This window comes from Mytilus edulis, chromosome 1 (genome assembly GCF_963676685.1).
Source record: "Mytilus edulis chromosome 1, xbMytEdul2.2, whole genome shotgun sequence".
NCBI classification, from domain to species: domain Eukaryota; kingdom Metazoa; phylum Mollusca; class Bivalvia; order Mytilida; family Mytilidae; genus Mytilus; species Mytilus edulis.
Window position 1 is genome coordinate 84,882,202 of NC_092344.1, and position 72,089 is coordinate 84,954,290.

Sequence of the window (72,089 nt, forward strand, 5' to 3'; positions counted from 1 at the left end):
TTCTCTTCATTTTCATGTATATATTTACATATCACAAGCCGATGGTTTTCTCGTTTGAATTGTTTTACGCTGGTTATTTTTTGGGGCCTTTTATACATGTCTATACGGTGTGGACTAGCACTGTGTTGAAGACCGTACAGTAAACCATATAGTTGCCTTCATCAACGACATTTGTTTTTTGTTACAGTTCTGATATAAAATGAAAAACTGAGATTTACGACAGAAAATATTTGTTATCCGTATATATTATTGTAAGAAGTTTGCTCCGGTTTATACAAAGGTCCGCGTCACTCATGTTAGGTTTTGTTTTAAATAAATATTATAGTTTGAACTGCTATGTGTCGGTGTTGTTCTTATTTCGTGCATATTTAATTATGAACTGATGGATACATATTTGTCTTATTTCAAGTTTTGAATAGATTTTTTTAAATCCCTGTAGAAGGACTTGGACAGGAAATCCTCTGCAGTTACAGCCTTGAACAATAACAAATTGAGATTTGATTTTTTTTATAATAAAACACCCATGTAACCACGCATCCTATATTGCATGATAGGACCCGACACTACTACTTTAGTGTTTCGGTAGTTAAGCTTTGAATGGTCATTTTAAGATGCACAAATTTGCCATCATCAGGGGTCCAACTGTCAATTTAATGTTAAAGTCTTTAACTTTGATCTACTAAGCATAATTATCTTCAATACTTTTATGTTTGCTATACGCAACTATTGGTGCTGTATTGAATAGTTGTACACAGTCTTCGTCGAACTGTAATAAATGCCAGTGTTTCATTATATGTTTCTTATATTATATTATTATATATCATTATATTTAGTTATTAAAACTAACGGAATACTTTGCCTCTCTTTAGATTTGTTTTGTTGTAATAAATCAGAACGGTCAATTGATAAAGCATCAGTAATACTATCATCTATTTCAATTTAATCATAACCCCTTAGGCTATCTAATAATTTCACTTTGAAATTAATTAGATTGTTAATTAATTTGTAATGGTCACTTGTATTTCTAATTTGGCGTATTGCTTCACCTTCAATAAATCCTCTGAATACATGCTGTGAGTGACAGCTATTTCTGTGCAGAAACAGATAAGAATTTGTTTCTTTAAAATGTATTTCGAGGTCAAGAATGCCATATGTTGTACATCTTTGACCTTTAATTACATCAACATCCAAGAACGCCATTTTATCGTTGACAGTTGGACCCCTGATGATGGCAGATGTTCATAATAACTAGATCTATTGAAGAATTAAAATATAAACATATCAACATGCATAAACATGAATAATTTTCATATTTGATTATATTCAAATAATGCATCTTAAAATGACCATCCCAAGCTTAACTGCCGAAACCCTAAAGTAGTAGTGTCGGCCGGGTCCTATCATGCGATATGGGATGCGTGGTTGCATGGGTGATTTATTATAACAGATCAATATATTATCTTGTGGGAACAATGTATAATTATCTTGTGGGAACAATGTATAATTATCTTGTGGGTACAAGCTATTATCTTGTGTGTATACAAGATAATCTCTTGTGGGAACAATATATTATCTTGTGGGTACAATATATTATCTTGTGGGAACAACATATTATCTTGTGGGAACAACATATTATCTTGTGGAAACAACATATTATCTTGTGGGAACAACATATTATCTTGTGGGAACAACATATTATCTTGTGGAAACAAGAACACTTTCTTGTGGGCACAAGATATTATCATGTGGGAACAAAATATTATGTTGTGGGAACAAAATATTATGTTGTGGGAACAAGTTAAAAAATATTTCTTGCATGGCCTCATTCTGCCACCGTAGTTGACCGTAGATAGATTTTTGTTAGCTCTTCAACTGTTTATGTACTGATATTTGTTTTGTTCACACATCGTTGTCAATATGATGGAATTGTATGCGCCTGAAAGACCATATTCACTAGCCAAGGGTTACGGTTCACTTCCCTCCTCTCCATCCGTGGCGGATTAAGAGAGAATTTAGGATCCACGAGGTAATGATTTTCATTTGTTGCAGTCTTAACTAGGTGCATTTCATCAAAAAGCGTCTATAACATGATCAAGTGTAAATGTAAAAAAAAAATAGGTAAAGAATTGCCATTTCGCTGACTTTGCAACAGGTCTTAACTCCCAGAAACATACGACGATATATAGTGACAATTTAACTGTCTTTTATCAACTAATAGAAGTTCCTGTGTATGTTTCTTGCACAAATGTTGGAATATTACCGTATATTGTTTTTCCTGCTTCAACACGTTTCTAGACTCCAGGCGCTACGGTGTTGTCACCTCAACTGAAGACAGTTAAAGAGCCAACATTGGTCAAGAATAATGTATTCGGAATAGGTGTGACTTTAATCAACCGATAGATGGCGCAACATCGTTATCACACATGTTGGCTTTATCTGCTAAGGGTGGATAGGAGGGTAGTGGGTCGTAACTCTGAGCTAGCGAAGATTGTGGAAATCTTAATAAACAACCGATGTGTTGTGTTCAAGATTAGTTAAAAATATATCTTACATATAATATAATTGTTTAAATAACGTACAGTTCTCTATAGCCTGTTATGGTTTTATTGTAATAACACATATCACATTTATGTCAGCTCAAATACTAGTAGTACCTCTCCTTTTTTATGAATGTTAACCTGTGGTTTTATACGCGTCAAATTCTTAGCTCCAGTGATTGCATAATAATAAGATTCGAAATGTTACTCAATTTCTGTAATTTTCAAAATGTTTTTTTGTATCTCCAATTACCATGGGATAAGTGTACATTATCTTGTGAGGATTAAAATCACCGAATGTGAAAATTTATTTCCATGCTGTATTTGCTATTTAAATTTTTTGATACTAGCGTCACTCATGAGTCTTTTGTAGACCTAACATATGTCTGGCGCACAATCATGTAAACTTGGTAAATATTATAAGTTTAAATCCAAGACCAGTAATTTAGCAGTTGCTTGCGTTTGAGGAGACAAGTCGTTGTATTTTGCTACCATGCACACTTTTAATTGCATGCTTGTTGAACTTCAAAAAAATGTAAATACATTTTCTTAAACTTGCTTTTCATCTGGTATGGCCACATCAATTTGATTTTTATTTCTTGGGACAAAAGCTAAAACAAATATGGAGCGAGCGAGCGAATTCTTTTATTTGTATTTTTTTTTTCTCTCGAAAATGAGTTTTGTTGGGCGGGTGCTCCACAAGTGGAGCGAGCGGTATAATGTTTTGAAAAATTGTGCGATTTAGAATTTTATGTGCATGTTAATCTGGTGTCACTTTAAAAAGGAGGAGAAGCATGCTTTAATGCATATAATTTGATGTATTTGTGCCTGTTGTACCAGACTTTCTGATTATCTTTGGTTTAGTTTCATTTTGATTATTTTTGTCATAAAAGCTTTGACAACATGAACTTTCATTTTATTCATGTGTATATATATTAAGGAAGCATAGCAGATGCAGTTTAACAAGAGTATGGTAGTTGGTAAATGAAATGTGTTGAATACAATTAAAATGCATGTATTGGCTGATTGAGATCCAGTTGGAACTAGTTTTACTTCTATTAATCTTTTTTTTACAAATGTTTACAGTTTTTTTCTTGATGTATGTTTATGTATGATAAATACGAACTCGAACTATGAATATCATAATTTTGGGCCAATAATAGAAAAAGTTACCCATAAAAAAATAACATTTTAACTTTGGTGAAAATACATGCTTCCTATGATTCTCCTATATATGATTTAAAGACACAAATATTATTACTCACGAAACTTTAACACAAGAGCCCTTTTTCAATTAATTGAACTACATATTAATTACTCTTTAAGTATTAATGTATTGACATCCATAGATAAATTAAAAATCTTAGAACAAAATTTATCAACATTTATGAAAAAGGTTTGTATTTGAACATTTCTCGTATGTTACCTATGAACTGTCATAATTCGTTGCGTTTCGTAAAAAGAAGTATAAGAATCGCCTTTTTGTAAAATTTCGTTCTGATTTGTACTATTGTACATTTAATGATATGTAAAATTGAAATTTCCACTGACTTTACAGAGAATTTAAAGAAATTTTCTAAAAAACGTTTGAAATATTGGCCTCGACTGTATCGTTAATATATTAAAACAAGAACTATCTTTAAAAAAAGATATCCGACGTATTTAAATTTGAGTATATGTTTAAAACTATCATTTCGATAACCTTCAGAAGCACAAAAATACCATTTAAATTACGTTTTCTCTGTTTGTGTTCAGTATTCTCGGTCCTCGTATCTTTCCGTTTACATTCATCAAAACTCCGCGGAAATCTCACATGCGTAGGCACGTTCTAAAAGTCATGTACGTTCGTACAACAAGGTTTACATTAAAAATTATATAATTGTCCCGAATAAACAGCTGTCACGGATGCAAAGAGCTATTAGAGAAACAATTATTTTAATAAAAGTATAAATCTTTGTAAGATCTAGTTCAAATATTTATAGTTTTCCAATTGCTTTCCATCACGATATAATTAACGAGACGTTTTTTCAAACACAACCAAATCACCCAGCATGACAGCATTTTGTCCAATCACAGAAAGGATTTTCGGACATGCGTATTCTGTTGCCATAGTTAAGCGTCCTTAAGTTCAAAGGGCACAACTCGAAAATATACCGACTACGTCGGAAAAAAGATGGTCAAGTTTTTCGTATTTATTATTGATATCGCATACACCTTACTCTTTCTTTTATGCATCTACGGAATGTATTACTGGACACAAAGTAAATTGTAAAGTTAATGGAAAAGTTTACATAATACAAAATCTGACAGAACTGTTGAGCTAAAAATAATGCCATATCGTTGTTTGCGATTAAATCATTAACTATTATATAGAATCTGATAGCATGGCTTGGTAAATTGAGAACCAAAAATACAATTGATACAATTGTCAACATGACTGTCAATCTCATTTGTGCAACAGATAACACATTGTATGTTGGAGAATAATATTTGACGACCCGTGGTTTTGCGTGTTTGAAGTTAAATTTGCGTATTATCACAATTACATATATATTTAAAACAAAAATGGCTATAAAAGGAATGATGAACGTGATGGCAGTATCTATATAAGTAACCATTGCTAAGAACCTGAAATACTCCTTTTTAACTCGACAGCCAATCACAGGTACAACCTCGATGGTCAAGAAACAATGGCTATAAATCAAGATCGAAAATACTGTAATGGCAATGCCAGTGCACTTTGCCATTTTGTTTGAGCATACCCGTGGTCGTCGTAACGGAAAACAAATTATAATGAATCTGTCCAGCATGATCAGAACAACACACCAAACAGAGAGGAAACTTGTGACGTACGTTATGTATATTGTAACTAAACATAATCCACCCGTGTCAATTCTTGCTTTCTTTAATGTTCCCATCCATGTAAATATTAATGCAAGGAGAAAGAAAGTATCTGACACACTCAGTAATGCCAGGAAAATGCTAGATGGATGGCGACTAAAGCTGGTAAACACAAACACTTTAAACGATAAAACATTACAGATCATTCCAATTACAACTATCATAGGTATAACGTAAATATAAAGCCCATGTACAAAATCATAAAATGCAGGTTTCTCATCGTCACTGAAATACTCCGATTTGTTACCATCCGCACTATTGTTGTTCATTTTAAACTGCATTACATGTACTTTGTAGACCTTGCATCTGCATCACATGCATTCAGCATACCTTGCTTCATTAACAGTTATCTGAAATTGTACATAAATCATTTTTTTGAATAATAAGACAATCTTAATAAAATATTACCTATTGTAATACGATACATGATTTAAAATCACAAACAGGCAAACATAAAAACGACACTTCGTATCGTACTTAACATATATGATATTGTTCTGTTTAAACAACTAATACAATATTCTGTTTCGGATAAAGGATCATCCTTATGAATTACAGTCGATGACAATTAAATTCATACAGCAAACTAATTTAAAAGAATTGAATTTGAAAACAGATTCCATGAGAAAATTGCAATTTTACAAATAGATAAAGGGTCGGTTGAGCCTAAATCGCTCGCCTAATTACATAATAATATATTTAAAGCATTCGCAATTTTTTTGACTCCTGATGATATGAATACCATTGATATGTTCAATTTTAGTAAACTCACCTGCACGAAGTCATGAATATGACAGTTGTAATCCATTTTGAGCTTTTTGCTTTTGCTATTCGATTAGGGAAAGTAAAATCACAAAAATACTCAACTCCCGAGAAAAATTCAAACCGGAAACTCCATAATCAAATGGCAAATTCAAATGAATATGTGTTATGATTGCAAATGAGACAGCTTTCGACAATGGACAAAAATGATACAGAAATTAACAATAATGGTAACCGTTTGGTTATTATTGTTTTGATGTAAGCACTACGGGTGCCACATGTGGAGCAGGATCTGCTTACCATTCCGGAGCACCTAATATCACCCCTATCTTGTTGTGGGGTTCGTGTTGCTTATTCTTTAATTGTATATGTTGTGTCAAGTGTACTATTGTTTGTCTGTTTGTCTTTTTCATTTTTAGCCGTAGTGTTGTCAGTTTATTTTCGATTTATGAGTTTGACTGTCTGGTATGACATATTAAAACCCTTATATATTATATATCTTTGATACGTTGGTTTTCCAAAGCATGTATCCTTACAACTTACAATGTATGTGTTATTTTGTTTTGTCATCGTTTTAATTTTAGGGATAGATACTTGATATAAGATCTAGAATTATATGACTAGTTATTGCTGGCTGCGATATAAACACACTCGATAATATCGAATATATGCATTTTTTAACGAAGTTAATTTATGTTCATATCCAATAGAACAGAGTTTTTTTTATCAAACTATTCTTGTAGATTACTAAGCATTCCAATCTGATTTTAAACATACTTGAAAATAACCGACAGCATTTAGCACGAAGAAAACAAAATTGCCATCATTTTAATATCTTCATAACTGCAAATGTTATAATTTATTCAGTTTATAATCGCAGTTATTTGTTGTAAACAATAAATCACCAATGATAACACATTAATATTTTTCATCTATGTAGCAATCGACAGCCCCAGTTAAAAAACTAATTTTAAACACCTGTAGTTAACGGAAGTCCCTTATCTATACTAGAACTTGCACTAACTAGAAACGGATTGTTGATCAGATAAACCTGATTGAAGGCAAAAAACTTGTGTTGATAAAGAAAAATCAAACAAGAAATGTTTCAAGTTTTTTTTAAGTGCAAGTAGCTACCATTCTTCTAGTAAAGAATAATTTTGCTTCTTAAATGTTTCGTTGTCTTCGTTATGTCTCTATTATTTTCAAATGCCCATCACAATATTCTTTGTTTTTAATTTTACAATGATATCTGTTAAAAAAATGTGAATGTAGCTTGACAACACATTATGTCAAATTCGTCTAATTCTTTGTATTACCAGTTCTGAAATTGCGTGGTAACTCGATGAAATTCTTTTAAAAAGCAAGATTGAAGATCTATAGATATTCAAACCGAACATCCTTAATTGACAGTTTCCATTATGCTTAACTTTGATAACATATAAGATCAATGGAATCTTCATAGATAAACAACCCGTATTATTCGATTAATCCTTTGTTACTTAACATGTTATTTTACATTACGTTTTTTTGCGTAATTTTCTTTTTAACATACACTCATAAGGGGAGTTGTAAATCGAAATAAAACTTTAAACAATTTAATGCGCAGAAAGGACAAATACTATTCAACAACAAACAAAAACAAAATCTGAAAAAAGGTTTTGCGTTGGTGATAAAAGAAGCATATCTTTTAAGTAATAAATATTTATTGTTGAAGAATATAAATCAAATAATATTCAAAATGTGATTTATAAAGGTTGCATTTAAAAAAGAATTAAAACATTCCGTAGAAAGTTTGACAAATAGGTTTAGAATGTTTAGAAATAGAATGTTATCTAAATCTGAAGTATAAGTCAGAAAAATCATGGTTCAATTAATAACTTGCATTTTGAGGAATATAATATACAATGTAGCTGGCTGTATTTTTAAAATTTAATATGCGATCTACTATTGCATCGTTTCTTGTAATTATCTTTAAGGAATTGCTGAAATTTGTCGTGAGAACATTTATTGCAGTCTAATGAAAGTTTTCAAACCTGGGTTTTGCCTCTTGTTGTAAAACAAGTATTTCTTATTCATAACAGTAGCTGTTGCTAGTTTCTTTAGACTAACTTTTTGAAATATTATATATGCGCAAAAACATGTATTAAGCGTTTTGCTTTCTACTATAAAATTGAGAATGGAAATGGGGAAGGTGTCAAAGAGACAACAACCCGACCAAATAAAAAACAACAGCAGAGGGTCACCAACAGGTCTTCAATGTAGCGAGAAATTCCAGCACCCGGAGGCGTCCTTCAGCTGGCCCCTAAACAAATATATACTAGTCCAGTGATAATGAACGCCATACTAATTTCCAAATTGTACACAAGAAACTAAAATTAAAATAATACAAGACTAACAAAGGCCAGAGGCTCCTGACTTGGGACAGGCGCAAAAATGCGGCGGGGTTAAACATGTTTGTGAGATCTCAACCCTCCCCCTATACCTCTAACCAATGTAGTAAAGTAAACGCATAACAATACGCATTAAAATTCAGTTCAAGAGAAATCCGAGTCTGATGTCAGAAGATGTAACCAAAGAAAATAAACAAAATGACAATAATACATAAATAACAACAGACTACTAGCAGTTAACTGACATGCCAGCTCCAGACTTCAATTAAACTGACTGAAAGATTATGATTTCATCATATGAACATCAGGCACAATCCTTCCCGTTAGGGGTTGAGTATCATACCATCATAACATATATGAGAAGAACATAACCCGTGTCATGCCAACAACTGTTTTTAAAAAAAATAATGTGTTTAGTTCCGATGCAAAGACCTTATCAGTGACTCAATATTAACGCCAAAATATGCAATCTTTAATGACTTGACAACAATATCGTAATTATATCCCTTCTTAATAAGTCTATTCAAAGGTTTTGTAAGTTTATGAGGTGAATACTGACACCTTTGTGCTTTATAAAGAATATTACCATAAAAAATTGGATGTGAAATACCTGAACGTATTAGAAGAGTCTGCATGTTGAGCTATATTTACGAATGATGTCTTTATACCGATGATAAAACTTAGTAAATGTTTTGACTAGTTTGTGATATCGAAAACCCTGGTGTAATAATTTTTCAGTAATACATAAATTTCTCTCCTTAAAATCTAAAACATTGTTACATACACGAGCGAATCGTACAAGTTGAGATATATAAACACCGTAAAATGGTGACAAGGGAACGTCACCATCTAAAAACGGATAATTGACGATAGGAAATGAAAAATCATCCCTTTTATCATAAATTTTAGTATTCAGCTTTCCATTAGTGATATAGATATCAAGATCGAGAAAAGGGCAGTGGTCATTGTTAGTATTAGCTTTATTTAAAGTAAGTTCAACAGGATAAATTTCATTAATATACATACTATATATAATAGTTTTTATGTACTTAAAGTAATGTTATTAGCATGAATACACTACCAGTTATTCGAAGATGTTGAAAAAACCAAAGCAAGTTATTTCTTCTCCATTTCCGAAATTGAGTTCCAACTGTTTGTAAAAGAAAGGGACACATAAGAATGTTCTGAATCAGACAGTGATTTAGGTGACTTTGCAAGGGACCATGATAAGGTACATTCTAATGCAACAACTTTTGTAACGTTTGTTTTGATTGGATAGCGTCACTTATTTACATGGCATCAATTGATGCCAATGACATAGGCGCAAGCGAAGACGGCATATGACAGATTTAAAATACATGTTTTAACGTTTGTTTAATGTCATTTTCATTAGAATGGAGATAATAATATTGTATTTTAAGCTCCGACGGCATCAATTGGGGATTTGATGGTCGCAAATACCCGTTCACTGTCTCCGCTAAAGCGTCGCCAGTCAACTTAATTTGCAACCATCAAATCCCCAATTGATGCCGGCGGAGCTTAAAATACAATACAGCTATATCCTAAATGGCAAAAGGATAAAGAAGAACATAAAAAACTGGACGAAAATGTTAAAGGGAAAATAAATTATAAAAGTTTCACCCAAGAATTAAGAATAAAATTTTTTTAAAAATCTACAGAAAATATAGTGAAGTAAAAGCGAGCTAAACGAGGTACAGCAGACAAGGATCAGCTTCAAATGGACGGTGAAACATATCATGATTTAGAGATAGTAGTTATCCATTTCCAGTTAAAAAAGGAAAGCGAACAGTAATTTCAAGGACTTGCACAAAGCGGTGTAAAATGTTTGTCGTTTTTATCAAACCGAAAAAGACCAATGTAATACATGTTGTGCCATTAAGTAGAACATTGATTTTGAAGAAGAATATAGAAAACGTGTGTCACATAAGTAACACGACGGGTGCCACAAGTGGAGCAGGATCTGCTTACCCCTCCGGAGAACCTGAGATCACCCCTAGTTTTTGGTGGGGTTCGTGTTGTTTATTCTTTAGTTTTCTATGTTGTGTCATGTGTACTATTGTTTGTCTGTTTGTCTTTTTCATTTTTAGCCATGGCGTTGTGGGTTTATTTTCGATTTATGAGTTTGACTGTCCCTTTGGTATCTTTCGTCCCTCTCTTGTATAGAGGAAAAGCTACTGATAAAAGTCACGGTACATATTAAATGACTTGCAAAGAGCGACTCCTGATTTACAGGCGGTACTTTTGCACCGTTTAATAAATGATAGTGATTAGAATGCTACAACTTTACAATCGACAATTTTTTTATTTTTAATGTTGGCTGCAAATATCAAAACATAAAGGTGGCTTTAATAAATTCCGTCTTTGACAAAGCCTTTGATAAAAAGAAAACAACTATCCTGATATAAATTATCCATATATACGTTAAAAAAAGGATAGCATCCGCAGTACAATAGAATATAAACTGAAAAACAGTCCAACCCTCTGTCCGCAGAAATATGTAAATCTTGTCGAAGATACAAGATTATACATCCGTATGACATAAACTATTTGTTCCAACAAGTGATCTTTGAAGAAAAATTTTGTAAACAAGGTATTAAATAAAACTGGAAATCAACATCAAGTTAAGAAAACCTAAATTTCTTTTTACCGCCTAATTGCATGATGTTAGTTTTATTATTTTTTAATTTGATGTAAATATCTTTTTTTTCTTTTTAGTAGATTTTTTCATATTCAACCTATTTATTATGATTTAAAGACATAATGTGCAATATAACTTACCTTACGAAATAAATTGCAAACACTGGATAGTATGACTAAACTTTTTCATATTATGTAAACATGAAAACTTGGGAACTAAGCTTACTCCATGCATGCATGGACGAAGGCAACTAACGTTAACTTTTGAATTTTTTGAAATACTAAGGCTTTTCTACCTCAGGCATAGATTACCCTAGCTGTATTTGGCAAAACTTTAAGAATTTTGGTTCTCAATGCTCTTCAACTTCGTACTTTATTTGGCCTTTTTAACCTTTTTGGATTCGAGCGCCACTGATGAGTCTTTTGTAGACGAAACGCGCGTCTAGCGTATATACTAAATTTAGTCCTGGTATCTATGATGAGTTAATTTAGTCCATGCTTGCATGGACTAACACAACATACTTAGTCCATGCATGCATTGACGAATGCAACTAACGTTAACTTAGTCCATGCTTGAATAAACTAACACAATGGACTTAGTCCATGCATGCATGGACGAAGGCAACTAACGTTAACTTCGTTCATGCTTGCATGGACTATTACAACATTCAATTATTCAAGCAGCATGCAAGCATAGACTAAGTTAATGTTAGTTGCCTTCGTCAATGCCTGTACGGAGTAAACTTAGTTCCCAAGTTTTCATGTTTACATAACATGAAAAGGTTTAGTCATACTATCAAGTGTTTGCAATTTATTTCTTAAGATAAGTTATATTGCACAATATGTCTTAAAATCATAATAAATAGGTTGAATATGAAAAAATCAACTAAGAAGAAAAAAATGATAGTAACATCAAATTAAGAAAATATTTCATGAATCATTAAATTAAGCAGTAAGAAGTAATGCAGGTTTTCTAAACTTGATGTTGATTTCCAGTTTTATTTAATACCTTGTTTGTACCAAAATATGTTTTAGTTACAAGGCGTTCCACGTGTCTGAATTACAGTGACATGATACAAAAATAAAGCTATCTGACTTTTTTTTATTGCAGTTTATATTAACGGAGAAGATCTTTAGCCTGATAAATTTATGTAAGATAGAATATGAGAGAATTTAAATATTAATATGTGACTTACTTATGTCTTTTGAACACCTGGAGGAGTGTATCTGACAATTTTTTGAAACTATTAAAATCGAAGGGTTTAAAATAAAAATCCAACTATACTCCCTCCTTTACTGTTATATTGCTTATCGAAGTTATATCTTTAAATCAATCTGTTTATTGGAGTTTAAAACGCTATTGATGAATAAATCATATAACGCTACAAACAGGAGCATATTAAACATTAATTTCACAAATTGACAATAGAATAGCGATTTCGATCAAAACCAACTTGATGAGTTTAAATAAAATATCAGCTATATATTTATCATATGGAACACATCCTTTTTTTTTCTATTTTAGATAAAAGGGATGTTAATTTCAAGTTAATTCACGTTAACTCTTAAAAAAAAAATAACATAAATATGACAATTTAATTTCTTTCCATCACTTCCCCTATGATTTTACAGTAACAAATTTACCATCAACAAGTGTTATATATAAATAAATTCCCTATGGATGAACACATATATTAAACGTTATTTAACGCTGTTATATGCCTTTTCCCTTTGGACCAGATGTCTTTGAAGCATCTTACGAAATCATTACCAAGTCTTCCTTTGGGTACCTGACTAGTAAACTACAGCTAAACATGTTAATAGTAGTTAATACTTACATTTAAGAAATCCTATCAAATCGCACTAATCAAAGTATAACTTTGCTCAATGAATTAAATGCAGAAATAAAATCCAACGATGATACGATTGGTATTATCTCAAAAATCTTGAATGCGCTAATGACAGAAAAGTAAGATAACCAAAACGACAGTCAATAATCACATTCACCTTCCATGAAAACAAGTCGACACGATATACATCGATTAGGGCCCAGATCAGTAGGAAGATCGGTATGACAATACATAATGGTTATAATCATTGATCACGTAAGTCAAGTTCTGGCATTGAAATTTAATTAAGGTGTTTTTGATTATAGCTGTGTGCACTGGCAAGAATTAATTCATAGGCTTAAACTCATGCTTTGTCGTCTTGAAATGCATTGCACACCAATGTCATAGATTAGTACCACAAAATGTCAATTAGTAAAATTTAAGTGCAGTTCGATGCATGTAGTTAAATAAATGAAGCTGGAATATAGCAAGTACAGCCTTTATCTGCATTACCAACAAGCACAGAATGGAAACAAATGGCAGATTCCTGAATTGGTACAGTTATTTGCAGTAACTATATATGCATATATTATGTATTATATTAGGGAATTCGGGGGGGGGAGAAGTAAAATCAAAGGGGTTCACGCCTATATTTTGATGAGTTTTTGTGTCAATTATTGACCTTTCGAAACGCCTGAAATATTTTTATCGCTTATGCAAGATAATAATGTGACATGGTCCCTCTTAAGGAAGGTAATTACAAAACATGGTATAATACAACATATATCCTTAATGTGTTAATTAGAATGTACGAAACAAGACTAGATTTCAGTAAAAAAATTCAACCAACTAAAACAATAAGAATATATATAATATGTCACAGACATATAAAGTTGTAGGTCTTTTCGCTCGGAATACTTCCTTGCTACATGTACACGTCCTGTGTTTTAGAATAAAAAAGCCACATTTAACCAAGGACTCTTACTTCAATGATGTTCATAATGACTTCTCAAAGGGACAATTTTAAACACAAATTGCAAAAATCATTACCACAAACCCTACTTTACAATAAAAATCCAAAACCAAAATTCCGAATTTGAAGATTATGCGTTATTATTTACATAAAGGATATATTTGTGGCCGGTCTTTATTTTAATAATGGTCTGATTTCTAAAAGCCTCGAATTAGCGACAAAAGAAGTGAATTAAAAATTTAGAGGTTTTGACCCTGATGAAACCGAAATGAGAAATTTTTATTATATTCGAACACATTCACTATGATTGTTTAAAGTAACTTCTATTGACAAAAATATTATACTCAAAAGTAAAACTTTCATCAGCATGTATGCTACGCATATCAATTATAACACAATATTTTTAGAGAGCGTTATCTGATAAAAAAAACCAAACCATTTAAGCTCTTACACAATAACAATTAATCATATCAATTAACAAACTAAAATATAGTTTAAATGATAAACTGAAGAGGTGTGAAAAAATAAAACTGCACGGAATAATATAAATGACTTGCCGGCAAAACTATATTGCTATAGGACAGAATACATACTTATAAAAAAATGTTCAAATATTGAGTGCAATCATGATATAGGCCATGCATTCTAAAGAGATCAGTATTCAATTCGTCCAACAAGTTTCAAGCTTCAATCATCAAGGGTATGTTCTTTTGATTAATTGATTTTTCTTAATGACTACAGAGGTGACTGCGAAAATTGTGATATACAATCTGTGAACTGTTGAAGGCATAATTCTAATGAGAAAATATGATGTGACGAATGCAACGTTTAATTAATTTCGTGTCAGAAGTAAATGGATATCATAATTAAGATAAGCACATTGCGTAAGGTATTGAGTTCAGGTTACATCTAAAAACAAAAACAAAAACAAAATTGTAATTAGCAATTCAACACATTGTTTAACGTACAATTCGAGACAAGTCACCACTCCAAAAGCAGTATTCTTATATTTAAATCTTAGTATAATCACAAAAATACTGAGCTCCGAGGAAAATTCAAAACGGAAAATCCCTAATCAAATGACAAAATCAAAAGATCAAACACATCAAACGAATGGATATACTTTTTGTAACAAAATATCTTTTGAAGTAAAAGCCGTTGCTCATCTCTAAATATCAGTTACAATATTCATCAACAAGGCAATTGGATATTTTATGCAGTTTATTAATGCAAGAAGGTCTAGATATAAGTAAATAAGACCAGATAAGACAGAATTCAAATACTAACATGTTGCATGAACATCATTATGATTTTCAAAGGTCTAAATAACATAAATATACTTACTCCTTTACTGTTATATTGACAAGTGTTGCTTTATTGTCACTTGAAATCAAAATATGTATGGTAAGAGTCGACACACTATTGGTAAATAAATACGATACATAAATCGCATAAGTAGAGCTATATTGATATGGACCGATCTTACAAGACTGAACTCTCCTGCATTTATTTTCTCGGCAATGAACAAGTATACGATATGAATACATAAGCCAATAAAGAGTTGCACTAGTAGAGTTGACCATTTATAATCAGTGAGAGTGGACATTTATGAGGTGTTAAAACAATAAACAAAAATGTGCGTATAAAAATAATATGGTTGCGTGAAAAAGTTTTGAGATACCGTGCGCCTTACGAAATATCATCTTGTAAAATTTGTGTATTTAAATATCTCATATATCCGCAAACCATACAATAAAAAAAAAGAAACATATCATGACTTGCAGAAAGAAAATTACTTTGTCACTATAACTCTTAAAAAATTTGCAAATCATCAAAATAGAAAGGTAGCTTACATTTATAAAACATAAAATGTAAATTTGCCAATCGTGCCTTGTCGGTTGGAAAGTTGGCAACGGTTTGCTTACAATTATAATATCTCTTAAAGGAATTGCTTTAAAAAATGATATGATATAATACTAAAACATTTAAGAATAATAAAAACAAGTATTAACAAATATTATATGTTGTACCTGTAATATAATTTATTCAAACTAAATGTTGCAGTAACTGTTGGTCCTTTTTCCAATAAACAAACAGAACAGCGTTTCTGAGTCTAGATATGTTGTAACATGTGAATGTTGTTAGAACGACTTCATTTCGTATAAGAATGCCAAGAAAACATAACAATGGCTATATTTTTTAGTCATTTTGTTTTTGTTCTGGGCCGAAAACTTTCGGATTATCATGTGTGTTGTAAGCATTTTCTAGGTCGCTAACATGTATGCTCTGTAATTATTTGAAGAAATGCATAGAAAGCTAGTTTGTTGATTAATTCATTCCACCATTCGTTCAAAAGCCAACAGTTATTTTATTGTGTGTTTTTCTATGTTGTGATGTTATACTATTGTTTCAGAAAAAGGGAGAAGGTTAAAACGTTTAATCCCGCTGCAAATGTTTGCACCTGTCCTAAGTCAGGAATCTGATGTACAGTAGTTGTCGTTTGTTTATGTAATTTATACGTGTTTCTCGTTTCTCGTTTTTTTGTATAGATTAGACCGTTGGTTTTCCCGTTTGAATGGTTTTACACTAGTATTTTGCGGCCCTTTATAGCTTGTTGTTCGGTGTGAGCCAAGGCTCCGTGTTGAAGGCCGTACATTGACTTATAATGGTTTACTTTTTTTAAAATTGTTATTTGGATGGAGAGTTGTCTCATTGGCACTCACACCACATCTTCCTATATCGAATAGTAAACAAAACACAGTTTTCACAACACAACTAAACACTGAGCGACACGAATACAACCAAAAACTGGGGTCGATTCTTGACTGAGTAAATGAATAAATGATTGAAAGAAATTCGATTTTTACGTCCTTTCTGATATTATTATAATGTGGCGTAATCGGGAACATAATTTTAAGAAGGTGTACAAACAACACTTTCTATTTTATAAATGAATGAATAACACTATAAATACATACACTTAGTATTCTTCGTAGATCTAAACATCACCTTAGTGCAGGTCATCATTTTCGAAAGAAATTACAAATTAAACCAAGAATCCAAAATTAAAGGATTCAATCATGACTTATTTCGTGACCGTGTTTTAACAATAAAGCACCTGAATGTCAAAGATCAGCAACAAGCCATCCTTCCACAGTTACAATCCTCAATGAATTTTGACGAGTTCAATAATATTTTAAACTATCATAAAAGGAACATATTTTTGGAGGATACATAGTGTAATAACGTTCATGATGATTTCTTAAAGGTAGTCAATAGTACTAGTACTTAAATTTCAGAATTTCTTGTAAGTATCAAAGTAAATGTTTTACAAAGAATTATATTCAAAAATAAGTTCTAAAGAGGTAGGATTGCTATTATCTCAATGATTGATTGATTGTTGGTTGCTTTACGTCGCATTAGCACAACGAGGCTATATCGCGGCGATAGCTAATTCGAATATTTTTACAATTTAAAGCATATTTTTAAAATAAGATAAAAGGTCCTTCAATATACTAAAATTCTAGACTAAAGCATTTACATATAAAAATCAACAGTAAGATAACGTGATAAAAATTAAAAACGATTTAAATATAATATTCGATATATTCAACGTTTGACTCAATCATGTATGTCCGTAGGTATTTGTTATATTACATATATAGTATGTAGCTCTATAACAATGTTACTTTGTTTGTTGAGAAATAAAGGTACATTTGTACATTGATATTGATGTTAAATCCTTCCGCGTTTTAAAAATCAACCCTTTTAATTACTAATTTGTCGCTATAATTTGAATAAAGCGTGCCCAAATATTTTTGATGACGAAACTATTTTTGTGTATTTTATTGTTCGTTGAAATTAAGATCATTGAAGAACTAAAATTAAATAACTAAAATGTAAGTCAACGTTGTATTTAGCATAGTTGACTACTTTTTAATGTCGTATGTATCTTCTGGGAAATTTAAAAAACAATTAGATTTAGACACAAACAGAATTTCAAACTAGATTTCAATTCATTGCAGACTTATTTATGCTTGCAAATGTACTATTAATACTGTATCCATCATTCATAATTGTCAGTTGAATATATTTGTTGATAGTTTAAATAGAAAAGGGATAACGGGTAAACGTTTGTTATGTTAATGTAAATATACACTTGAACGAACGTATATTTCGTCACAATTTGATGTTTTTATTTTAAACGTAAAGCTCGTACAGTTGGGATAAATGTATTTTCCCGCGTTTCGAAGTATAGCGGGAAAATCTTGTCTAAAAGGAACGTTTTTTTAAGAACGGTATGTTTTTGGCGGTTTTTTGTTATGTGTAGTTGTACACGTGGTTACGAGGACCAATCATTTGGATTGTGTCAATAAGTATTATTATGTTAATGAAGTGAAAGCGTATTTTTTCATTTTCTTGTGTTTGAAAATCATTCTAGCCACAGTTCAACACTAAACTTCAATATTTCATAATATTTTTTTTTATGAAGTTTGGCATCAATGTCATGAGGCGTGCCTTGCACTTGCTCCGAACACATGTTTCCATATCAATTTTCTTTAGTAAACTTAAAGGTTTGGTGGTTTCTCCTGGGGGGCGAGGTTACGTCAACGACGGATATATATATATACATACGTACATAGAAAGATATGGGCTATTATTGATCCAAAGTAGACTTTTACAAACGTTTATTCTTTCTTTGTACCTCATTTGGAATGTATTTGTATTTCATATATATCCTATAAGCTGTACTTGCTTTTGGAATAAAGTATTATTATTATGTATTTATAATATAAAATATACATTAAACTCTGTTAGTCTGCACGGCTAAATGCATTGCTTTGTGTTTGTTGTTATTGTAGTGCAGTTAAGACTTTCATATCCGTCTTAAGAAGTGTTTATATTATCTGTCGGAAGAACAAGTTCTAGCTACATCAGAACAGTTAATTAACGGATAACGATTTAAACTAGTTTTTAGTTTAAACATATTTGTTTATAGTGGATTGGGAAACACGTAATTTATATTAACCCCTTTCCATTTTGCGGGTGCAAGTGCTGCCTTGTAGCGGCATTAGCCTTATCTTTTTGAAATCTACAAGAGTGTCTTTTACGTGCAAGATATATGGCTCTCTCTAAACACGGGTCAGCCATTGATCGTCTCCTTCTGTCGGACTATCATCGTTTCTCAAGACCATACTCGCAAATGGTGTCGAGGGAGAGCCAAAAATTCAGTTCCTGAAATTTTCTGCCCGGAACGGGGATCGAACCTGTAACCTTTATGTTAGTAGTCCAATGCGCTAACCACTAAACCACGGCTCTCCAATTTGTATTGATGAAGAAGTCAGTCCAAGTCAGGGGAACATATTTTACTAGTATTACACACTTGATTAACACTCCTGCTTTAAAAGATACAAAAGTTCTGCATCGATCACGAATTTGACAATTGTTTACAATCAACGGAGTCAAAGTCAAGATCAGAGAAAACTGACCTTGGTGTATGACTCCCCGGATCGTGATGCAGCTGCATGACAAGTTCGTTTAACCAATGATTTATTGTATAAAAGATTTGAATTGGATAAGGTTTTATTATAGGGTCACAATAAACGTATGACCTTATTAATTATATTTGATACATCTTAATCCCATGCTGCGATTGCATACATGTTTGGTTATCTTTAGTCGTGTGGTATAACGCATCGGGCACAAATTGGACAATGTTTTACTATCATAGGAATGTAGTCCGATGTCGGAGTGACCGACACTTTTAATGTTTCACATATCCTAGATCGTGCATACCAAGTTAGGTTAAACCAATGTTAACCAAAGATTTACAATATAAAAGATATGAGCTGGTCACGAATTTAATAACGTTTTACTACCTTGAGGTCACATTCAAGGTCAGAGTAACATTCAAGAAGATTTTTTACCCTTAATATTTCATTTGGAACAGTTATATGTGTTGTAGTACATAAAAAATAACCATACATTGTCTTGATGTATTAATTTGATTTTGAACTTTTATCAAAGGTACCAGGATTATAATTTAGTACGCCAGACGCGTGTTTCGTCTACATAAGACTCATCAGTGACGCTCATATCAAAATATTTATAAAGCCAAACAAGTAAAAAGTTGATGAGCATTGAGGATCCAAAATTTCAAAAAGTTGTGCCAAATACGGCTAAGGTAATCTATGCCTGGGATAAGAAAATCCTTAGTTTTTCGAAAAATTCAAAACAAGATAAAAAATCTCAGCACAGTCTCGCTTTCTACCTGTTTCTATGCTTTGTACAATGAATAAAATTCATATTGTCGGTACAGTATATGGTTATTATATATACCAATAAAGCTTAGAAACAGGACATGTAAGCACGCAAAGGGTACATACTAATAGTATTTCGATGCAGACAAATATATTCATATAAACAATTCCCTTCGTCATTTTAAAAAAGGGCGAAAGATACCAGATGGACATTTTAACTCGTAGATTGAAAATAATATGACAACGCCATGGCTAAAACATTTGTTTACGATCGCGATGTTATGACTAGATAAATCGCTCAGTTGCAGGGTACAGGTTTTGATGTTGTAAATCAAAAAGAGCTTGATATTCTGCAAATCTTTTAAAAAATTTCATTTGCAATTACCTGATTAGTAGTTTTATTCAATCAAGAAATATAGGATGGCCAAGAACTATATCGCAAAGTTGCTAATTTACATTAATGCAGAGTAAAATTGCATGTTAAATAATTGATAATATAGCTGTTCATACGATATGAAATCAATTTAGTTAGACCGTTGTCGTAAGCATGTTTATGTGTTTTGTCAAATTAAAAAACGGTATTATGGATTAAAAAAAAATTTCTACAATTATGCAAGTGAAATTTTCTTCTATAAAACTATTGATATTCTACTGATCCGGATTTAAAGAGAAATCTCAGTACTGTGTACTAGGTCAAATGTATTAATAGAATTTGGTGTTAATGGTAGATTCTTATATATTCTTTTAAACTCATTTACACCATTATATGACGGAATATCATTTAGAAAATGAAATATTGTATTTGATAATTGTCTACTTTCAAAAACGCCATGTTGACCACAATATATTGTATTTACTTTTTCTACTGTTGAGATGCCTTATTAGCGTATATCCGATATATTCTTGCATTCATATACAGGGAACACGAAATCAATATAGTGAATCCCTCATTTAACAATAAACAAACCAATATATAAAGCTAGTCGATCTAAATAACTTGACGAGGAAGGCTATTTGTTGGTTAAATCTCGTTCTTTTCAATATACATAAGGCCCGATTGTTACCAAAAGTTACCAAGTTGGCATGTTTCCAACTTATAAATGTGTTGCCTTCAAATTGGGATATTCTATCAATATAATAAATCATTAATTAATACTGATTTCGAGGTATTCGTCATACCTCAAAGGTTACGTCTGCCTCATGATACTTTTTGAAAGACATTAATCAGACCAACAAGTCTACATTAAGACCAACAAGTCTATAGTAAGACCAACAAATCTATATTAAGATTCTTTATCAGTGTAAATTTCCTTACAAGAACTCTCCGACTGTTCCAATTTAATACACAACCAATAGTCATTTCATAAAAAATGATATTCGTAGATTTCTGTCATGTTCAAATCAAATTTAAATAAAAATTCAGTAAAATATTAATAATTATACGTTTTATATGTCACCTGTCCTCACATTGCAAATATATTTGTTGGCTATATATGATACATGTAAGTGCTCTCTCTTACAGTTTTAAATTTGTATTAATTTTGCTAAATATTAAGATGAGAAAAATTATTTGCAAAAAGCTATACTTGAGGATAATTATAAATTCAGGGTTTCAGAAGAGACATACTTATTATATGTTATCATAGTTCCTGGTAATTTTTGTAGCTGATATAAAAATGCATCATGAATATTTCAACATCTACGGACTTCTTTCTTTTTCAAGGGTAACATCTGCCTTACATTAATATTTGGATGACGACATACATCAAACCAACCTGAAAAATTTATTTTAAATTAGATGGATGTTTTGTTGTTGAGGAAAAGTATACTTTAAAAAGATTTCATCTGTTTGAATGAACCGAAGGGTCATGTAATCCCTTTCTACTTTTTTGACATGATAATTATTATACAACATTGCTGAATGACAAGATTTACGTATCTTTAAATACTCATTTTTCAATCATCTCCTTTGAACACTACCGTTTTCCAAAAGGACACCCAATTACATAACGTATGTCAAATGAATTATATATTACTAAAGTCGAACCAGGTTGCAAATAGACAAACAAGCTGTTGATCGCTGAATGAAGCAGACGTCTAGATATATACGCATCAGATCAACCTAAATCTTTATAAGTACAATATTTATATAAATGTGTTGTCTGAAAACGATTTCAATTTAATTGACAAGGTTAAATAGTTGTGTTCTTTTGATTTTGATTATTAGAAAGTAGTAAATAAATATATATCAAATAATATTCACAAAGTAGTATCTGTCAGATATTTAATTTTGTCTTTTATAATAAGATTAAGTCATGTATACAATAATAATACAAATAATGAGACGATAAAGGATGGACATTACAACAATCGGTAATGTTCGTCACCGTATAGGTAGCTATAAAAGGGCGCAGGACATTTGAGCGAAAAAAATAAAACTACTAGGGAACATTTGAGCGCCGACATTAGAGCCCATTTTAGCGCCGGATTAATCCGTTCACCTGATTTTTCGATAGCCCGTTTTAGCGAAAATTTACCTGGTTGAATAATGCTGACCTGACTATACCATTAACAATAATTTATACTGGTTTAAAGTTAAAGTTGTTTATATTTTCATCATGGAAATACAAGTTGTTGAAACGAACAGAGGAAAGAAAAAGTTTAATCTGTGATGGATACCGATATAGGATAGACACAGTATTGAAAGACCCAGAAATAGCATATACAAAGAGGGTGAAGCAGATGAAAGAAAATGGCTGAAAGGTTTATTTGGCATAGCGTTTCAAGATGATCAAGATGTATCTTATTGTTTTGTTGAGGAGTTTATGTCCGTTGCACCAGCAGATAAGAGATGTGTCGAATTTGCTGATTATCTGACCGAATATTATGTTTCTGTAGATTCAATTTTCCCACCTAAGCTTTGGACAGAAGTTCCGTGCAACTAAAAGCGTATAAATAATGGTCCAGATGTCGTTCCATGTCCATTATAATTATAGTTGTCACCCAGCAATTTATGTTTTCCTCGATACTATTATAAAATTACAACAACATAACATATATAAAGATACGAAGTATAGAGGAATGTCCACCACAAATGAGACAAGATAATGAAAAGAAAAAACCAGTTCCTTATGCAATTCTATGAACAGTATTGTACAGGGGGTATATCTAGAGTCTATTACGTACGTTCTTTTTGTTATAAATTCCAGGCTAGAACAGACTTTTAACCTTTGATTTAACCTTTTAGTCTTTTAGTGCTGTATTTTAATGGACATGTTTTATAATGTTTTATATTGTGCTGTCTTGAGTCTATAATTTTTTTTAAAATTTATTATATATTATTTATTTAGTAAAAAGGGTTAAAATATTTCGTTGAATAGGCATGACAATTTAAATTTTCGCTAAAATGGGTTCTACTTTGGCGCTAAAACGTCCTATTTTATTTCGCTAAAATTTCCTATCAATGCGCTCAAAGGTCCTCCGCTGCCTGGTTTGACAAAATGAGGAACAAATCAAATTAAAGAAAAATATAAACCGCCAAATTTATACTACAACAATGGGTGATAAGTGAAGGCATCTTCCTAATTAAAATATCAGTGCGTTTCGATTATGAAATTCGGGAAACTAACTTCCGAAAGACCGAACATATTTTTAATTTTAGAATTGAATACGATTTATTTCCCTTGCTGGGAGAGAATCTGTAAAAAATTGGTTAACTGCAGAGAAGTGCAATCGCTAGAAGTATATAGAAATATATCTGTTAATCTAATTTACAAACATTTTCAGTTTTAGGTTCGAGTCTATTTACATGAAAGCCGAGAGGCAAAACATGCAAAAGACCATTAATAATTTCATATTTATATGAACCAAACAAATATCTACTATCTTCACAACAGACTGTTAACCCATAATAGAGAAGCATTTCTACCTCACGACAACGGATATAATGTGTTTTTAATTATAATTTCACAGAAACATATTTTTTCTGTAAAGATCTGTACGATACCGGTTTTAAATCATGATTAGTTCGAACCAAATTGAATTTTAATTTCAAATTCCTAAATAATCTGATTGGCAACGGTATAACTACAACATTTCTCCACAAATGTCAAACCCAAAGGACCAAAATATTTTAGGTGAGATTCATCAACTGCAGGAAACACAACTTTAATTGATAAGTATATTCAGTCGTTGTTTGGCAAGAATGTGGTGAAAAAGAAACGAATACGTTTTGTGTTTTCCGCATGGTTCGGTATTTTTGTCAAATTGCTTTTCTGAATGGGCAAAAGTTTTACGGTCGTTTATCCAGTTCAGAATTACATGCAGTATACACCTATGACAAACTTGTGTATGATGCAAATTGATCAATGTATGTTGTTAGGTGACCCGATCGCAAGGGGCATCAAATAACCATACTTGACTATAAAACAAAATACAGGCTTTCAATAAAAGACAAGTTTTGTTTATAATGTATGAAGCTTTAAAAATCGACCTGAGTTAAAAAAAGATGTGTTTTAAAAAACTAAACATACCAAAGATCTTAAAACATATTTCTTGTTGAATGCAAAACAGATGAAACTGATTTTTCGTCACTATACTGGATATCCGAAATTCATTATTGTGCCAACTATCACTGTTATATTGCCAAGTGCCCAACGAAAGCTTGTCTGAACTATTTTAATACTTGCTACTTTAAAAACAGCTATCAACTTTTCACTTCGAAGATTTTTAATAGTAAAACAAAAATTAAAATATAGCATTGATGATTCCCTTGATTTTTTTCTTATCATGTATTATCTATAGTAATGTAAATGCACGGAATATGTTGTAACATAAATCTTTTAAACACAAACATTTTTCACGCCTGTTCTATGATGTAAAACTTCCCTTCCGGGAAGTTGAATATGTATGTGATGTTTGGTATAGGGTGGCGGCTCCACAGTGAAGAAGAAAATGGTCAAGGTAATATAAATAAATCAGTGGAGCTGCTTTTTAAGAACGCTTGAGGCTGAATTCTATATTGCACGGATGGTTTCGATCAATTATAAACAATCTTCATCAACCAATAGTTGAAGTCATGTGTGCTCTCTTTTTAAAGCGCTATTCGTCTGTAATAAAGGTCACATCATATACTAAGGCTTTTGAATACAAGCTGAAGTTTCTTGGGAAAAACCGCTTATATTTTTTTATAACGATTATGAAATCAGGTTATAGTATACGTGACAAATTCTTAGCTTTCTAGTAACACATTCTTGTTAAACAATGGTGTCTCAAAATGAGATATGGTATCTCATGAGATAAGTTAGCCTGAAAGTCTGTGTAAAACTAAAAAAAGCAAAAAAAATCTGCGTAGGTATAGAATGTCTTAACCGTATGATAAGCAACTTCTGATCGTTTGGTGTTTAATGCGACAACTTCGTAATTGATTGTATTTTACTTTTCTTTGCACAGGTTTTTGATTTGAGTCCCATGGAGAATCTTAAGTAGACAAAACGTGCGTCTAGCGTACCGAATTATAAGCCTATTATCTTCGATAAATGTTATGGAAGAAGGACAAAGAGGAAAATTCATAACGAAAAAGTCAAATGGCAAAATCAAAAAGACCAAACACATCAAACGAATAGATAAGAACTGTCATACTCCAGACTTTTTACAGAAATTATCTGATGTAAGAAAATGGTGGAAGTGAAAACTTTTGAAAAAAGGTTCTCATATTAAAAAAATTAATTTAAGATATGAGTAACGAAGACTTATATATTAAGCAAGCAAAGACCATTACACATCTTTTTATAATTAAATATAACTACAATTTACTCTCAGGCACTTATGTAAAATATTTGAGCTGGTTTAGTCAAATTTAAGCTTGAGAATAAAGAATCTTTCAAATATGCCACAAAACACAACTTTTCCGATAGTCTGTGTCTAAAACGGAAGTGGCCGCATTCGTGTTCAGTCTCAACCTTTATACATATTATTTTTCGAAAACAACTTATTTTAGATTATTAAGACTGAACACAAGTGCGGCCTCTTCCATTTTAGACCCCCAAAAATTGAAAATAGCACAAGTGTTAAAATTGTAAAGATTTCCTTAATTTTGCATGAATCAACTGTGGTAGTACCTGATGCATGTGCATTGTATCATAAAAAGAGCCCATATTAGTGTAACAACATGAATTCCAATAAATAGCCAAAAGTTTACAGTTTTTACAGTTTTTACAATTTTTAAAAATGCTATTTTGTGGGGCCAAAAAGGGGTAAAGTCGGGTATACTCCTTTGTAACTTAGGTCAGGCAGCACGAATACCTTTTGGTCTAAAACGTAGTTGCTGTGTCCCCCAATATAAGTTTTATTGTTACGAGTTTCATATACATATAGCTGGATTTTTTTTTTTAATTTTGATATGCCACTTGTAATGTTCTAATTGGTGTCTTTGCTGTTTGTACGAACAGCTTGTCTATTTGATTACGTGTCACTATTACAACTATTATGAGAGATAATACAAGGTTTGATTAACAGACTGTGTACTTTCTTGAGTCGTCATCCATGATGTCATTCATGATGAAATTCAATAACTTATCACGATATGTTCTTTATCCGTTATTAAAGTTTGAAATATGAACGTAAAGATTGTATAGGATTATGTTTTATAAAGTCATTTAGTCTTTATTTTTTTTTTTAACTTTGAAATATTATATTGATTCTGGAAATAAAGCTATAAGAACCTATGCATGCATTCCAAAAGTCTCTTGAAACTCGATAATAATTATTCTCTTTTGGGAACATCTTTATTTTTTGGGATATTTTTCAGTTTAATAAAAGATCAAATGCTTATAGTATGTGTGGAAAATGATTAAATTTGACATTTTATGCTCGCTATCGTGTTTTATGACCAGGAATAAACATATCATTTCAACCAAAATTACGAAATGCCAATAAGGGACAAACATCAATGGTATGCACTACTTGAGATGTCTCAATATTATAAAGTTGATGACAGAGACAGTATTTTTTATGTGTGTGGTTTTTTTTAAGTCATTGTAGATACAGTTCGACTCCGGGTGTGCGATTTTCTGTGTTGAAGACATGTTGTGGTCTGGGGCTGTTTTCTGCTCTTTGACAGATTCCCCATTTCCATTATAAATCTACATGTATTTGTAAATGATTTATGCCAACGTTTTTAAAATTGTTACATATACTTGAATATTGTCTCGATTAGATTTTATTTTGTTTAAGCTGGCAACTGCAATATATGTTCTGCGAGTGATAATAGTCATCCAACAGTCATCTAATAATACTTTGAAACAGGAAGCATTTGGTGTTCATCTATTGAATTAACGTTCATTGATATTTTATACATTACAGCAAAAACACGAATATCGAATTGAATAAGAAATGTGCACTATATAAAAAGGGGCGAACATTTTAGCGGGAGGTTTGGCTAGCCATTAAACCAGTTTCAACCCATCATGTTTTTTCTTAAAATGTCCTGTACCAAGTCATTAATATAGCGGTTTATATAAAAGTTCCGTTTCTATGTTAGTTGACGGTTGTTTTTGTTGTTCGGTTTTTTTTTTTTAATTTTTATGTTGTGGCTGTTGTACTATTGTTTGTTTGTTTGTTTGTTTGTTTTGTCTGTCTTTTTCTTGGTTAGCCATGGAGTTTCAGTTTATTTACGATCTACAAGTTTGAATTTTCCTCTGGTATCTCACATCCCTCTTTTCAGCCCAGTAGTCAGCACTTCGGTGTTGACATGAATATCAATGATGTGGTCATTTTTATAAATTTCCTGTTTACAAAACTTTGAATTTTTCGAAAAACTAAGGATTTTCTTATCCCAGGCATATATTACCTTAGCCGTATTTGGCACAACCTTTTGGAATTTTGGATCCTCAATGCTCTTCAACTTTGTATTTGTTTGGTTTATAACTATTTTGATATGAGCGTCACTGATGAGTCTTATGTAGACGAAACGCGCGTCTGGCGTACTAAATTATAATCCTGGTACCTTTGATAACTATTTCATATTACCAAGATTGTAGTTGATTTGTTTGCCTCGGTTTTAGTTTGTAGCCAGGATTTGTTTTCTTTCAATCGATTTATGACTCTTGACCAGCGGTATTCTACTTTAACCTTTTTGAATACCTGTCAAACAACGTTGCTTTATGTCACTTGTTCCTTTACTGATGTTAAGTAAAGGCGGAGTTAACTTCGTCATAATAAATAGTGAACACATTTCAATGTTGTATATCGCATATCTTTTTTGTCTCTCGCGATTATGGATAATTCAAAACGGAAATTCCCTAATCAAATTGCAAAATCGAAAGCTCTAACACATCAACATATGAATAACAACTGTTATATCACAGGAATTTTCTAATACAGAAAATGGTGGATTGAAAAAGAGGGACGAAAGATAGCAGAGGGAAAGTCAAACTCATATATCAAAAATAAACTGACAACGCCATGGCTAAAAATGAAAAAGACAAACAGACAAACAATAGCACACATGACACTACATAGAAAACAAAAGAATAAGCAACTTGAACCTGGTTTCATAGCTAGCTGAACCGCTCACATCTGTAACGGTCGCAACGAATTCCATTACATTTAAAACGACGTGTGAACAAAACAAACAGACATAATAGGTAAAACTGTCAAATTGTTATCAAAGGTACCAGGATTATAATTTAATACGCCAGACGCGCGCTTTTCGTCAACATAAGACTCATAAGTGACGTTCAGATAAAAAAAGTTATAAGGTTAAACAATTACAAAGTTGAAGAGCAATGAGGACCAAACATTCCAAACAAATATGCCAAATACGGCTAAGGTAATATATTCCTATGATAAGAAAATCCTTAGTAAAATAATATATCAAAGTTTTGTAACAAGAAATTTTTAAAAATTACCATATAATTGATATTCATGGCAACACCGAAGTGCTGACTACTGGGCTGGTAATACTTTCAGGAACAAAACGTCCACTAGCAGTGGCATCGACCCAGTGGTGTAAAATAGTTATCATCAAATGGTACAAGGATTATAATTTAATAAGACAGAAGCGTGTTTTGTCTACATAAGACTCATCAGCGACGCTCAGATCAAAATAGTAATAAAGCCACACAAATAAATAGGGGGACATCAGTCAACATTGTGTTATATTCTTAATCACTATAAATACTTAAAAATTATGTAACAAAGATGTACAAAAACCTGATTGAATTAGTGGAAGTGTCTTTTGAATAATTGACTTTAGTAATAAACCCAAGTTAACGTTTGAAAACACATTTGTATCTAACTTGTTCTTACAATTTCTCGTATGTACATGAACAACAAAGGTAGAATCTTTTTGTAAAATATTGTTGGCCCTGAAAATGGCCGTTTTTTAAATGATATCATTGGCACTAGATGCATGTCCAAAGCTTTACTTTCTCGTCTATCAATAGGCTTCCTGCAACGTGAACGTTGACAGTTGGTTTATTACGTCTGTGGCGTAATTTTAATTTTCAATTCAAGTAACTCAAAAGGTTACTCGACGGTGAATAATGGGTTATTCAAAATTGGTTATTCACTGCTGGTTAAATTTTAGCGGTTATTCGTCCTTGCTTGCAATTAAAAGAATTGTTTGTAATATATCAAGGCAACAGTATTATACTGCTGTTCAACATTAATAAATCGATAGAGACAAAACAAATCCGGGTTACAAACTAAAACTGAGGGAAACGTATCAAATATAAGAGAACTACGACACTACACCGAAATGTAACACACACAGAAACAAACTATAATGTAACAATGGCCATTTTGCTGACTTGGTACAGGGCATTTTAGGAAAAAATGGTGGGTTGAACCTGGTTTTGTGGCATGCCAAACCTCCCGCTTTAATGGCAGTGTTAATTATAACATTAAAATGACAACATTACACGACAGGGTTACAATAAATAAACAGATAAATGGGAGAAAATATAAGACAGAGAAACGAATAATAGCCGTCAAAAGGTAACAGGTTACAAATATTTTTAGACGCCAGATGCTACGTCCACACAAAACTATGCTGAGATGTAAATTATATATACAGTCCGCCAAAAGTTAAGCACCACTAATTTTTATTACATCGATTTTTTTTCAAATTTAAAAAATCCATTATTCTTCGAAAAAAAGAAAACAATCATATGGCAATTTTGCTAATGTATACCATAAACAAACCACAAATAGAATATTGGTCACTTATGAAGGTTTTATGCATGTAGGTTTTTTGTTCATAGAAATAGTGTAAATTACACAATTTAGAAATGGAATTTAAGTTTCATTGTGATTTTATTTTTTTACAACAATTAATCACCCAATATCATTAAAATTTTCAACACATAATCTTTGGTATAATAGGCAAATTTAACGTCAATGTTTGAGTCTATAGCATGTGTAACAACCTCTCTTCCGGAACAGTTTCATATCACGACGTATCATCCTCGGTACAAGCCTTCAAAACTTTAGTTGAGGAAATCTGTTGCATTAAAGAACAAATGCCACTTTTAAATCGACAAAATATTGTGAAGGTGGATCTCTGCGATCGAAATTTCCGCTAATGGCATCTCTGACATGTTTTACAGAGTTTATGTATGGAGACATGGAAGGCCAAAACATAGTGTAAATGGCTTGTTGCTCTTTGGACTCGGTTAAAATCCTTGCCCTGTGTGGTCTAGCGTTGTCGTCCATGTACCAGGGTTTTGGCAATGTTGACGCAAGTGGGGGATTACTAAAATGAGGGACTGCCATGTTTTAAGGCACCAAAATCCCTGTATTTCTGTCCGTTTATGTTACCCAGCAGATTATGCAAACCCAGCGTATCACGATATAAGCAGCAACCCCGTACTGGAACACCACCAGCACTGAATGCAGTCCTTGTGCAAACATTGTTATGGTCATAGGCCGTTTTGTTTCCCGCGAAATTCGTATTATGTCGTTTACTGGCAGTAAAAGAAACTGAATCGCATCTGATCAATGAGTGTTTGGTCATCTTTTTATGTTCAAGCATAGATAGTCATAATGCCATTGAAACCTGACAGTAGAGTGCCTGCCTGTAAGTATAGGTCTCTATACACCACGACATACTCTTTGGTTGCCTCTATGAAGTCGACGGACCAATGTAGGAACACTAATGCGACCACCTGGAGAAACAGGGTATTTGTAAACGCTCATATGACATTTGATAAGAAGTTGCTTGACTGCTTTATCGGGGTTCAATTTTTTTGGTCGTAATGCATTTTCGTAGTGTATGTGAAAGGTAATTCATAACACCAAACATTAATATTAATTTCGCAATAGTTTTTAAAATATTGCCAGTTATAATTCGGTGGTGCTTAACTTTTGGCGGACTGTATATATGTAAGATATATGCATATGGATAATATTATTGCAGAATTAGGCATAGAAAACAATGGTTGCAAAAATAACATATCTTATGATGGAATTATTTAATCCTTGCATTTCAACGATATAAAGAACAGTAAAATATATATCAAATATTAAAATTGTACCTACCTGTCTAAGAATCGTTGATAATTAAATATTAGGTTGTCAGATGCCGGAACAATTTATATCAAAAGTGTATAATATGCTTGATAATCAACACTGCATTTCGAAGTATTTCAGGATTGGTTTCTTTAACACATGTTTATTGAGTAAGAACGTAAGCTTTGGTTATACTTCAATGAGGATGTAATCAAGTTAAAGAAATGTACTCCCCTTTTCAAGTTTGAATGATTATTGTTGCATGCTTTAAGTATGTATGAAAGAAATGCAAATATATGTCATTGACGCAACAGTTGTAGCTTTGTAAAAAACAATCGATTATCGGCTAAAGATAAGTTTCTTAATACATTTCAACGTTTAATTTATAGACATAACTATATATTATTTGTAAAAAACTTGTTTTCTTTTATTTATAGTAAATAATTAAATAAAAATTACAAAATAAAACTTGAAGGAAGGAACTTTACAATGCACATGTCTCTATGTATATAGTACAATAGATATACTGCTTTTAAATGCATATGACCAACAGATAATTAAAACAATGAAATTCCAACAGCTTGCCTTATGGTCTTCATGGACTTATTAATTAAATGAGAAAAACCACAGGACAAGATCAACATGTTCCGGACAGGAATATGGTAGGGAGTGAACACATGGAGGTTAAACATTTTCTAGAGGGTTAAACCTGTATCAACAGAGCATTATTGTGCTGAAGTGAGAAAAGTAATGTTACCATTCATCATTTACTGAACATCAACTAACTGCTGTCGCCTTATTTAAAATGAAACCGAAGAGACATGCATAAGATGTGACCGAGTGGCCTAGGATGCTAAACACAGTATAGTGTAGCTGCAACCGAAGCATAGACTTAAACACCGATTTAAAAAAGTTATCAAAGGTACCAGGCTTATAATTTAGTACGAAAGACGCGCGTTTCGTCTACATAAGACTCATCAGTGACGCCCATATCAAAATAGTTATAAAGCCAAACAAGTACAAAGTTGAAGAGCATTGGGGATCCAAAATTCCAAAAAGTAGTGCCAAATACGGCTAAAGTAATATAAAAACGTCAAATAGCAATGGTTCTCTTAAATTGACTGAGAAATAAATTTAACATCACATTCTTATGTCATGAAATAGATGTACATGTACTTCGTGTTTTATTCCTAAATATAGCATATAGATATACCATACCCCAAAATAAAGGATATGCATACACCATACCCGTGTGTTGCGTCTGGAGTGTGAAACCATAAGCCTTGCATCTCTGTTTAGATATTGCTTCTCAATAATTTGATCCGTTATTTTTACTGATAATTTCCGATATCTGTCAAAATAGGATAAATAGTTTTTGTCGATCATGCATCAATTTTGAACCAATAAACCTGTGTATTCATATCAACAACGATCATCTTAACAGATTTTCTCATTGTAAAAAAAACCCGAATTAAACATGTAGATAACGTGATTGCACTAAGTGCATTTTACATGTTGATCATTTTGTTTATATGTATTGATAATAAAATACACACAACATAAAAATTCCGATTTGTTTTCTAGAAAGGCTGAAGATACCAAAGGGACATTCAAAACTCATAAGGACGAAGACAAATTCAATAGATTATTTCTAATGTTTGAATTTCAATCCATTAACATGACAATACTATCTTTTTCAAATGTGTATATCATCAATGTATCACACTTGTTAGAAAAATGGCTGTCACGAAATTGCTATGAGCTCTGAAAGTGCTGTTAAACACCAACAACCTATCATTCAATACGGTCTTGTTTCACTACACCTACATGTATTGAGTGCTAATCTCTAACTGTCTTCATTTCGCGGCATATTCGATTTCTCAAATAAACTGTTTTAAATGCAGTTGTTATTATTAAGATACATGCATTTATATTAATTCATCTATACATGTAGAACATATGACTGATATAATTTATCGCATTTCCAAATAAAAATGTTATATCACAGACCAAGCGCAGTGGGATATGATCGCAAAACATGAGATTTTTTATTTAATCTCTTGATCTTACAAACAACCATTTAACTGTATGAAAAATCAAAAAAACAATCTTTTTCAATACACTTTTTCCTACTTCAATCAACACCTTGAAATACTCGAGAAAATATGCTGATCTCTATTTATATTCTAACCTTGAAAATTAATTGATTAAAATTTAAGGCAGGTGCTAAAGTAAAGACAGTTAAATGCAGAATAAGAATCAATTAAATTTAATGTCCAAGTAAAAACACAAAACCAAGTCTTTCTGGAGCACACTTGTGACCGTGTATGATATCTATGTAGAAACACATTGGTAACATAAAGACGTTCTCTATTATATTTGTACTGTTTGGTTTCAGCCAACTTGAAGGCTCCGTGTTGAAGGCCTATACTGGTTTACTGTTCACAACTAGTGACTTGGATGGAGAGTTGTCTCATTGACACCCATACCACATCTTCGTTTATCTATTTTACGAGTGTTTTATTTTGTTTATCAGACAATACAATTGAAAATTGAAATAGGGAATGTGTCAAAGAGACGACAACCCGACCTAAGAACAGAAAATAAACGAAGGCCACCAATTGGTCTTCAACACAGCGAGAACATCCCGCACCCGGAGGCGTGCTTCAGCTGGTCCCTAAACAAAAGGAGTATTAGTTCTGTAATAATGGACGTCATACTAAGGCTTCTGACTTTAGACAGGCGCAAAAAATGCGCTGGGGTTAAACATGTTTTGTGCGGAGATCCCAACCCAAACTTCTCTCGACATAGTTTAATGTACATTTCCGATTTAAAAAAAGTTTCCTTGTAACATATCATTGCGCCTATCCCCAGTCAGTTACCATGTCCGTAGTCGTATCTTTGTTAATGAATGAATGATAAAAGTCCTTGAGGGAATTTTAAGTTTTTTGGTGATCAGTGATAGTACACATGCATATGTTATTTGTTTTTCCTCGTGGCGAATTAGAGCTTCACATATTGCATAACACATTGCATATATAATGTTTTATTGTTGAAAACCGAAGATCGTTCGAATTTCAAAAGCGTTTCCCTCCAACTCGTGTATTCGTATTTATTTTGTATATCGTAATAATGATTCATTTGAGCCAAAAACTGTTTACCCAACCTCTTCAGAAAACATGATTTCCACGTATTTAGGCTATTAACCTTGTATGTCCGCTAAGAAGTCAATTTGATGACTTCCAACAAAATCTGATAGAAATAAGGACACGTGGTACATTTATCGGGGGAATGATACTTGCGATAATGGTTTTAAAAAGCATTACAACTAATAAACGTTACTGTCTATCACCAAATCGGAGAAACTGGTATTATAGTAATAGGAATACTACGACTTTTATTTTCAACATTTACATTGTTTTTCTTCCGTCAATTATATTCAATGTCGAAACTATACGAGAGATCTAATTGGAATACATAGTTTTCCAATTTCAAAATAGAAAACACGGACATATGAATTGAATGATAAATCTAGTTTTAACGATTAAATGTGATTAAAAACTTTTGTTTTGATATTGTTTATCCGAGAAAATTTATTTCCATAACAAGGTAATAACATACCATAAATGATGAAAACAACCGAAAATAAGGCCCGAAAGCAATATACTTCTGTATGACATCCGCGAATTCAAGGGCACTTGTACGTGTATTTAAATACAATCAATACAATATATCACGTTTATTTTCCAAATTCCTTTTATCAACCGAATACTGAGGTACATTTATTATGAAGTCAGTGGATTATTTTTGGCTTTTTCATAAAAAAAAATATTCAAGGACACACTTTTGCTAGTGTAAGATCAGCATTATCTTCATGAATGAAAGTTTAGATGCGTTGTTGCTTGGAATTTGCCGTTAATCATGCATTGGACGTGCTTTTGAATTTTTGTTATTATGATTTTGACAACGGTTACCGCGAAGTAGCGAGCATGAGAATCATCATGTTTAATTCAAATTTGTATTGCCTATTTTAACTGATGAGGTACAAGAAGCAATTACACATGTTGCAAGAAGATAAAAAACTATGTGATTTTAATTAGATGACCTTATTCCATTTGTCATAGAGGCAAATGTTTAGTCTTTGTCAAATATAGTATACAGATTTTAAACATTCGTAAATTCATTTTTAAGGCAAAAATTAGTATACAAAAACTAAGGGAATTGCAAACGTAGTGAGGGAGGATAACATTATACATTTATTGACTAGTGATAAGGGTTATTGATCGAGGCGATGACAATAGTTGGTATTTCAAGGACAAGAAAAATGTATATTTACACTCATAGTTGCAGTATAACTTGCCTAATCAGGGAGCCCAGAAAAAAATGTCGGATTTAGCAGGGTGTCAGAATACTCGTATATTTTTTGCAAGGATAGGCATACTATGGGACCGGGATAATGTGTCGATTAAAGCAGGATTTTGGAATACTAGGGTGTCGGATTAGGCAGATTACACTGTAATTACTATACTATAACTAACAGGACAACTTTCAAAGAAATACGCGTACACAGCATGACTAATTTAAAAATGCTCGCATTTAATGTACAATATATAAGAGGCATATATGTCCTTCAGGTAATATTAGACTGCCATGGAAAAATAAGGGTATTTTTGATAGGGATAAAAAATTAGCCTTACAACGGCCAACCGGTCCGAGACCACAATTTGTTCACGAATATAGTCCCTAGTGTTGACAGTGGGTTTCTTGCCATTAATTTTTATACCCCTTCAAAATTTGTGTCTCCATGTTTAATGCCTCAAATTGCAAGTAGGGGGGTGAAATTACACTGTAAAAAAATTTGGGTCCAGAATTTTAAAGGAAAGTAGTGATTTGGTTCAGCTGAAAAAGGTTAAAAAATAGCACTTCGGAAGCTGTCAAAATATTTCAAGACGCCCTCAACATAAAATTGTCCATATTTTGAGTTGGAGCCGATAACGTTTTCTATAATTTTGATATAACTTGTCTCAAAAGTTGTACAACACACTGTAAAAATTTCATTAAGAAAGCGCAGATGGGATTTTTAAAATTTTCATTTATGTTCTAAAAGAAATGCACTACAAATTAATTGTAGTCTTGGACCAACCTAAGAGTTGTTGAAAAAGTTGCAAGCGTGCAGAGTGTGACATCCTCTCTACACGAGGCATGGGATTAAACGTCCCTGACCGGACGCGGCTGCGTACTTGATACATCCCGCACAGACAAACAGATGCCACACTTTGTCAAATTTTTACTGACGGTCGGAAGAAGATCTGTAGTGATATATTTCTTACCCCAGGCTACTTAGAGGAACCTGAATAGAATAAAAGATAATACTTCTCGGATATTTTGATTGATCTTAGTTTCGTAACGACCAAAAAAGTGGGGACCCACTGACTGTCCTAAGAGGGGGCCCGCTCCAGTCATGCTTCAGTGATTCCCTATATAAGCAACCAATTTTTTTCCCAAAAGGGGGGGGACCCGCCCCCCCCACCCCTAAATCCGCCTCTGGTTAAGGACGCGAACAAATTAATTAAATACAAAAGGTAGGTCACGTGATATAGCCTTGTAACAGGACACAAACGGACCACTCGATAAGTTTTCAAAAGAGGGTCCTAACCTATGGAGCGTGGCACTCTCAATAAACCAGTTATAAAATTTAACGTCCCAATATTAACCGAACGTGACTGCGCACTTGTACATCCCGCACAAGTTGGAAGTAGACCTGTGGTGACCATATTTCTATTCCCCACTTACTTTTCGTGTTGATCTTTTATGACTATTAAGTCAGTTATTACAAGCGAAATCTGTTGTTGCATAATCTTTTAATACAAACACTTATACAAAACAGCTAGTTGCAATGTTTCTTCTTCGTGTTCTAAGATGTTAACCTTTATCGTTGGACTAATTATTTTTTAAATATCAATTTTAATTCACCTAAATTACCAAATATATAAAACTCACAGAATTCCCAATTTTGTGTGGATTTAATTATTTTGAAGAAATGTCCTAGTTGTACAAAATAATAAAACAAAAAGTCATCAACACGTAATGCACTTAGATAGTTATAATCAAAACATAAGATTTAAATATCGTAAACATTTCATTGCAATTAAAATTCATGTAAGCAAGTACAGTAAACTCGTATTAACCATCACTTAAGGGAAGTATCTAAAGTGATATGAGAGATATGACCAATTAAAATGTTTGTAGAATTTATAAATTGTTTTATATTATTTTCACGTACTACTAGTTCGATTGATGATTACGAACAGTTTCTCTCAACCTGAAACCAAGTGGGGACACAGCATGAAAATTATGAAATAACTAATTACAATAACACAATTTGGGATTTGGAAAGATAAAAAAATGTTGACAAACAAATTAAAATTTTCATAAAAAACCTTAAATTTACGACAAGATATATTACTACAAAAACAAAAATAACGAATTAGAAGGTAATTTCAAACAGGGGAAGTCAACAAAAACTTACAAAATCAAACGATTTCAATCAACTGAACAAGTGGCAAACAGTGACGTTTAATTTAACAACTGTCATATTCCCGACATTTTCCGAATCAAATGGTTGGTTAAACGGGTATTAAAACTAGATTGAACTCCCACTTGTATGTGATGTTGATTCCGTAATAATAATAATTTTCCTACGGATTTTACAACGTATTGAATAAAATTAATACAAAGTAAATGTTCTCTTTTTTGTTGCAACCATAACCAAGTCCTACGTACCTGAATGTTTTTTTTTTCAAATCGCCAAATGCGATCGAAGTGTTTGACTCATTGTTTTTAATTATCTCTTGGTATAGCATATAATCATTTATATCTGATAATACAAGAGAATCATGCTTTCTTCACGGATTGCCTGGACAAAAGGTAACCGCTTAGAAGAAAGTACTAGACTATAGTTCTTAATAGACATGTTGAAGTCATATTGTCGACAGTTTAAATGAAATCATCATAACTTTCTAGACTATTAAGAGGTTTGCTTTTATTACCATTACCATCTGTTGATTATATATTAACCTCATTTCACTCACAAAAGTTCTACATGTAAACGGTAACGGTTAATATCAAACAACAACTTAAGTGTAAGGCTTATCCTGGCGACATTTATTGTGATGAAACGATCACATTTTTGTTAATATTTTACAGTAATTATAAGTTGCTCAGCCTACGTTCTATACATTCAAACATTTATTATTCACACCAATGTACCACAGGGGGCATTTACAAGTTACAATGACATTCAGATACAAGCAGAATGTAAACAACAAACATGGTACTTAATATTGTATAATATAATGTGACAGATATAATTGAAATAGATAAGCAAAAAATGCAGACCACGTACAAAACGATTGTTATGTCCAGCATCGCAGCTTGGGTTCATATCTCAGTCATTTTTATTGAAGATTAATGCCGTTATAAATAACTTAACTTATTTTAGATATCAAACATAACGTACGTAAGCAGACGACCATTTTTGATATTCGGGAAAAAAAAAGGGGGGGGGGGGTGATCAGGAGGAGTTGTTTTTGATCGGCTATTTGTTTTTGTAAACTAAGAGGACATATTCTATATTTTCTGCACTTTTGCAGCAAGATTTTTCATTAAAGCAAGGGACTGATAATTTATTTTCACAACTAAATTCATAATATTCGAAAACATACAATTTTAAAAGTATTTGCTTATTATAAATAATACATGTATAGTCAAGTCATTATGTGTCATTTTATCGGAAACAATCATCATCCTCTGCAGAATTGAATGTTCTATATTCCTAACTGTCTATACATGTATAGCATATAGACACAGTATTAAAGTTTGGTTGTAAGTAGCCTTTTTTAAAAGTATTGGCAAACATTAAACATGTTTTTTTTTTAAGGGTTTTAGAGCCGCTGAAGGCCCAAGAAGATATAGAAAAATTATGCTATATTATGCTTTCTGGGTGTTCCCCAGACCTTTTCTTAATCTGAAAATGCAAGTTGTGTTAAAATAATTTTTGGACAATATTTTGGTCTTAAAGCAAAATGTATAGATTCAGTGTAAGACTTAAGTTTCTAGGGACAACATCAAAAGACCAATATATGCATGATAAAGCAAAAATATAATTCACATAGTTAAGTCTGTTGCTGCTCATGATTAAGTTAATAACAAAATTACTAATTTACAAAAGGAATGCAACACTAACAGATTACAATCAATGAACAAACGACAAATAAATTAGAAACATTGATCCCGAAAAATCAGGGACTAGGTCTAAGGGAGAATAGAACTCACTTCTTGCAAGGCACTCGCCGTAAACACAATTTGATATGGAGACAAGCGTTTAGATTTTAAATTTCCTACACGAGGCATTTGCCTCAATGTAGTTACGGTCCTGTAAATAAAAGTGAGGTTAGTGTTCCTGAGAAATTATACCTCAAGTTAAATGAAACCAATTTTCAGACATTTTAAGTATATTTAAATAATAGTTATACTTTTATTATTAAAAGATTTGGGAAGTGTTTTTGTTTGTTTGAAGAAAGATGAATTTATGAAGAATCTGGTGCCATCTCATACTTTCAATTAGACCTGCTAAGTTATTTATTTTCAATACATTGCAAGTCAGGTAATTTATTTTCAAACTACCACAGAACAAACCATTTATTTTTGTGAATATCAAGGCTGAGTTATTTATTTTCAAAATCCTCCTGCTCCTACCCCCACCCCCTCTTCCACCCAGAATATCAAATGGTCGTCCCCTAAGTCGGTTGCACAATTACAAAATACACCGAGTTGTTACAGTTTTTAGTGTTTAATGGCGTTTTTAACCTTTTTAAAGACTTTTTATGAACTGATATGTAGTCGTCTTCTTCAGAATACACTATGGAACGATGTTTCTGGATACTTTGTTGTCATATGTTGTAACAGTTATATTTAAGTTAGAAGCAGATTTCAAAAAACATATTTTGAATACTATGAAACGTGATAATAGTACATACTATATGTTTGGAAACTTTATTTGGTAGTAACAGAGTATTAAAATAGTCGATGTAAATAAATAAATAAATAAATGCAATTTATTATAAAATTATTTAAATAATGAAAAGAACTGATTGAATGGAATATTGCTCTCAAATATACTATCTGTAGGGTCTATTCAAGAGTTCTCATAAACAATATACGAATAAAACTGAGAATGGAAATGGGGAACATGTCAAAGAGACAACAACCCGACTAAAGTGCAGATAAAAATCGAAGCCGGCCACCAATGGGTCTTCAACCAAGCGAGAAAATCACGCACCCGAAGACGTGCTTCAGCTGCCCCATTAACAAAAATGTATACTAGTATAGTGACATTAGATGCCTTACTAAACTCCAAATCATGTAAATAAACTAAAATTAAAAATGTTCACTCTCTTTTGGATTTCAGTAATTAAAAATAAGATAAAAATTATGTACTATATTTGCTGTATGTTATATATATTTTGTGTATTTTAAAGATAGTCAGTCATATTCTTTACAGGTACAAATGGCATGTGTTAAATAAATGTTTAAAACTTACCTCTTCTGAGAGAAATTTTTTTTCTTCTGGTATCTCCTGATTTTAAAGTCTTATATAACACCAAGCTGTGTTGCGACAATTTCTCATCATATGTCTAACACAGTCATTTAATTTGTTATCTTGCTGTTAAAACATAAACTGTTAATGTGTATCGCATAGACTTAACAAATCATATGTCAAACTCAGATATGCAACGTCTACATGGGAATAAATATATAAAATTAATATTATAAATCATATCTCGCTTGTCAATTTCGTTTTGTTAAAGCCAATATCAGGTTTTTGTTTGTGGGAGACTGGGTTGCCCTTTGATTGAAGTCTTCTCAGTTAAAGATGTTATATTGAATACTACATCATTCTTTTATATTTTACTTGTCCTTACTTCACAGTTACTATTACTCTTGTCTGTCGCTACCTGATTTATATTGATGCAAATAAGCGACCATTTATCAAATTAATCGACTTGTGTAATCAATAGGTTAAATAATTGTAAAATAAGTGTGCCTACATTTTTTTTGATACCGCTAATACTTAACATCAAGTCGTGGTCGAAAAATACGCAATACAGTTTTAATTTCAAATCAGTATTTTGTCAGGACATTGTTCCGACGATATTTTTTATTAGAGAAAAATAATTAACGTTTTACATTCGGGTGGAAAATATTTTCAAAGTTACTGAGAATACCTAATTAATATACCCCATGGGCATTGTCTATTTTAGTTAAAGTAATCATTGGATAGTATATTATCTTTTCTAGGGAGCGACACTTAAATAACTATACATATTCCCTAGACTTTGTTATTTATTTATCTATGTAAATCGCTTTGCACATACATGTAATTCTAGAACTAAGGTGACCCCTATAGTCTGTATAATTCGTTTAGAATTTAGAAATTCTATACCAGCCGTTTTTTTTTTATTAACATGTGTTGAATAAGCATAGATATGAAATGTATTACTATTATAGTTAACTTAATTTACAAGAACACCACTTAGATTATAAATGAGATGGTTCAGAGGCGTTTTTATTCAAAAGGAGGTACAAAAGGAGGCATACATACTCTTTTATTTACAACGAAGTCGACGTATCTTCTATACTATTAAATGAGAAGACCTTATTTTGTGTGTCGATTCTCCCCCTTCCACAATTAACTAATCATCATGCTTCTTTGTCCTATAGGTACCATGCATAGTCGCATTTGTCATCCTTGCTTACGATTATTTAGTCTTGGTTATTTTGGGAGAAAAACTAAAATATAGGCGTCCGAGTATTGTTTCCGTCATCGCACGTACTTTTAAGTCGTAGACAAGATTTCCTACACACAATTTTTAGTAAATAATGTATTTGCTATTTACAATCAATTTCAAATTTACTCCTCACGGGCGAAAATAATTAAAATTGACGGAAAACAAAAAATGACAGACTTTGAAAGAAAGGGGGAGGGCTTACAAAACTGTCCTGTCCCAAATTCAGGTACCTATGATTTTTGGTCACTTTCCTGAAATTCTCCAGTGATAAAATCTTCTACAAAACTTCATCCTTCAACAGTTTACATACTTCCAATCACTTTCTAAATGCCCGCAATTTCGCGGGTGTGTTCAAATGTAAAATTATTTGAATGGTTGTTAGATGCTCAATGTCCAGTGGCAAATACTTCATGAAAGTTCAGGACGATATGTTAATCTGATAAATGAGCTGCACTTGTTTGAACCTGTCCTAAGTTAGGAATATGATGTTCAGTGGTTGCCGTCTGTTTATGTGGTTCATAAGTGTTTCTCGTTTCCCTTTAGATTAGACCATTGGTTTTCCCGTTTAAATGGTTTTACACTTTTTGGGGCCCTTTTAAGCTTGCTGTTTGGTGTGAGCCAAGGCTCCGTGTTGAAAGCCGTACCTTGACCTATAAGAATGGTTTACTTTTATAAAATTACTTGGATGGAAAGTTGTCTCATTGTCATTCATACCATATCTTCCTACATGTATAGACAGAAGTGCAACTTTGCGCATTTAGATTTTTTTGATTCTAATATGACGTGCTTCTTTAGCTTTGTAAACAAACCCATGCTCTAAATCCAATAAAATTAATTTGCACATGCGTATATTGACTACTGTAGAAAAATGAATTTTATCAAATTGGTATGCATTTAATGTATTTCATTAACTTAAAACACTTTCAAACTAAAAAATGATACAAATTTTTGTTGACAACAATGTGTTACATTACGAAATTGACATATTTGACCTAGATACCGCAACGTTCAAGTTGGCTATTCTAACTTTAAAACCCCTCCCTGTAAAAAACACAGTTCATCTATCGTCTGCGCGTTCATAAACAAATTAAAATGGATTATGCACGGACAATATCGACAATACCGCTACAAATTGGACTCAAAACAGACCATAGAGGACATCATTACAAAATAATAGATCACCAGAGACAAGAACATTCTGTTGTGCAATATATAATTCAGAGTATGTCATCTGGACAGACTAAACATGTTTAACCCCGCCACATTATTTATGTATGTGCCTGTCCCAAGTCAGGAGCCTGTAATTCAGTGGTTGTCGTTTGTTTATGTGTTACATATTTGTTTTTCGTTCATTCTTTTTTACATAAATAAGGCCGTTAGTTTTCTCGTTTGAATTGTTTTACATTGTCTTATCGGGGCCTTTTATAGCGGACTATGCGGTATGGGCTTTGCTCATTGTTGAAGGCCATACGGTGACCTATAGTTGTAAATGTCTGTGTCATTTTGGTCTTTTGTGTATAGTTGTCTCATTGGCAATCATACCACATCTTCTTTTTTTTATATATAAAAGAGTCTTCCGGCATGAGATTTGTGATGCCTCTGTAACATCAATGTTTTCTCGCCTAACTGGTGCAACTAAATATCAGTTTGAGCATGAGAAAATCAAAAATGTTACACATAAGCAAACGTCAACAATAGATCACAGGCTTCTGACTTGAGACAGGCACATACATACAGAATGCGGCGGGGTTAAACATGTTAGCGGGATCCCAACCCACCCCTAACATTTTTGAATAGCAGGTACGATAGAACACACTTATTCCGTTATAGGAATACTTCCGAGGTTAAAGTATTAAGAGTGAATAAAAAAACAAACCCAACACCCGGTGTTATCTCCACAGAGCGTTTGAAAGGAATAGCATACATGCAAGAAAAGCTGGTCATCAATACCCTAGAGTGTATATCAAGGAAATCATGAAAACAGTATTCCGTTAATATACTCCAATTTTATATATCAGAAATACACAAAATAAATTGTTGAAAGCATCTCAACACTGTGAGTTGCTAAAGCAGAGAATTCAGAGATGTACATTTTGTACAAGTCCTGCTGTACAATGGCCTAGATCCATACGGCTGTTATTCAGGACCGAGAAAAGCAAGAAAACTTTCTCACAGACTACGACTACACAATATGCAGTAAGCCATTCCAGATAGGTGACCGCAAGGATAAACAAGGTAGTCAGAGCTTCCGATGCATTCAAAATAAAATAATCATGAATACTCAATATTTACGTATTCTTACTTCAGAAAATCACATACGGACTGCCGGTAGGTTTAACAATTTATTAGGGGGTATCTGGAAATTCTTTACATGCCTACTCTGTCAACGCCGGTATATCTTAGGGAAATACCTTTTGATTTTTAAGTGGGAGCTGGAATGAAATTTGAAAAAAGGAAGGACAGGAGTTTTGAGTTAAACAAAGGGCAGAATGACAATTTATGTAATAAAAAAGGCAGGACATTATTTTCAACCTACCACCCCCTTAAAATTTAAATGGTAGTTCCCTTATAATAAACTGCAGTGATCTGGGCAAAACAGCTAAGACAAATGTTTACGCAGTATGTCTTTGATAATATATTCTCGATGAAATTTGATGAGTCACTTTTCGGTGGTAAAAAGTGTAAATACCACAAGGGAAAGGACACCGGGTGTAGAGTTTGGATATTCGGAATTGTAGGATTAGACATATTTATCTACTTGTCAAATTGAATCTTATTTTCACCTTCAGATATGAGCATCAAATTTTCAAAAAGACTAAACATGTCTGAAAACGAAAAGTTGATAAGGATGTCAGAAGTGTCCGAAACGTCCGATGGTTAAAGTGACCAAGTGGTGTTTCATCATGCTGTGTCTGATAGCCTATCAGTTCCAGAAACCTCTAAAGAAAGGAGAAGAGGGCGAACGTGAGAGAAGCAGAGAAGGAGATAATCTTCTTTACCCATGACTAGAGACAGAACAATGAATATATTATTAGTAGAATTAATCAGATGTTTGCTCACCGTGCATACAAATTAGAAGAATTCCTTTTATGTTTACTCGCATACGAATAGTGATCTTTGAGTGTACATGTTCTTTTATATAATATGATAAATGTGTTTTATTTGAAAGAGGAAATGTCGTTTAACCCAATATCAACACCTCTCAGAGATAACCAAATAAGAAAAATGTGGTCAGATATTCAGGCGCAAGTTGGTGAAGTAAAACATTGCCAATAAATATAAGACAATTGTTCTGGACAACACACATTAAACATTGGAAAATAATCATTGTAGCAGCCCTTGTTTATAATAATGGATTAAATCCAGAAATGTTTCTCGACTGGGCTCGTCTTATGTATTTGTGTCGCGATGACACAGCTTATAAACACTTAGATATTTCAATAATTTGAAAAGCACAAGTTGTATGCTTTCCATGTTGGTAACAATAGATTACATGGGAGCACGCACTTGTATGTGCATAAAAGTATAAGAAAATGATATGTTTGGTTAGTCTTATAACACAAGTAATTAAATAATAATGCTTCTCATCATATCTATTAAAACATTAACACAAGCATTTAAGGTATTAAACTTTGTAATTTAAAGAGGAAAGTAAATAATCAACATGACCGAAAGGGAAAAAGGTGTTGTGCATGAACTCATTATAAACATTGTTATAATAAATTTAAAATAAAAGCAACACAGAAGCAATGAAGAATGCTTTTATTTCTGTTCTTATCTCAGTTGTGAGTCAGTTGAAACAAACTTTTTGAATTTGATATACCATTGAAATTACTTGGACTTTTTGATTGGTTTTTGAGTTGGAAGTTCGTCAGACTTTTGATTTTGTTAGTGAGAAACGTCTGATGATTTCCACGATAGTATGTCTCGCGAATTGGGGGGAAAGTAAGCAAGTAAATTATAAGCAGTTACATAGCGTTAGGATGTCGAGCCCTGGTGTTTTCGTAGCAGTCTTCAGTTTGGACAAAGAGATGATCCCAGTGAAATCTAGAAGATTGCCAAAAGTGGAGAAAATAATGCTTTTATTTCTGTTCTGACTTATCTTATGACTTATCAAATTTTCACTGTTTTGATAAGTGTGAATTCGCATTGCTATAAGATGTGTCACAGTAGTTTTCTATCCAAAATGCCTGGAACCCAAGCATTTCACACTGTATACATTACAATAATTCACGTTTATTTATTATTATTTTTATTTTATTTTTCTCATGAATTTTTTTTCTTCTTTTTTCACTTTTTTCATATTCATATATTTATTACAGAGCATGCCAGTATTTATATTTGTGTATTGTTCAATAAGTGTATTATTTTTTGTAAAAGGAGACAGATTTGTAAAAGCAAATTGCTTGTTTCTGAATCCTTAATATTATTTCATTGTATAATATGTTTCATGTTGATTTATCTGAATAAATATTGTTTAAACTAAAATGCCTGTATTTAGTTCTGATGTAGTATTTATTTGTTATTGTCAAAGTCTTATCGTTTGTAGTTGTAATTCTTACGTTGTTCTGTTCTATTCATGTGTGAGGGTAAAGATAATGTATCGCCCATTTCATTTTGTTTTGATTTAAGTTTGAGTTAACTAATCGTACACTCATATGCATTCAAGTTTAGCGAAAGGTCCTACGACACGATCAGTGAACAAAACTTAATTGGATCAACACGTAAAGAAACGACCATTGTCATTGGTCGCTTCAAACCTGATTCGACCTCCAAGCTCTGAAGCCCCGTCCAGACACACATGCTAACAACTCACGTGATAAACATAGCAAGAGTTTTGTGAATGAATCAATGGGTGTAATGTGTATTTGTTCACACAAATGATCGGGATTTTCCCTTGCAGTTATAGTTATTTTTAAATATTATTCAAGTCTTTTGTTTTACTTTTGATAAATGTTGTATCTTTTCAAGGCGTCACGGAGATATAAAGTCAATTAGATCCCATGCACATGCAGAGGCGGATCCAGCCATTTTCAAAAGGTGTGAGGTTTTGTTTGTTTGTTTGTTGTTTTTTTTTGGGGTGGAATCATACAATAGGACAACTGGGTGTACCAACCAGTCTATACGTCTCCATTTAAATACATTGATCGTCAATGTTTTCGCCACTGACATGTTATTTCTGTTTTTAAATGTTTAAAAAGGAAGAAGATAACGTCAATGCTTAATAAACGACAAAAATATCCAAAAAAAACAAAAAACCAAAAAACTGTCCAAGGTACAAATCAATCAGAAAGAAAAGCCTCAATTAACCAACTAAACCATACGCTCCACTATATGATCAATCAACGAAAGGGATTGGTGTCATATTCCTGACTTGGTGCTGCATGATACCAACCTGGTTTTATTAGCTAGTTAAACCTCTCAAAGTTTCCATTCGACTTTAGATAATTGTCTTTACACTATGTCAAGCTATACACCGTTCAAATGAATAAAAGTTGTCGACAAACTTAAGAGAAACTCTTAAAGTATTCCACAATTAGAAGAACAATACATGATGGTTGTCTTCAGACTGTTCGAAAAATGTGTCCGGCTTAGTTGACTTTGGACCAAATGGTGTATATTATATATATTGTTGTTACCAATTATACGTAAATCAAATGTATCTGATTATATGCCCTTTATGGGGCCTTAACGTGGGAAATAAAAAAAAATTCTATTCTATTCTATTTGTCGGTCTAGTACACTACATGCACTTCGAATTTGTGTATTAAATTTGATCGGGTATGGGAAATGTTAAACTTCGGTGTCAACAGCAAAACCAACATGTAACATTTGACAAATAATAAAAAAGCAAACAAAGCATGTTTTACCCCGCCAAATACTATTTGTATGCGCCTGTCCAAATCAGGAGCCAGGATTTAGTGGTTATCGTCTGTTGATGTGTGGCATATTTGTTTTTCGTTTATATCTTTTTACCTAAATTTGGTCATTAGAGTTCTTGTTTGAACTACATTTGTCATTTCGGGGCCTTTTATATCGGACTATGCGGTATCTGATTTGCTCATTATTGAAGGACGTACGGTGAAATATAGATGTTAATTTCTGTGTCATTTGATCTAATTGTGGAAGAGTCGCATCATTGACAATTATACCACATCTTTATATGTACCAAATATCAGGCGCTTTTATCGATTGATTGTTGTAAATATGTGACAAATGCTAAACATCAAAACATAATAGCTAGTATCAATGGCGATGTATTTGTTTTACCTTGTGAGATGAATAAATGTTTTACTTGTGCATTGATTTGGATCGTAAAGACGGAACACTATATATCTGGTCATTGCTATTCTTTTTGCAACCATTTCGCACTTCATCACACCGTGGCATAGTATGCTAAGGGTTTCGTTTTACTGTTGAAAACCATGTTTTTGTTCACATCTTTTTGTTCACATCTTTTTGTGTCCATGTAAAATTGAGAATGGAAATGGGGAATATGTCAAAGAGACAACAGCCCGACCATAGAATGGACAACAGCAGAGGGTCACCACCAGGTCTTCAATGCAGTGAGAAATTCCCGCACCCTGAGACGTCCTTCAGTTTGCCCCTGAACAAATATATATACTAGTTCAGTGATAATGAACGCCATACTGAACTCCAAATTGTATACAAGAAACTAAAATTAAAAATAATACAAGACTAACAAAGTCCAGAAGCTCCTGACTTGGGACAGGAATAGTTTTCTCATTAACAATCATGCACTTTGCAAATTTCACTAGTGAGGGAAGGGGAGGAAAATGAACTTCCATTAAACGACGTGTCATGCCCCAGGTTCAGAATTGAATATATAAATTACACAAAATTGTCGAAAATATGCCCTGGTGGTTATATTTATTTTGGCTCAACAAACTGTACAAGGGTTTTACTAATTGTTGATGGATTTGTTCATATATAAAAAATAATCTTTTTATCCGATGGATAGATGGCCCATTTACAATCATACTACATCTCCATAGTTGTACATTACGGACCGAACATTTGAAATCAACAGGGGCATTATTAACGATTTCGCTTTGCTTGGTAAGAACTGAATTTGCCTCAGACAGGATGAAAACTTATATATTGCCGAACAGACTACGAAAAGGACTTTGCCAAATGTTGAAATCCGAGCCAGACATTTTTTATTGTGGTGGGGTTGGGTTCTATCGATAGTTGTATCTTAACAATCATACTGCATCTCTATCATCGGATGGTTTCATCCAACAAAATGGAGGCAACAGTGGGAATAATTTTCAGCCCGCAAGGAAACTAATCTCCTAACAAAGAAAACACCAACGTCTTTATGGCTAATCATATTTCTTATACATAAAGTCAACATCACTGAAATTTGCATTTTCAAAATAATTAAATCCAAATTATCATTGTTTAAAGTTCAACTGATCAACCTTTTTTTAACGTTCTGATTGTCCGTTTTAATGCACATTACATACCATCTTGATACAGCACAACATGAAATACTGTCTTTCTGAACTAAAAATAACTGAAAGCACGAAAAAAATGCATTTTCGGAGTTGAACTAAGAGTATAATGATTATGTAAAATATTCTACAGTTTTCGCTTCTTTGGAGGTAAACAGGCAATGAACTCCGACTCATCCTCAAATGCATCAGGACCTACTGTGTCCATCTCAGTACACCCAAAACTAGGGGACTGCGTCGGATTGCAAACATCGGCAAAGGAGACCCTACTGGCATTCTTCTTTGGTTCATCATTAATGGCGATGCATTAAACTGAAACGGCATTGGCATTGGTCCCATCGGATAATATCCATATGTTGGCATATACTGTACGGGAGGAGCACTCGCGGAAGTTTCTGTTGAACTAGTTGTAGTAGTTGTTGTCGTTTGATGGGTCTTAAATTTTGGAAACTCGACGCCTCTCTCCTCCATAAATCTCTGGATTGGATTCTTTGGTTTTTCTTTTTGATCCGTGATTATCTTTTTGATACTTCTCCAAAATTTGACCAAAACACCTGGCAACCGAGTCCAATTGATTGATTGATTGATTGTTGGTTGCTTAACGTCCAGTGGCAAATATTTCATGCATATTCAGGACGAGAACAAGTTCACAACAAATACAATAGATAGGTCTTGTCATAATAGTGGGCATCTCGGATGATGGTCGGTGAAATTTAGACTGCCACTGGAAAATGAGGGTATATTGGATAGGGACATACATTTTGCCTTGCAACAGGCCACCTACGGACCCCTCAAAGTGTTGTTGCAAGGGTTCTTAACGTGCAAAGAGCGTGGCACTCTCCTTACACGAGGCATAGGATTTAACGTCCCCAATCTGACCGGACGTGACTGCGAACTTGATACATCCCGCACAGCCAAACGGACGCCCCACTTCGGCAAGCGTGACCATATTTCTATTCCCCAGTCACCCTTGGGGGATCAATCGAGTCCAAATCTTTAGGTATAATACCTCGGTAATGTTTATCCAAAATTTCAATGTCAGGATGAATTGCACCCATGGAAAGTTGTCTAAAACCAAAACTTCCTACCGGATAGTATTTATCTGTGTTTGTGTTTACAAGATGAGGTATAAATGTAACACTTTACTGAAAAATGTGTCGCATGTGTTCTCATATGTCTGCTTTTATAAATGAAGGTTTTGTTTCACCTTCTCAAGATCCTTGGTTATATTTTTGACTGTTGTAGATGCGTCGTAAAACTGCTTTTTCTCAACATCGTGCTTGTCAAGATCATTACACATCTGTGGACCTTCGCAAACTCCAAGTTCGCAATTCCGCTTCGTATGTCCTAGTCTCATGTGACACTGTCCACACTGAGATTTAGTTTTGTCAATATTTAAATTTGGATTGGTGAACATTTTCTCCAAAGACTTGAGGTGTTCTTTAGAGCTTTCAAACTCCACACTTTTAAAATGAACTTCATTTTCTAGCTCATCAATAAACAACTGTAATGGAGATCTGTACACACTTTTTCGTAACTGACGCTTACAATCGGACCCAAGTGCTTCAACAGGATCTCTGCTGGATTCGAATAAGCATTTCGGTTCCATAACATCTCTCATATCTGTTGAAAAACCACTAACTTGTGGAGAGCATCCGTCAAAAATTCTCAATTTCATCCGTCTCGTGTATGTTCCCTCGATCTCCCTTGAGCATCTAAACGCTTCCGATATAGACGTATCACTAACGGCAATTTTTCAGTTTTTCTCATCGTCGAGATATTGGATTCCAAATATTTTCCCTACTAAGCTAGGTATCCGACACTGAATGTCACTTTTTAATTCCTCATACGTGCATGGAGTTTCTGGAATATTGAACTTTCTTATTTCCCCAGGCTCATACGTTACTTGAACTTGTGTCGTGTCCATGATCAAGATCTTTGTTCTGTGTCTGAAACTCTATTTCTAAACATCATGTTATTTTAGCTTCATACATGTTAAATGAACTGCTATAGATCAAAGTTATCATTGTACTAAATCCCCTCTTTTGTACGATACCACTGGGCTTTTTTTGTTTTTTGAAAGGCAAGCTTTACTCACTTTCCGTAAACTAAAGTTATATGAGGGTGTGGATTGGGTTTACAAAACAGAAAATTATAATATTAAAAACTGCAAGACAAGAGTATAAAATAAGAAAGAAGGATTAGAGAAAATTAGTGAAAGTAGATATAGAATAGCGAATCTATAAAGAATACAGAAAATTACCTCAAACGTGAATAATGAAACACAGAAATGAAAGACCCCACATTCAGACCCTTTTAAATTGTTTTAGTAAAACAGTTGTGAGGAACAATGTATTAACATATTTATGGATTTCATAAAATATATATATAAAAAAAAAAACACAAGAAAAATAACAATTGAGCATACATTTTTTAGTCATAAAGTCACATCGGAAAAGGGCAGTCGAAACCAACGAAACAAATCGATAAGTAGAACAAAAAGAGACAACACCATTGGCCCGGTATTAAAAGTAGGAAAATACAAAAATTAACGCCTTTCCCCCCCGAAAATAACAGATTACAGAGGCACCATTTCATTTAAATTTAGTTATACAATTCTTTAAAAAAAAAAAAGTAAAGCAGTTGCATAGTCCGAAAAAAAATTATAAACACATTTGCAACCAAAAGTTCATTGGAAAATAGTTATTTCCCTTTCTGTTAGCCATTGTTAGCCGAAACGTAATTAAATCCATTTATTATTTCTTTTTTTTTAACCCCATGAGATCAGTCATTTTTTTGCGAAAATAAGAATAGAAAACGGTTACCCATGTATGAACCCGCCCAAATTATTTGACTAAGCCAACCGCATACATCCATAAATAAGCTATTTCGCGCTCACTTAATAGTTGGCGCATTTCTGAAACGTCCGTCCGGGGATAGATTTACACCGAGAAATATGATATGAGATATACCCAAGCGTATTTAGACTTTTGCTAAACTAAAAGGCCACATCAAATCAAGTTCATGGACGAGAGCGGATTTAAATTAGTCACTGCAACAGAAATTATGGTCATTCGAAAAAGGGGGAACCGTGTATTGAAATAGGGAGATTTATTGAAGGTGCAAATTTACCTTTAAACTGTTTGATTGGTCTTGACTGCGTTTTGTATTTTCATTTTGTTGACGGTCTTTCAAATTCAGAGCGTTATCTTAATTTTTGGCACAAGGCAAGTTTGTCGCAGGACTGTTATGGCCGACCGACCTTTTTACCTGGTGATTTGATAATTGTTGATAATTGCGCTACCTACCACCATCAATCTGAGTGAATCCTTAATACTTTCTTTAATATGCAAGGCCTTGATTATGGGTTTCTTCCGGTATACTCACCGGATCTGAATCCCATCGAAATGTGTTTTTCAAAAATTAAAACTATTATAAAACAAGAAAGATTTAAGGAACTTGTCAGCAAAAACCTTAAAATAGCCGTGATAAAAGCTATTCAGGAAATAAATCAGTCTGATATTCAAGGATTTTATAGACATACCGGATATTTTAATGTTTAGCTGTTTTATTTTTGTTTCATTGCAAAAAGTAACAAGAGGCTGTCACAACGACAGCAAACCGGATTTATTAATATTTATTTGTGTCCTGGCAATATCACAAGAACCATTACTGATGAATGGTGAAAGTGAAAATCGTCAATATCAAATTTGACCTCCATTTTGTCATCACTATCAACATATTAAAATTTGAAAAGCTTAGATTGAATGGTTCATGAGTAAATGCAACAACGTGAATGGAAACGCCATTTTACAATCTTTCAAGAACCATAACGCCTGAACGGTAAAAGTCGAAATCGTCATTATTGAACTTGACCTCTATTTTGTCATCAGTAACAACATATAAAAATTTCAAAAGCTTTGGTTGAATGGTTCATGAGAAAATGCACGGACACGACTGGAAACACCATTTTTCAATCGTTCAAGAACCATAACTCCTGAACGGTATAAGTCAAAATCGTCATTATTTAACTTGACATATATTTTGTCATCAGTAACAACATATTAAAATTTGGGAAGCTTTGGTTGAACAGTTCATGCGTAAATGCACGGACACAACTGGAAACTCCTTTTTTCAATCTTTCAAGAACCATAACTCCTGAACGGTAAAAGTCAAATTCGTCATTATTGAACTTGACCCCCATTTTGTCATCAGTAACAACATATTAAAATTTGGGAAGCTTTGGTAGAACAGTTCATGCGTAAATGCACGGACACGACTGGAAACTCCATTTTTCAATCTTTCAAGAACCATAACTCCTGAACGGTACAAGTCAAAATCGCCATTATTGAACTTGACCTTCATTCAGTTGTCAGTAACAACATATTAAAATTTTAAAAGCTTTGGTTGAACGGTTCATGAGTTAATGCACGGACAACATTTGATTGCCGCCCGCCCTCCGTACACCCCCAAATCAATAACCGACATTTTTGTCACAAAAATCCGGTTAAAAACACAAAAATAATGACCGAGGAAAATTCAAAAAGGAAAGTCCCAAATCACATGGCAAATTCAAAAGTTCAAAAACATCAAACGAATGGATAACAACTGTCATATTCCTGACTTGGTACAGGCATTTTCTTATGTAGGAAATGGTGGATTGAACCTGGTTTTATAGCTAGCTAAACCTCTCACTTGTATGACAGTCGCATCAAATTCCATTACATTGTCAACGATGCGTGAACAAAACAAAGACACAACACATGTGCAATAGGTAAAAATATCAGAAATAGGGGTACAGCAGTCAACATTAAAACAACAAATGTAACGAAGAAGCACAGAAAGGCATACATCAAATTTAACATCCTCATTTTGCTTATATTATACGATTTTATTTATCTATGTAAAATCCACCCGTAAAGGATGGAAGGTTTTCAGTACTGGTGTAAAATTGCGCGTTTGAAATTCGCACAGGTAGACATAAAATAATTTTGTCGTTCAAAGTATGACGGCATACATAAATACAGAGTGAAGTAAAGTAGATATAACAAAAAAAAAAAGCAGACTTAAAAGTAAAAGTAATAATAATAAATAAAATAATTGTGTGGTTTAAAGTATAACGGGATACATAAGTACAGTCACGTCAAATATATATCACAAAAAACAGACTTAACAGAAAGAGTAGTATTTCTTCTTGTCTCCGTATAAGCATCCTTTAAAAGGATCACCACCATGAGTTATGGCGAATAAAGGAAGCATTTGCCTACCCAATTCCCCAGCCAGGCCGTGACGGGTCTTATTACCAGAAAGTTAACCTTCCCTAAACATAATACAATATAATAAAATAAAACATACCAACTGCACACTCACCTGATTCGCTCAGTCCTCAAAGTATAAAAAGTGTATTTTTTCTATGTATCAAATATCCTTTTTTAAATATCTGTGTGTTTTAAATGGGAAAGGGTCACCCCGGATGCCCCACAAATGCCATGGCAAAATACGTCTAAGGTAATAACGAGGAATCGGTTAGGACAAAATCTATCAAAACCGACACTACCAAATGCCCTGCTGTATCAATGGTAGAGGAAAGCCGAAGATCCTACTGAAAAGGATCTCGGAAAGAAACTACCGATCCATTAGGAGAACAGCAAGAACTCTCAGACTTCAAATGATAGGTCTGATAGTTTCCAATGGAAACTACCAATGGTTCCCATATGGGCAGAGCACATGTCTCAAACATACCATGAAATATCTGCAGAGGTTTTCCTCAACAAGAAAATAATGACCGAAATTGAAAGTATATAATCTATGGATGATACAATGTATCCAAGAAAGCAATTTAGAAGACTAATTTGGATGATGTTGATGGATTCTCTCTGCAAACATTTCACGTCCGTTCTCATCAAAATCCACCGGGTATTAATTAAAATAAATTAGTCATTCAAAGTATGACAAGATGTATAAGAAAAAGTAATATAAATACATAAAATAATTTTGTCGTTCAAAGTATGATGGTATGCATAAGCACAGAGTCACTTCAAATGAATATCTAAAATAACTGACTTAACAGTAAAAGTAATATTAATAAAGACAAATAAAATAATAATATTTAAGATGATAACCAACGTCAGTACACACAATCTATACTTCAAGACCGTCTTGTATTATTTGTGAATTGGATACGAAATATTTATCAACAAGTTCTTGGTCCCTTCCGATGAACTTTTTTAGAAAAAGGACGAGACGTTCTTTGACATACCACTGGTTCATCAACTTTCTGCTCAGACACTGGTGACGTTTTACAAAGTCTGAGTAGGAGCTGCAAGCTCTTGAATACCGAATAAGTTGGGAAATGTATATTCCATATGCAGGTGAAGTTGGTATATTAAAGTAAAATCACAAAAATACTGAACTTAGAGGAAGATCAATTGGGAAAGTCCATAATCACATGGCAAAATCAAATAACAAAACGCATCAAAAACGAATGGACAAGAACTGTCATATTCCTGACTTGGTACAGGCATTTTCAAATGTAGAAAATGGTGGATTAAACCTGGTTCTATAGCGCTAACCCTCTCACTTTAATGACAGTCTCATCAATTTTCGATATTTTTACATTGATGCGTTAAATAAACAGACACAATAAATATAATAGTCAAAATATGGGTACATCAGTCATCATCATTTAACAATTTTAAAAGGAACAATTTAACAGAACACAAAAACATCTACTATCTACGAACACATTTATTTATTTGAGTGTCTGACGTCAGAAAATTTTATACGTCACATAAATTTGTTGTTCAATCTGCGAACAAACAATTTTAAAATTTTCCTGGGAATGTTAGGTAGCAATGCACAGTTAGGAAAAAAACTTAAAATTGACACTCATAATTTTAAAAAAACCCTCTTTCCCCTCCTGTCTAACAAAGAAGGCTTTATATGTGTGTTATGCATGTATATACTTATAGAAAGAGAATCTTCCATAGATTTGATTTCTAATGGTCATAAGGGTGAACTATAATCCCTCTTGGGTGTAACCATGGCAATAATCTGCATTTCTTAGATACAAAATATAGCAAAAAAGGGGGGTGAACATGTCACAAAAGTCTCCAAAATTTGGTCTAAAGGAAAATTTCAATCAATTACAGTAATACCTTTCCTGAATCCATAGGTTTATATCTATCAAGTGGTCCCAAAAAAATCATATGCTTATCTGCTCGTTTTTCCATAAAATTGAATTGAAAAGATCGAGCGCAAAATCTTTGTTGATAAACACTACAATAATGTATGGACCTATGAATGGTACGGATAGGAAAATACGGACTGTCAATCATACAAATGGCCTATAAAACAATGTTCATATAAACCCACTAAGAAGGCTATATTATTCTTTAATTATCTAAAAATCAATTTTATTGTACAAAAACTTTCATATTTAAAAAATTCACAGGGGCCATAATGCGAAACTAAACTTCTGTGTATTGCTACCTTAGCATACAGGGTTAAAAAATCAAAAGTATGTAAGAATAAATTTAAGAAATAGACCGAGATTTAAACTAGTCCAAAAGTTATATATAGAATTTATAAGAATCCAAAAATAGTTAATTTCACTACGCGATTGAATGATTTTGACGTTTGTGGTTCAACGTATATTGTAATTCATAATAAAAATATATCATAATGACATATAATAGAACAATATCATACTGACGGGGTCTTTTAAAGTACAGAGTCACGTTATAAGAACAAAAGAAATACAAAAAGTCGCAATTACAAAACAAACCACAAAAAAATAATGAAAGCCAATACAAACACATTGACGAGATGTATAAGTACCGAGCCACGTGAAACGGATATTACATGAAACCATTCAACAGTAAAAGTAATATTAATAATAGAACAAAGACAAATGAAAGAACTATAAAACACGTTGTTAAGATGATAAACAACATCAGTACGAAGAATCTATACATCAAGACCATCGTGTATTATTTGAGAAGTTGATACGGAATATTTATCAACAAGGTCTTGGTACCTTCCGATGAACTTTTTTAGAAAAAGACTGAGACGCTCTTTGACATACCCCTGTTTCATCAACTTTCTACTCAGACACTGATGACGTTTTACAAAGTCTGAGTAGGAGCTGCAAGCTCTTGAATATCTAATAAGTTGGGAAATATATATCCCATATGCAGGTGAAGTTGGTATATTGCTACTAAGGTGGGGGGAATTTATAATTTCAAAATTAAAATCGTCTCGTTTGTCATAGATTCTGGTACTGAGATGACTGTGTAAGTCAAATTCGAGATATAAGTCTAAAAATGAGGCGGAGGAAGCCGTGTCTGTTGTTTCTTTAATCTCTAGTTCTGGGGGATATATTAATGGAACCCAATCAGAAAAGTTCGGATTGTTTATGGAAAGAACATCATCAATATATCTGAAAGTGAAATTAAATAATCTGGCTTCTTTGATTCTCTTGTTTTTTACAAGTGTCTGGAGGAACTCCGATTCATATGAAAATAAGAAGAGGTCGGCAAGAAGAGGCGCACAGTTTGTTCCCATAGGAATGCCGACAATTTGTTGGAAAAGTCTACCTCCAAACTCAACAAATATGTTGTCGATAAGAAACTGCAGCATACTGACCACTTGTTCTTCTGTGTAGCATATTTTACCTTTTTGTTTGTCACTATTTACGAAATATGCCTTTATGAAATCCCAAAGTAATAAATTTATAGCGTATGCTACCATTTTTATTTTGAAAGGCATTGTGGATTATTTTGGTATATTGCTGCTAAGGTGGGGGAAATTGATAATTTCAAAATTAAAATCGTGCAACAGTGAGTAGTAAATTCTTTTGTAAACACGTGAGTGTATTGATAAAATGAAATCAATACTATGATTGGTGTGTTTATCTTATGGCCAATGAAATCGATCGATACATTTCAATTTCTTCAATACAAACATCTTTGTTAGCAGTGATCGGGCAATCGCTAAACTTGAATGCATATGAGTGTATTTTGTTTTCAGTTTGAATAAGAAGAAACACAGACATACATTGTAGCTAGATAATACAATTAATTTTCTAATAAAAAGAACACAATTTTATATTTATAAGTATTGTAATTTTCATTGTTAAATATATGTAATATCAGTATTACAAACCTAGTACATGTAATCTTAGATTTTATTTTTTGTTGATGATTTTTTAAGAAATTTACCTGTGACGTCACTTTATTACGTCGATCAATTCGGCTGACATTCAATGCGTTGTTCGGCATTTCTGTTTTTTATGTGCTGATCTAGGTTGGTTAACGTATTCGTTTTTATTCTGTAGTTAATCACCACTCGGTGTTGACATGTATATCAATTATATCATCGGGTCATTTTTATAAATTTACCGTTTGCAAAGATATGAACTATTACGTCCCTGATTATTATAAATGCTAAGGAATTTCTTATCCTTGGCAGATAACCTTAGCCGTATTTGGCTCAACTTTCAGTTCGGCCTTCAACACAGAGCTTTGGCTCAAAGCAAGCTATAAAAAGCTATAAAATTGAGAATGGAAATGGGGAATGTGTCAAAGAGACAACAACCCGACCAAATAAAAAACAACAGCAGAGGGTCACCAACAGGTCTTCAATGTAGCGAGAAATTCCCGCACCCGGAGGCGTCCTTCAGCTGGCCCCTAAACAAATATATACTAGTCCAGTGATAATGAACGCCATACTTATTTCCAAATTGTACACAAGAAACTAAAATTAAAATAATACAAGACTAACAAAGGCCAGAGGCTCCTGACTTGCGACAGGCGCAAAAATGCGGCGGGGTTAAAACATGTTATATGCATAGTTTATGTGCTAATTTTAGCATTTGAAGCGTAAATTCGATACTTTATTGTCGTCTACACTTTTAATATATTGGGTTTCATCTAACTTTTCTTATCAACAAGGGGTTGGGCAACTTTGGTTTTACCAACACATTACATTTCATGACTATCTATTAAACAATGATAGATCAATTACTATTAACTAATGTGTTCATTTAAAAAAAATCTTTTCTTTTGAAACTGTTGAATGGATTTAACTCGGCCAAATCATCCTTGGGGAATACCACAATATCTTTTGTTGATAACGGTGACTGTTACTATAATTAGACCAAAAGGTAAAAATAGCGATTTGAGCACCTTAAATCCTCTTCAAGTAGTCTTTTATGACCGTTTCATACACTAGATAGAAATGGTCCCTCAGTGAAATGCACGAGTTGAAACAGCACTTGTCACACTACTATGAATTCCTGTCCGAACATGACAAACGTCAGATTACCCTTCTACTGGCAGACAGCATGAGTGGCGATCTCCTCCCACCACAACTCATCTACCAAGGAAAAAACTGACTGTTGTTTACCAAAGGGAGTCGACTTACCGACAACCTGGGATGCCACATGCACAGAGACACACTGGAGCAACGAGGACACTATGATACAGTTCGTCAACAACGTCATAGTGCCTTATGTAAATGAAATCAGACTATGCCACTCAAAAACACAGAAAGCTATCGCCATCTTCGACGTTTTTGAGGCACACCGTTGTGAGAGACTGATAGATCTCCTCAAAGCCAACGACATAGTTCCTCTGTTTGTACCAGTAACGTGCACTGATAGACTGCAATCACTAGATCCCTCATTCAACAGAGAGGATAAAGAACAGCTAAAATCCCATTTCCGCGACAGGTACTCAGCAAAGGTTATGAACCACATCAGTGAACAAGAAGATGGACTGGGGAAATTGCACCTGAGAACGTTGTAGTCAACATGAAAACGTTCGTCTTTAAGCAAATTCATGCAAATTAGATAGTGTCATCACACAAAATGTCAAACCGTAATGATTTAATCCAATTAGGTTTCCGCAAGGCCGGTTTATTGTGAACATTTCATTTGACTTTTTAGTGCTATAGTGACATTGATCTGTTATTTTATTTGAACTATAATTTATTAATGCTTTACTATCTCTGATATCTTACTACATATAGCTTACTTATCATAAGTATTGTTGTCTGAATTAGTGCTTTTAAATGGTTTAAGACGTGAATATTCTGATGAAATAAAAATCATGCTCACTTATCTTTATTTTAATTGACTCGAGCTCATAACAATTACCAGGTATAAGATGAACACTTTAATATCGAAAATAATAATCACATGTCATCACTGGAAATACGATTTCAATACACTAAACACACTTTTTATTAGTAAAACAATTGCTGAATGGAGGGTTTACAGCTTTCAATTATACTAGAACACACCCGCGAAATCGCGGGGAAATAGATCGCATGTAAACTGTAAAATTAATTATAACTGGAGAATTCAGGAGAGGTATCAAAAGTCAAAGTTACTTGGGGATTGGGCACATTTGTTTTGCACTCCCCCTTTTATCCAAATACCGATTTTTATTCTTTCTGTTTTTCTGTATACTATGAACATACATATAAATATTATATTTACAATAATTACTATATAAAACGGTCTCTGATATATTAAAAGTCACCGCAGTAAACTATTGGAATTTATAGTAAAATAAATAAATTTGGTGTATTTTCTGTCTAATGATTGGTTAAAAGAATTAGCTTTATTTTCAATGTTATCAATTTTTATGGAGACACGCCCAGTCTAACGTTGTGTATTCATACACAAACATCTGTGTACGTTGTTATTCGTATTTTAATATATATCTTTGAGCCTTATTTTTGATAGAAATTTATTTATAATGAATGGCAATAATTTCTTTTGAATTTATTGAACCATAAAATTATTTTTTGACTCTTCACATTTAACATAATCCGCTATTCAATGTGAAGAGTCAAAAATTAATTTTATGGTTCAATAAATTCAAAATAAATAAGAGCCATTCGTTAATTATATCAAATTTATAGTAAATTATAGCAAATTTATACAATTTATTCATAGTATATATGTATGTAGTATACAGACATATTTCAGTGACCGCTGTGGATAGAAAACTTTTGGAATTGATAATATATATTAATAGCAAATACGCTTTATCTATAGTATATCACTATATGTATGATCATAGTATACAGAAAAACGCAAAAAATAATTGTTCTGTCCGAAGTACTTATGGAAATTATGTTTAATTTCAAAACAGGCCTAAAGTGCAGCGGAAGTCTTATATTTCTCAAAAAGTCAATTTTTTGCAAAGTTTTCTATTTCTTTCAATATGAGCATAGTTACATTTGGTATGTTATGAACATACATTACTGTAAATAAAGTGTGTTTTGCTTTTAACTATCAATTCTCAGTTACCTAATCAATCCACGGCGGTCATTGATATATTATATAGACCCTCCCTATTTTATATACTTAGTGACCCGATGATTATTTTGTAAAAGATTTTATGACTGAAAAATTTCAGAAAAGGTATCAAAAGTTATAGGCACTTTGGGACATGACAATTGTTTTTCTAGTCCGGCTCCTATTATTTCCCCCCCCCCCCAAAAAAAAAAACCTCCTATAATCTATCTATATTGATCTGTATATTATGAACATACATTACTATAAAGTAAGTGTATTTGCCTTTTACTATCAACTCTCAATTTACCAATCGATCCACGGCGGTCATTGACATATTATATAGACCCTCTCCATATAATCAACTCGGTGACCGCCGTGGATATTAAACTTGAAAATGATACCAGATAGCAAATACACGTTATTTATTGTCTTTGGTATGTACAAAGTACAGAAAAAACGCAAACCGGATATCTAGTCTGACTAAAAATTTCGTCCAATGACGGAAACATATCCGGACGCACTTTTTTTCGTTTTTCTCCCAAAATAACCCAAACTGAATAATCATAAGAATGGATGACAAATGCGACTATGGATGGTACCTATAGGACACAGAGGCATGATGATTAATTTATTGTGGAAGGAAGAGAAGCGACACACAAAATGAGGTCTTCTCTTTTAATAGTATAGATGTATATCAGATCATTGGCTCTAACCAAAATTTTAATCCGCTATTTGGAATTCCACTATTGTGATTGCCAAATTCATTTGCCCCCTGAAAATCAAGTGGTTGTTATTGTTGTGTAATTGCCCAGTATTTCTAGGGGTTTTCCTCTGTTTGGTGTGATCTACTGGTAAAGAGCAGAGAGATCCGAATGGTGACGTGTATGGCCTGGTTGAGACTGGAGAGCCCCGAATGGAGACAGGACACAAGAGTCACGCTTGACCGGATACAGCCTCTTCTTGACCTGAGTGATTTGCATCAAGCCTATCATTGTGGGAAACCTTATCCTAAGGTAAATATCTACACAAATTTACACCCGTTATATACATAATCCTAGGGGTATACGTAGAGCCCAGCTAGACAGACCAAGTAACACTTTATTTACACAGATAATAATAATCTAAATTTTGTTATATTTTGACCCTACATCCCCTCTCAAGGCATGATGTTTTTACCCCCTTTTCGGCGTACGGTATGTCATATTAAAGCTTTAATGAAAGTTGAATGAATTAGATGATTTTTTGTAAATTTCTACGATATTCTTCATCATTTGACTAAATACCATGCATCTGAATTAATTTGTTTACTATTTAAAAAAGCGCTTTTTTTTCAATTTACCTCCCTTTATTTCACGTAGCAACACAAATAAAAAAAATGCCAATTTTTGCTACAAATAAAACTATATATCATGCAACATAATCAACTTTACAAATTAGGAGAAAACCAAGGTGTCCCAACCACTGGATACTATTATAAAACATAATAATGAAAGGATTGCATTATTACAAGTTTAAACCTTGACGACGATGAAAATTGACAATTCACGCATTTACCGATCATATGAAGATGCGATAAGGTGATAGACTTAACAATGAATTATTTATTTGATTCATTATCATATTCACATTATGTTGACACGACTTAGTTCGTCTGTGCTAGCTCATTTCTCACAAGCAAAACAATTACAGCATTGTCCGTTTTCTTTACCGATCGCCTCTAGTCAGATTGGCGCAGTTTACAGGGGAGCTAATATTTTGTCACCAGTTCGCACTCTGACTTAAATAATCAGTATGTCAAGGTTTTAGATTTACCTACCTATGAAAATATGATACTGCCGACGGAATTGTGTGCCCTGATATTACATTGGAGACTAGATCAGGTTGGCGATTCAGGAGCCTCTAGCTTAATGAAGCTGATTTCCTTTCAATACTTTAATGTTTATTGTTTAATGGTACAAGTAAAGGAAGATTACACAATTCTTCATGATTCGAGATTTCAATTGCGTTATGCTGTATGACATATCATGTCTACTGACCATGGCTGGGTTTGTCGAAGTCCAAAACCCTGTCTATAGTATGGTGATGGCAGGCGTTCGTCCGGCGGTTAAAATGGGTATATTGTTCTAATCAATTCCAGTTTTCATCCGGCATCCCCGAAACATCAAAGTGATGTGTTGGTGTTCCCTTAATTTTGGACCATGATATTTCATATTTCGGAGATATTTATAACGAATTATGTTCAGATTCTCAGTAATAACATGACAGAGAGGTTGTAAATATAGGGTGAGTGGGAACAGTAAAATGTCAGAGGTGTATTTAGGTATTGTTCTAAATCAAGGTCATGCAATGCTTGCTTATAGTTACAATCCTTAAGGTGCACTGATTTTAGAGTAACTGTAGGTAACAACAGAAAGACAGATTTAAAATAAAGTGGAATTTCAAATGCTACCTCCTTGTGTTGATAAACTGGAAGGATTTTCCTCTTTTCATCAAGTAAAGGTTTCGATCTTACTTGTTTAAACAGACGAAACAGAGCTACATCACACATACTGACCAGTCTGTACATTGGAGAACATGACTCTTAATATGCATACTATGTCATGTGCATAATCTATCAAACAGTAAGGAAAGTTAACAGGCAGTGAAACACTACCCCGTTCAATTGTAATGTAGCCCTACCGGATGATGAACCAAACCAGAACCAATATTGAAAATTGAAATATTGAACACAAACGAGTTTTATAAATCATCTATAATAATCTTGAAAGTTATACAAATAAAAAATCAAACAACGATTGTGTACTTCTACAATTCAAAATTGACAAAGGTGTATTGTTCGATATCAGGCTTAGCATAACTTTAAAATTGCGTAGATTTTACAGTTATTACAACTGAAAATATGTTTATGTACAAAAAGTACTGCACGATAACCACCGTTAAAAATTCAAAATTTCAAGGTTGACAAAGGTCAATGTTATAACGATCTGGGCCAAAACTTAAGAATTATGTACCCTTGTGTTGATTTAATGCTAAACATAGGGAAATTTTATAGAAAATCAACAGCCTTTATCCTTGTACTCTTATATTTGGCGATTTGATGACTGATATATATATATATATATATAGTATTATTGCATGCAGTGCTAGCATTGATTTCATTAAACAAGTTTATTAATGTAGTTAATGTTTAAAACAAATGAAAATATGGACCAAATCAAGTACACATTTTAGGGTGCGCTCGACTTTAGTGACTCAACACAGGTATTTTGGAATTTACAGGTTGATTAGAATTTTTTGTAAAAAATAAACACTAGTACATCATAGAAAAGCAAGTGAGTAATCTATGTTACAAATTTTATAACAAAAATCTCTGTAATAAAGGCTGTGGATTTTCTATAAAAATTATTTGCCCCAAAGTACTTTTTTTTTATTAAATGCAATGAAACAGTAAATAAAAATGCTTTGCATCAAGTTTCCTCATTGGTATATGTACAAAATGGCCGTTCTCTATTATTCATTATATCTGTAGTTTTGATACAATTGAAGTTTGAAAATGTCGTACAAAAATGGCTACAGAAGGGGTCATAAACCTTAAAAGCACTGTTCGACATGAACTGGAAGAAATCTTAAATTTCAAAGAAAAAATTACAAATTTCAAAGAAAAAATTACTACAGAGTGATCCAGTTCTCCGGAGAGTAAGCAGTGTTGTGGTCTATGTTCGTAAAAGTCAATAGATTGAGGTATGCATTAGTATGACAAGGAATTTTTAAAGTGGAGATGAATGACACCCTCCGATCGAGAGTAAAACTATTGACAAAGTAAGGCGTCTGTTCTGCTGTGCGGGAAGTAACAATTACACGCTTGCCAAAGAGGGACGGAATATATTCATAGATGGAAAACAAACTGACAAATACAAGTCATGTATCTGTTTTGCTGTGCATGGGAAGTATCAAGTACACAGCCTCGTTAAATCCGAGCATGTTGCGCCCTTTGCATGTTTACAACCCTTGCTTAAACTCGGTGGTCATTAAGTGGCATGTTCTATTGCAAAGATTCTGTTCTCTGTAACTGAATCAGTTCTTACTTGCCAAAATGCTGAACTCGGAAAGTCCGTAATCACATGGCAAAATCAAATGACAAAAACACGCCAAACGAATGGACAACTGTCATATTCCTGACTTGGTACAGGCATTTTCAGATGAAGAAAATGGTGGATTGCAGGTCAGACATCGTTTGTTCCTACAACACTTTCAAGAAACTACAGACGAAGACCCTGATTAAGAGGACACATTAGTTCTCACCAGATAGTCCTCAAGGAATTTGAACCTACGGAAATCCAGTACAAATGGGTCGGGGAAGATCTGGGACAGTTTAAGGATAGATATGGCTGTTGTTTCTGAGGGCTTGCAATACAGAACTGTGAATATGGTGTAATCCTGAAATTAATATTATCTTAGAGGCAGAGATTTCTATGTGAATTAAAATGAGTGATGGTCTTTTTTAGCATGTTGAATAAACACATTCATTTATTCAAATTGCCTAATGAAATTCTGGTACATGTATTAGACGCGACTATCTTTACAATACCGTAGTTAGAAACTGGTTGGAGTAAGGTGCTGCAAGACTAACATACTTCAATACTATCTGTCTTGAGGATATCGGTATAGCAAAAGGTAACTTCAACATGATGAAACGAGACAAGATGTAGGATGGCATGTTTTCTGCATGTGGTCTCAGATGAACGTCAATCAAATCTGATAATTTCTCTGTAGGCTGGCAGAAACTATATTCCCCTAGATTATTGAATCTGTTGTGCATTTTGGATAGAAGAGGAAACCTCCTGGTCTAGATATTTCAGGTTGTAGATATATGTGTCTATTTATTTGACGCTGCTAACACATGATTTTCCTGGTGTGATGGCCCAGAATCTAATTTCATACAAAATTTCTTGTCAGAAAATTTCGCCACTTGAATGTAATCACGTTTGTCCATTACGACAACACCAATGCCTTTATCTGCTGTATTATTGTTGTGTCGTCTATGCTTGTAAGGAACTGCACATCTTTATTTTAAGCAATAGATTGTTGAAGTTTAAGAAACGGCGGTGGATAGATGTGTCACTTGGATTTTAATGTCAATAATATGTTCTAAAGTGTCACGTTTATTTGGTAAAGAATCCATGCATTTTTTGTTCGGAATCTTGCAATTTGAAAAATTTCTTGTTTTTTTTTTTTATCTGAATTCAGATCATTGATGTCGCCTTCAGTTTTAAATTTAATGGTGGCCTTAAAAGAAAGGTGTTTCGTGATTTTGAGAGATGTGGCTTATTTGTCAAGGTCATTATTCAAAAGCAAAGTGGCAATTTTACCCGTCGTGGGTCAGAAACTAATATCTTGTGATACATTTGTAATACTTCAAACCAGAGTGCTTATCCATTTCTGATGTAAAACATCACATTAAGGTTTTCCTGGGCAGGTAATCCATGCAAAAGAAACATATGTAATAATAATATTCTTCCTATCAGACTTTAATAATATATCTTCCACCCTATTTTGAAACTACATGTCCTTATTTCGATTCAAATTGCTTACTCCAATCACATCAGTCTCGGAAATTTCCGCAAGCATTTCAATTGTTTTTTGTTTCTCTTAAGCATCTTTTCTAAAAAAAAACATTTTTTGATAAAAGAAATGTACCGGAATATTGAAGTGTCTTTTTCATAAAATTTATAAAATTTGCTCTCGGACGAGGTATGAAAAGACAACTATTGATCACAAATAATATCTTGCATTAAGAATTTGGTTCTTATTAAATAATTGACAAAGATAATCAGGTGCAATACTATTAACACACTTATACAATAATACTCCTTTATGATATATGATATATTTTTGAAAAGATAAACATTCTAATTATTATTTGAATACAGTTTTTGACGATGTATCTGGGAAAACGGCGTTTTGCATTTGCGCCAATATGCATTTCATTTGCGCAGATATTTTACAGGTAAATTACAGGTGAATGTTATTTTTCGTTTATCATCATATACCTCTTCCGTAAGCCAGTTGTACATCAATGGGATAGCCCTTTTAATTTGTCTTAAAACTCTGTGCTCAGCCCACTGGATTTTCCTCCACTAATAATTAGCCAGATGAAATCGACAACAATCTGTTCCACATCGTGGAAAAGCATCCATAATTGCGTTTTGCATTGTTTGTTCAAAGTCAATAAGCATAACTTTGGCCACAAAGGAAAATTGTTTTTCACGGCAGATAGCAAATTATTTTCCACATCACTTTATAACACTTAAACTTTCGCTGGTAAGAGGGCGTACATTAAGAGGTACGGAGTTTCCCTTCTTTATCCGTGTAAGGTATATAACTGATAATTGTATTTCGGACATCACTTGGAAGTCTATTAATATTGCAGACATTCAAGATTGAGGTGTGTAGAAAAATAAGTATACCTTTCTCGCTCTCATTTATACTGACCATCCGATATGCAAGGCCAGTATTTACTTACCTAAGTTAAAGCAAAAGTTGGCAATAGATGAATTTGGCTATTTGTTTTAGAGTATGAGATCGCTGCAAATGAAAGAATTAAATTTAATTCTATTAAAAATCGGCGCAGATGTCATATACCCGTTTTATTATATGCTTTCTTTAGAATGAAAATGACTGCCTTTTTCGTAATTGTAACATTTTTTCTATATTCCATATCAACTTCACAAATAATATATGATGGTCTTTGTGTATAGATTCTGCGTACAGGAAGTTGTTAATCATTCTAATAACGTGTTATATTGTTCCTTTATTTATCTTTATTAAAATTACTTTTATCGTTTAGTCTGTTTTTGGTGATATCCATTTAACGTGGCTCAGTGCTTATGCATCCCGTCAATGCGTTTTGTGTATGATCGTTCATTTTTGCTTGTGTGCTTTGTCCGTGTGACTTTTTGTCCTTTCTTTGATACATATGATGTGGCTCTGTACTCATGCCGCCCTAATGTTATTGTTGAATTATAATTTGAGCATACTTTTTATTTCTACCTGTGTGACGTTTCCATTTTGACATCGGCACACGCGATTCTACACCAGAGTTGATGTTAATAAAGCCATTCGGTCACAGGAATTGAAATATTTCAATCCCTTATAGGTTGATTTAACATATATAAATTAAATATTAAAATAATTAAGCAGCAAACGTGGTTGTTTAATTTGATATCTGCTTTTTTGTGCTTCTTTGTTAAATACTTGTTTGTTTGTTTTTGTCCTAATTGAAATTGTGACACGGAACATGTTGACTGCTAAACCCCTATTTTGACTATTTTATTGTCAATATAATGAAATTTTATGCGACTGTCATTTACGTGAGAGGTTTACTGCTTAAAAACCAGGTTGAATCCACTATTTTGTACAGAAGAAAATATCTGTACCAAGTCAGGAATATGAAAGTAGTCCATTAATTCGTTTGATGTGTTTAAGCTTTTGCTTTTTTTCTTATCTCTTTAAAAACTCCTGTATCTGTTAATGAACACTATAAAATACGAATTCCTCTACTTTATCAGGATCTTGAAAGGTTCTATTGAGATGTATTTCCAAGACTATTTCATTGCCATCTTTTGACTCCGGACAAATTTTCGACATGTTACCCTTTTTTTGTGGTAAGACATCTTGGTCAAGTAAGAGCAATCAAAAACAAGTAAAAAATACCATATAATCAGTGTAGTTTGAGGAAAATGTCTACTGTTTTCCGATAAATTTGTAGTATGAAGAAAATAGTAAGCAGGTAATTCCCCCACACATTTTATCGATTGACAGATTGATATTCTTTTACGTTGCCCTATTTCACTTGGTAGCAGAATGTCCAGCCACAGTGTAGGCAACCAGTCAAAAGTCGGTAAAAACCTTTAATGTGATTGCGTATATGTATAGTGATAAGGTGTATCGAACTAATGTTATAAACAACTAACAATAAAAAAAACCCAAATAAACAACCAAATAACTATACATGTATGTCTTAGTAGTCCCGAACTTATTTTTAGTTCCGTACATAGTCCATTAACGTGAAGTTGTAAATACGTCCCACACAGTATGTTAAATTAATTTGTTATCAATCTATTATCTATATAATCAGAAGGTCCATGCTTATTTTTCAATGAAAGCTTTCATAAGAAACCATATAACTGTATCATAAAGGTCATATACTTATTTATATCATTTCGTTGCGTTAAGAAAGAAGTTGCTCGTTCAGAATATATACTATTAGTAAAAAAATATAGTGATTTGCTGAGCACATTTTTAAGTGAAATCATTTAAGGAAGCTCGCTTGTCATGTTTTGTCACTCCCACTTTTCTTTTTATAATTTTTTTTCATGTATAGTGATAAGCCATCTGTAAATAAAGGCAACAGTAGTATACCGCTGTTCAAAACTCGTAAATCTATGGACAAAAAATAAAATTGGGGTAACGAACTCAAACTGAGGGAAACGCATCAAGTATAAGAAGAGAACAATGACACAACATTAAAATGTAACATACACAGAAACGGACTAAGCATTATACAAAATCTGATGAGAATAACAAATATAACATCAAAACCAAATACATGAATTTGAGATAGAAAAGTACCATGACACGTCTTATAGTAATGTGAATTCACACTCAAATATAAGAGAAAACAAACTACACAACGGCAACACAACGTTAAAATGTTACACACACAGAAACGAACAATGGCCATTTTCCTGACTTGGTACAGGACATTTTTAAAGATAAAAATGGTGGGTTGAACCTGGTTTTGTGGCATGCCAAACCTCGTAAAAGTCTTATAAGTCTTTTTGAGAACTTCAACTTGTCAATGATAAAGCTATGAAAGTCAGGAGAGAATATTTTCCCGCCTAATATCTCGAAAAAAAGCACGGTGACCTATATATATATATGTTTTGCTTTTTGGATTCCTTTATTAATGCCCTGTCATTATAAACAAGTGTTTTGATAAGTTAATTATTTTGAAACTGAAGAACCAGCTCCCTTAAAGTTGATTGACCTGAAAAAGTCAATAGTCTTGTTAAAAGTAATATGTGAACTGCGCGGAAAACTCAAACAGGAAAGTCTAATCAAATGACAAAGTCAAAAGCCCAAACACATCAAACGAATAGATAACAACTGTCATATTCCTGGCTTGGTACAGATATTTTCTTATAAAAATGTAGGATAGAACCTGGTTTTTAAACTAGTAAAATATTTCACTTGTATGCATGGTAGTCGCATCAAATTCCATTAGATTGACAAAGATGTGTGAACAAAACAAACTAATTGGTCATGATACCACATTTCGATTTTTTTCATCCTAGATATTTAGGGACATATTTTCCTGACATGCACAGTTTCCAAAGTTCGTGTGTATCTCAGAATTCACAGAAAATGCAAAAACATACTGAATAAAATTCTCCTTTAACTAATCGAAGCTCATTCATAACAAAATTCAGGAGTAAATGTGTCATGTTGAAAGTAGTTCCGCCAATTTCAAACAACCCAAGTACGATTAGTTTGTTGTTCGGTAGTGTGGATTTGTATCGTTGAATCCATTTCAGAAACAAAAGCAAATCCATAGCGTACTATTTTAGC

At 33.0% G+C, this 72,089-nt stretch overlaps 1 protein-coding gene and 1 pseudogene across 1 annotated transcript; one reads left to right on the forward strand and one right to left on the reverse strand.

Moving 5' to 3' along the window:
* Positions 1–4,607: 4,607 nt before the first annotated feature.
* Positions 4,608–31,963, reverse strand: LOC139492932 (thyrotropin-releasing hormone receptor-like). The gene is made up of 2 exons (XM_071281081.1): positions 31,852–31,963; positions 4,608–5,788 (listed from the first exon to the last, which is right to left on the reverse strand). The coding sequence occupies exon 2, from the start codon at positions 5,717–5,719 to the stop codon at positions 4,733–4,735; it is 987 nt and encodes a 328-aa protein (XP_071137182.1). The 5' UTR covers positions 5,720–5,788; positions 31,852–31,963; the 3' UTR covers positions 4,608–4,732.
* A 20,463-nt stretch (positions 31,964–52,426) lies between these two features.
* LOC139488356 (uncharacterized) lies at positions 52,427–53,712 on the forward strand (annotated as a pseudogene).
* Positions 53,713–72,089: the final 18,377 nt, after the last annotated feature.

What these genes read in the sequence shown, in the direction of transcription:
- LOC139492932 (XM_071281081.1), bottom strand. Translation starts at nt 5,719, where the DNA reads ATGCAGTTTAAAATGAACAACAATAGTGCGGATGGTAACAAATCGGAG.